The following is a 72,089-nucleotide window of genomic DNA, read 5'->3' as shown; positions in this document are numbered from 1 at the left end:
CTCATTATGTTTGCACAAGCACACAAAGTAAAACTGTTACCTCAAAACCCCTAAAAGATACAAATCCTTCTGCTTTTGTAATTTTTTTAAGTTTTGTTAGGGTTAGGTAAAATGATTATGCTTCAGTATACAAGGTGGAAAACCTCTGCCACTAATGCTGTTGAGAATTGTTGAGCATTGTTTGAAAGCCAACAGAACTAATCCTATTTTTTTTATTTTTACACGTTCATTTCATTGTTTACTTCCACTGTTTCTCTCAGATAAACAGCGACAGACTAGGAATGGACTGAAATTCCTAATCTGTATCAGACACCAGCACCAGTGTGATAATAGAACTGGACAGGTGACCTACAGGGCCTCTAGCACCTCCTCCCTGTAAGCCCCACTGTGAGGGTGTGTCCAGGGATAAAAAAGGCCTCGAGGGCCTGTACTGTACTTCATAGTCACATTTAATCTGGTTACCATGGCAACAACAGGGATTAGGGAGCATGATAAGGGAGGATGCTTCTAACAGACTAGTCATATGCATAATTCATGTAAACGAGAGAGGTTGGGGAAGGGGATGGGGTGTGTAGGAGAAGTTGATGGTTGATGAGAACATTCAGAAGACACACACCTCAACACTGTACGCCAATAAGGCTGATGTTTACTCACAAGTTTAATGCACTCATCTTCTAATTCGTAAATGCTGCTACAGTACATAACCTTGTGCTGATCTGGCTACTTGCAGCGTAGGTTTTATAGCTAAACAGTATAAACACTACTACAATTTCAATTGCTGTGCTGATTAACTGAAACAAAAGTAAAGCGGGGCTTGACGAGATGTAGTGCCGGTGGTGCAGCTCTAACGACACGCTGCAGCTGACGCCTGGAAAACAGTCACATCCAGTAGAATGACACAGGGTCATTTCAAGAATATTAGTCATTTTCACTCATGAACAGATGTCTTAAGGGACAAGATTATCACTGCGATTTCAATATGGCTCAATGTGCATGGCAGCAAAACGTGAACGAGGCCTGTGTGTTTATGTGATAGAGAGATAGAGACAGTGGCTGTCTGCATTAGTGAATTTGAATGCACTTGTTTATGTATATGTTGCTTCTCAGTGGACATGACAAACGTGTCGCCCCTTCAGCTTGTGCTACACAAAGATGCCGCTTCAACACCCCACCACCACCATTGTCCCTTGAAAACACACGCCACCTCTTCGCCCTCGCTCTCCTCCTCCTGCCCTAAAACACCCCCCCCACCCCCAACCAACCCACCTGCATAATAACCGCCCCTTCTGTCTTTCCCTGCCAAAGCGCCCATGTCCAAACCAAACACAACAGATCAACAACTCGACATGCAGATCGTGTCATGGGATAAATTATGCGCAGCGTGTCAGCTTCATACGTGGGCTCTTGGCTGGCTGTCCGTGACATGTGTCAGGGTGCCCCTGCATCTTCGCTGTGCAACGCTAATGACGGGATGCTGGGTTAGCCTACACCCCAGCTTTTTGCATGCCCCTACAACCCTAACCCCTCTTCCAGCCCCCCACCCATCATCCGCAATAAGACAGTGTGTCACCTCCATGAAGGGCAGAAGATTCATATGAAAAAAAACAAAATAGCAGAAAAAAATGCAGGTTTTAAAAGAGTAAATGTGGACAACCGCATTTGGCCCTTTGTGTGAATCTGGGTTGGATGATCATTGAGGGCCTTTCAACCTCATTTTTAAATTTCGAAATAAAAATAATATTTTATTTATCAGCGTTGTCATGCCAAACATTATTTTCGCAGTTGTTTAAAACAAAGTGCGTTCTAATTCGTGATTAGTCATGACTAATTTATTACATTACTGATTAATTATACATTATAATTTCAGAGCTCTATAATTTTTTACCATTTAAATGACGTGCAACAAGAACAAAAATTTATTATAGGGGATTTTAACTGATAGACCAACAAAAGCGGAAGGAAAGTTAGGAATGAAAATCGCTACCATCTCTTTACCTAATTTGCACATCTAGATACTTATTCCATTAATTTTTACCAATTAATGTGAGCTCAATTATATTCGATGGAGCGTGAATACCAGTTTTTAAGCATTACCACAGATTCTTAATTGATTAAGCCATTCTACAACATGATTACTCTTTGATCTAAACCATTCCGTTGTATCCCTATGGAATGTATATTCAAGCTTGTTGTCATATTAGAAGGTTCCTCAAAAAGGTTTTCTTCCAGGATTGTCCTGTATTTAGCTCTATCCATCCTCCAATCAATCATAATGAGCTCTCCTGTCTACAGTGCCTTGTGAAAGTATTCGGCCCCCTTGAACTTTTCAACCTCTTGCCACATTTCAGGCTTCAAACATAAAGATATAAAATTCTAATGTTTTGTGAAGAATCAACAAGTGGAACACAATCGTGAAGTGGAATGAAATTTATTGGATGTGTCAAACTTTTTAACAAATAAAAAACTGAAAAGTGGGGCGTGCAATATTATTCGGCCCCCTTGTGTTAATACTTTGTAGCTTCACCCTTTGCTGCAATTACAGCTGCAAGTCTCTTGGGGTTTGTCTCTATCAGTTTTGCACATCAAGAAACTGAAATTCTCGCCCATTCTTTCTTGCAAAACAGCTGGAGCTCAGTGAGGTTGGATGGAGAGCGTTCGTGAACAGCAGTCTTCAGCTCTTTCCACAGATTCTCGATTGGATTCAGGTTTGGACTTTGACTTGGCCATTTCAACACCTGGATACGTTTATCTGTGAACCATTCCATTGTAGATTTGGCTTTATGTTTTGGATCATTGTCTTGTTGGAAGATAAATCTCCGTCCCAGTCTCAGGTCTCTTGCAGACCCAAACAGGTTTTCTTCCAGAATGGTCCTGTATTTGGCCCCATCCATCTTCCCATCAATTTTGACCATCTTCCCTGTCCCTGCTGACAAAAAGCAGGCCCAAACCATGATGCTGCCACCACCATGTTTGACAGTGGGGATGGTGTGTTCAGGGTGATGAGTTGTGTTGCTTTTACGCCAAACATATCATTTTGCATTGTGGCCAAACAGTTGGATTTTGGTTTCATCTGACCAGAGCACCTTCTTCCACATGTTTGGTGTGTCTCCCAGGTGGCTTGTGAGAAACTTTAAACGAGACTTTTTATGGATATCTTTGAGAAATGGCTTTCTTCTTGCCACTCTTCCATAAAGGCCAGATTTGTGCAGTGTACAACTGATTGTTGTCCTATAGACAGACTGTCCCACCTCAGCTGTAGATCTCTGCAGTTCATCCAGAGTGATCATGGGCCTCTTGGCTGCATCTCTGATCAGTCTTCTCCTTGTTCGAGATGAAAGTTTAGAGGGACGGCCGGGTCTTGGTAGATTTGCAGTGGTCTGATACTCCTTCCATTTCAATATGATTGCTTGCACAGTGCTCCTTGGGATGTTTAAAGCTTGGGAAATCTTTTTGTATCCAAATCCGGCTTTAAACTTCTCCACAACAGTATCTCGGATCTGCCTGGTGTGTTCCTTGGTCTTCATGATGCTCTCTATGCTTTGAACAGAACCCTGAGACTATCACAGAGCAGGTGCATTTATACAGAGACTTGATTACACACAGGTGGATTCTATTTATCATCATCAGTGATTTGGGACAACATTGGATCATTCAGAGATCCTCACTGAACTTCTGGAGTGAGTTTGCTGCACTGAAAGTAAAGGGGCCGAATAATATTGCACGCCCCACTTTTCACTGTTTTATTTGTTAAAACGTTTGACACATCCAATCAATTTCATTCCACTTCACGATTGTGTCCCACTTGTTGTTGATTCTTCACAAAAAATTAGAATTTATTACTTTATGTTTGAAGCCTGAAATGTGGCAAGAGGTTGAAAAGTTCAAGGGGGCCGAGTACTTTCGCAAGGCACTGTATGCTGAAGAAAATCATCCCCACAGCATGGTGATGCCACCACCATAGTGATGTTTCACAGTGGGGTGTTCAGGGTGGGGTGTTCAGGGTGATGTGGGGTGTTACTTTTTCCTCACATCCTTTTGTAAGTAGGCCAAAAATTTCATTTTGCAATCTTTTGACCAGAACACATTCTTTAATATGTTTCTTGTATCAGCTAAATTTCTTGTGGCAAAATGCAAAGGAGGCTAAATACATATGGATGCCACATTTTTTAAGTTTTCAACCACGGATCATTTTCCTTCACAACTATAGTGGTTGGACAATGAAACTGAAACACCTGTCATTTTAGTGTGGGAGGTTTCATGGCTAAATTGGACCAGCCTGGTAGCCAGTCTTCATTGATTGCACATTGCACCAGTAAGAGCAGAGTGTGAAGGTTCAATTAGCAGGGTAAGAGCACAGTTTTGCTCAAAATATTGAAATGCACACAACATTATGGGTGACATACCAGAGTTCAAAAGAGGACAAATTGTTGGTGCACGTCTTGCTGGTGCATCTGTGACCAAGACAGCAAGTCTTTGTGATGTATCAAGAGCCACGGTATCCAGGGTAATGTCAGCATACCACCAAGAAGGACGAACCACATCTAACAGGATTAACTGTGGAGGCAAGAGGAAGATGTCTGAAAGGGATGTTCAGGTGCTAACCCGGATTGTATCCAAAAAACATAAAACCACGGCTGCCCAAATCACGGCAGAATTAAATGTGCACCTCAACTCTCCTGTTTCCACCAGAACTGTCCGTTGGGAGCTCCACAGGGTCAATATACACGGCCGGGCTGCTATAGCCAAACCTTTGTTCACTCATGCCAATGCCAAACGTCGGTTTCAATGGTGCAAGGAGCGCAAATCTTGGGCTGTGGACAATGTGAAACATGTATTGTTCTCTGATGAGTCTACCTTTACTGTTTTCCCCACATCCGGGAGAGTTACGGTGTGGAGAAGCCCCAAAGAAATGTACCACCCAGACTGTTGCATGCCCAGAGTGAAGCATGGTGGATCAGTGATGGTTTGGGCTGCCATATCATGGCATTCCCTTGGCCCAATACTTTTGCTAGATGGACGCGTCACTGCCAAGGACTACCGAACCATTCTTGAGGACCATGTGCATCCAATGGTTCAAACATTGTATCCTGAAGGCGGTGCTGTGTATCAGGATGACAATGCACCAATACACACAGCAAGACTGGTTAAAGATTGGTTTGATGAACATGAAAGTGAAGTTGAACATCTCCCATGGCCTGCACAGTCACCAGATCTAAATATTATTGATCCACTTTGGGGTGTTTTGGAGGAGTGAGTCAGGAAACGTTTTCCTCCACCAGTATCACGTAGTGACCTGGCCACTATCCTGCAAGAAGAATAGCTTAAAATCCCTCTGACCACTGTGCAGGACTTGTATATGTCATTCCCAAGACGAATTGACGCTGTATTGGCCGCAAAAGGAGGCCTTACACCATACTAATAAATTATTTTGGTCTAAAGCCAGGTATTTCAGTTTCATTGTCCAACCCCTGTATGTGCTACTATGTGTAGCCTATCACATTAGATCCAAATGAAATACACTGAAATTCTTTGCTGTAACATGACAAAAAGTGAAGTTCAAGACATACATACAAATACTTTTGCAAGTTACGTTATCTTTGTCTGATCCTTTTTTGTATACCTGATGAGCAAGACCTTTCTTTTTGCCGATATTCCTCACCTTCCTATGTTTTCTTCCTGCCCAAGATAGTGCATTTTTTATTTATGCCTTCTTTTTTTTGTGGTAGTCTTTGTATGCAAATCCTGTCTGACTTGTCTGAATTATGTGTGTCTGTCTGGGAGCTTTGGTGATTTGGAGTGACTGAGGATTGCACACACGGTGATTGCATCCACTGGGCCCAGTCTGAGCCTTGCATAAGTAATTGAGATGTCAGTATGTGTTCTCATATTCTCACAACAAAACTGCACGAAAACATGCACTGTTGAAGGTCATTTGAATAATTCCTTAATGGAAGGCAGGCCTTGTTTTTTTTTCCTTTTTTCAGGATGCATGAAAAAGCAAATGTCAATGATCAAAATCGAGCAGCATCATATCTCAAGGAGGCAGCACTGATTCCTGGAGCACTTCACCCTCCATCTCTCTCTCTCTTTCTCTCATTCTCTCTGAAAAGATAGATAAGGGATACGTGTCTTTGTACATATCAAACGCAGCACAAGCCACTATTTCTCAAGGGTCTTTTTGAAACACAAATTGGTTTTGAGACATTTTCTGCGTTGACCTCTTTGATTTGAAATAGGAAATGACAGGAACATGGTAGTTGTTCTCTTACACAAAAGAAAAAAAAATCCCTGAGAGGTCAATGATTAAATCATGCAGACACACAAACATCTACAGACAGCATTTGGGGGGAAATATATCATTAATCTTTCATGTATTATTGTGGCTATAGGCATGTCCCCAGGTGAGCAGACAAATAGAGATGGATTAGCTGCAATACAGAAAAAGGCTACAAAGAAAATCACATACAGTAAGTAGGCACCAAATTCTAATTTTGTATATATATCTGGATTATATATTCATATATATATATATATATATATATATATATATATATATATATATATATATAATTTAACTTGCTTTTATGCAACAGAGAAATTACATAAAACATTTTATATAGTGTATATCGCGTATATATTTTTACTTTGATATTCGTGTTAAGTGGTGCTTCTTTAATCTCTACACCATACCTGTCCATGTTTTTTCCATCTGGAAATATTTCCAAACACTCAAATTTGTCTTTCTTGAAATGGAGGGTGTTTAATGGTATTGTTTCAGGCAGCTGAAAGACAGCATGCAATGAAAGGTAAAAGTTTTTAAAGGCCTAAAGTGATGATAAACATGGGATTTGGACACATTGCAAGGTTTATTGGTTTAAGTACTGCCATACAATGGCTCTAGAAAGCTCTGATCACTCTGGTGGTATCTCGATTTTATATTTTGTTAAAACTATAACTTTTTAAAAGCTTGGTATACCTTTATATTGTCAACTGGCTCAGAGTAGCTCTTTACTGTGTTCTCCAGAAAAAACTAATCTAGATTTAAATGAAGATGGTTAAAAAACTGTATTTCAAAAATTCAGAAATGTCATTGTATTGGTACCCTGTATGATGTATGATTTATTAATATGATCAAGTTTTTTGCATTTGTGAGTTTATAAGGGTATCAATACAAATGGACTCATCCTAGTCATTCAAACTGTGCCCTTCTTTAACAAAAAAAGACATGAAGACTTTATTATAAGTTGTGAGATCAGTAGATTTCTTTCTGCCAGCTGTCTGGAAGTAGACAACAACAGGTGGGGCAGGGAAAACTACGTTACTCTGTTTTCTGTAGAGCCAGAGAAAACTCTGGTCACTTCAGCACTTTTTCTGGCATCTCATTAAAGTGATTTTGAACACAAATTAAATGAAAATGTATATGCATTATAATTTAAAAATATTTTTTATATTTCTCTTTCAGTCAGACTATCCCTTTCCTCCAACTTGCCCTCCCCCCACCCTCTGAAAAAAAAAGAAAAATGACAGGGCAAGAACCGAATGGATAGGTATCCCATCTTGTTTTGTAAAACCACATCCCTCATCCACCAGGATGGAGGAAGCATTTCATTCCCCCATGCTTTGTCCGGACTTGTGATGGATGAAGGGCCAGTCGACACACACCTGCAGATCGCACCCAACACCACATCATAACTAAAGCCTCGGCAGACTGAGATGATCTCCTACATCCGTTAGCCTGCCGCTGTCAAACACCATCATTCTCTAAAGACAACTCTGTCACATCAGCCGTCTTACAGCAAGATGAACCCACCTTGATGAAAGACTGCTGCATGTCTATCAGAAAAAAAAAGTACAAATACACTGCGACCGACACCAGCTGGGGTGCTGCTGTCTGAGGATCACAGTGTGCTGCCTGGAACAATGTGGCATGGCTCTAATGAATAGGAGGAATATGTTTTAATAAAATAAAAGTGTCCTAGAAGAAATAAAGAGAGTGCTGAGAGCAATGGATCTTGCTATAATTAAAGCAATGCTATGAGCACCAGAAAGCTAACAATGAAGTATCATATCCAAAACATTATTTTATTTTGAAAATGTAATATTTGAGTCCTCCCAGAATTAACTTCAGAACGGTACACTCACCGTTTTATTTGTTGTCATATTGCCACAAAATATAAAGCAGTTCTTTGGAGCTGTAAGGAAAAGTATACAGACCTAAATTTGAGTTCCTTGCTAGAACAGAACATTCCTATGAATAAACAAGAGTATATTTTTTATATTTTTTATTACATACAAATAACTGCTGAGTCATAAATTTCATCCAAATTCTGGGTTTAGGTTGTTGTAACAAAAGCAGGCTAGCTTTAAACGAGCATTGAATCAGAGCCCAGAAGGAGCCTCCTCGTTCTTCACCGATCGCCATTTTGACCTAAACAACAACCTGATCTGGCTTCACTCAATAAGATCAGATTGAAGAATTAAGCTGTGTAATCCTGTTAATGTTGTGTTATTTACTTTCGTCCACACTAGAGAACAAGTTTTTTTTGCTAGGTAGCTAGTGTAAGCTATGTTAACTATAGTTAAGATTTTTTTTTTTTTTTTTTTTTTTTTTTAAGTTTGGTCTGATTGCAGAGATTTTAATATTTTGTTAAAAATTCAGCCACTGCTGAGAAACCTGTACTTTTGTCACACTATTACTTATCAGCCTTTCATTTAAAAAATAACACATCGCTAAGCCTATGCATTTGACACTGTAGCATACACAATCTTATCACCAGATATCCCAGTGTGCTACAGATTTGTTTTAAAAACATCGCAAAAAACCCCTTGCTGGATACTTAAAACTGAAAGTGAAACTGAGTTGCTGTTTGATTTATTTGGCTAATAATCATCTGACCGCTTGGGGGAACTCATTGAGTAATAAAGTTTCATTCAAAGATGGGCAGCCGATCCTTTAATATGAGAGCATAAAATAAATCAAGGAAAAAGTATTGCATCCTACCATGTCACAGCAGAACACTGTGAACTCCAACCTCCTGATTTTCGTGGACAAATTATTCAGAAAGGGAGGACATGAAAAGCAACACACATACGTTAAGGAAATAAATTACTTGGAGATCCACAAAATCCCTTTAATTTCCTCACCTAATGTGTGAAATCAATAAACACAAATACCAGGGCCAATAAACATAAATGGAAAAAAAATATAAAATTTGAATCTAAGTTAAATAAAAATTATGATATTTAAGTGATTATTTAGTCCAAATAAGTCTTAAATTTAAATAATTATTTTAATAAAAAGGTCAGAAACTCTGAGTGTAATTTTGCTTAAAACCAAACTCAAAAATTCTAATTTAAAATCAATTGTTTGCCAGTAAGGGCCTTAATATATATTATGGCTGTTCTCTTAATTTTTTTATCCAGGGAAACATAAAAATTTGTTGATTTTAACCCAAATATTGCTTGGTTTCTGCCAACACTTTGGTAGCTTTCATGTTGGACATTAGTCACTAAATAGCTTTTTTAGGTTTAAAATGTTTACCGGCCCATATCTGACCCTGGATTGGGATAGCAAAATAACCCAAATTGGCATGTTTTAAACCAGCAGCAGAGTGTTGTGATCATGGAAGGTAGAAGTTACAGAAATTGTGTACAGTGTAGCAAATTGAATGCACTTACTTAAAAAGATTTAAAAACAGACTGAAAGAGAGGTCTGCTGCCAAACATGACTGCTGATACCTGCTTCTTCTGATAGGCAATTTCCACAATGAGGCATTTTATCAGGAGTGAAACAGATTTGTATGACTTTAGTTTCTGATCTGGAACAAAGGCTCCATTTTTCTGTACTTCTGTCTGTTGACTCTCTGTCAAACGTTGTTTGTTTAGTCTGAGGTACTTTGGAAAGGGTATTAAACTATATGTTGGAGCTGTGCTGCAAAGTTGCAAGCTTTACAGACAAGAGCACATGCTTTTGTCTTCCAGGTTGACAATGATTTCCAGGCTGTTATCACCTACAAGCCATGCACAATAATCAAAAACATACAAAGACCAACTATAGGAATTGTAGGAAAAAGCACAGCTGTGTTTTCCATAAGCATTCATCCTTTTTGAGGCAATACCACATATTGAAGCTTAAAGGAGGACCTCCAAGAGGAGATCAAACTTCACAAGACCACCACACAGTCTCTAATTTTTCAGCTTCACTCCTCTGTGAGCCCAGTTGTAAGGTGACACCTCTCCATCACTGCCTCCAATAGATAACACCTGTTCTCGGTGTAATGTAGTGAATCAGAGTGTCCGCATTAACATGCACATCCCTACATAACCCTGTTCTACCTCGGCAGAAGCAACTTATGGAGGTTAATGCTCCCACCAGCCCAGGTGATTTTGTTATTCCGTTTGTGCCCTCTGCCTACACCCGCCCCTGTCTGTAGTACATAATGGTCCCAGCCCAGGGAGGAAGCAGGCATTTACTCATACAAAACCTAGAGGAAATCCCTACCAATCCTCAGGGCTCACGTTCAGCAGCGCCCAAAACACAAAGGCTATGCAAATTTGCCCAGCCTGCGTTTATCTACCTTCGGTTTCCGTTTGCACCACAGGAACCAGCATTGTGCCGTGCGTGGCGATTATCGCATGTAATTTACATTGAATACGAGCAGGAAACAGCGAGCTGATCTCTAACAATGCAGGAAAAAAGGAACCTCTATCGGCTCAGGAGCTATCTGACGGCGCAGCAAAATTACAGGTTTTAGCTGTGGGGTATTAAACCTACAAGGTGTTTTTTTTTTATTATTTCTGCTACTCAGGGAACACTATCTCATCCAAATGTTGCTTGTTTATCTACCTTGTTTGTTTTAGAACCCAAGTCGGGCAGCCCCTCCATTCCAGGAAGGCTGCGTCTTCAACTGGGCTAATCTGCCCTCTGCCTGTGTTTCCTTTGTCACCGAAGCCATGTATCAACACAGCAAGGTGCAGCCAGATTGAGGAGGTGTCTGAAGCTGCACAAAGACTATCATGTTAATATAGCTGCGAGTGTGTGTGTGTGTGTCTGTGTGTGTGTGTGTTTGTGTGTGTGTGTGTGTGTGTGTGTGTGTGTGTGTGAGTGTGTGACTGACTCAGCTGACATGAGACATATTGTGCATGTGAGGAATGGCAGTCATAACACTGCAGCATGGCTTCATCCGTACAAAGGCTGGCACTCTAAGTTCTCCATCAGGAACTTGAGACATGAGGGTGAGATGAGAGATCAAATTCTTGATGTGGACGCTTCACCTGTAGGGCTGCCTGAGCAAAAGGGAATACTGTCTGCCCATTTCTGGACAGGGATCACATAGAGGTCACTGTACATAATGAGTCACTTTCAACTCACACATCAGCTGAATGTTGAAGCGCTGGTATGGATTAATCCGTTCAGGTTTGTGAAATAAAAAAAATATATAAAGCTGCTAACCAAATAAATAGACCCTGGCAAAAAACAGACTCTAGAATATGCTAATGTTTATTAAAAACGTGATACAATTATGTATGCAAACATTTCTTTATGGCTGCATGGTTTCCTCCCAATGAGCTGGATAGGGTTGATCTTAATCTGGGAATTCTAGGGAAGTTGTTTTAGAAGCTTTTTTGATAAGTCAGATATTTGTCTTGGATTAATGATAATACCAGCATGAAATCACATACAGGCAAAGCTGTTGGCCCCTCTGGTAAAGATGGGGACAAAGGCTTAAAATTAAAGTTAATTAAAGTTACATAATCTCACACTGAAAATGTTTGAAAAATGTGAACTTTAATTTAAGTACATTTGTTCAGCGAGTGAAAAAAATCTCATTTTACCCCTGACAAGTAGAGATGCACCGATCAGACGTTTCCTGGCCAATACCAATTTTCCTCGGTGGTGTGACCTACCACCTTTCGCATTGACCAACTCAGATTTGTTTTGTTTGTTTTAAGGAGTATTACACATAAAGGAGGGTTCCTTTATAAAGGTAGTAGTTTCAAATTCAACAGAAAACAAAGGAATTATAAGATTATATACATATATCCTTAACCTTTATTTGATTTTTCTTAAGCCTTTGGCACATTTAATAAATAAAACGTTTTGCAGTATTTGTCCATCTGATTATAGACTAGATCCTATCAAGTGAAAATTGGCAGATTGTAATCACTGGCAGATTAAGTATTTAGTTAGCATCTTTTTCAGTTTCACATCACTTTTGATCAGTTTCTTGAAACTTTGTTATCAGTAATCCATGACTTTCTGTTTCTCTGGTGTACAAATATCATGTGAGGCAGAGGCCTATTTTCTTTACCACTTGCCACTAGGCTGGACGAGGACATGTTTCTCTTGCTACGAGATGCAGTCAATGGGGTGGTGACTGAGGTAAAATTATCTCCAAAGCTCATTGCAGACAGATATCCAGCAAACAGTGGAATCATGGGGTCACCAAGTCTCCGTAACAATTATTAGATGCTATGTGTATACCAAGTCGTTTTTTGGAGTGATTTTAGAAAAAAAATTGATCTTATGTCTATTCAACAAAAAGTTTAAAGTCAAAAGCTGCTGGGAATTTACATAGAAGTATGTGCTTTGCTCTGACGAGGCAAAGATGTTTTATTATTTTTGTAACTAAAACAAAACGAACGTGTGGAAAACATTTCCACTGTTAAGTATGGTGGAAGATCAGGAACAGGACTCTGGAGGATCTGAAGAGATTGTTAAAAGATCCCTCTCTTTGCTCCCACTGTGTGACATGTGGCAGGAAAAAAACTAAGTGCTGTCCTGCTTGCAAAATGAACAACTGTTCCAACATTGACTTGATTGAAAACATTTTTTTTTTATAACGAGGGATATTTTTCCACTGAATAAATCTATTCAATGGAGGAATCAGTCTAAAAAAGATGAATGTACTTAAAAGTCTGTATCAGGAGTGCCAACAAATGTGTCTGTGTCTGTATGATTTTGTTTAATAATAACATCTTTATTGCGAATTCTGTCTTAGGCAAACACCCATCTGATTCTATTCTAAGAAGAAAGGCAAAAGTACACAACTTTCATTAATATAACCCTGATTCACTCAGAATGGCCCTCTGAAAGCCAGTCACAAGCCTAGCATGGGTTTCTCACAGTACAATAAGCCCCCTTACAGGCTTATCATCCCCGTCATTTTTATCACCACAATCATTGATGGTATGATGCAGCTCAGTCATCAGTTATAAGTATGACAATAATGACTTCTTTTTTTTTTTGCCAAAAAAAAATCTGGCTTAAAGTTAAAAGCGGGCCCATTGCAGCAAACAAAATTGTCTGCTATGGGGGCCATTTTAAATGGCACCTCTGCAACTCCCGTGTTTAGAAAAACCATGAAAAGAAATCCGTTTACACTGGTTCAGGATTTGATATGGATGTGAATGCTTTAATTTGCCCAAGAGCAGATTTCTGCAAAGCTGAGATTTATACACGATGAGTTTGCTGCACCACCATGACAAAAGAACACACAACCACAAATATATGACTGTTAACAACTGCTTTGGGGTTTATTTTACAATTGAGAAAGAAAAGGAAACAAACTAACTGGTGCTAAAAAGTTTGTTTTGTTTCTTTTTTTTACAATATCGTCAATAAAACATTGAATTGTATAGTCATTGTGCATCGCTTATTTATTTTCCACACCATTTCATGCATCAAATTGGATGCAAGTATAATTAAAATCATTTCTGTAAACGAGCCAAAGTAGCTTAATTTGTATTTTTCTTTAAAAAATGACATTTTGTAGCTCTACAGCATATATTTATGTACACCATCTGTTTTTATGTTATTTTTTTAATCATTTTTCTATATAAAATGACAATATAAAAGTTAGAGAATGCACACACCTTAAGATACAAAGAATGTTGAGCCTTTTTAAATGGTATAAGATATGTCTCATGGAGCACTGACGTTTCACTGGTGGTCATGTACATGTAACGGACTGTTCTCTTTACAGCTGAACAAAGCGACACAATTTAGAAAGAGAAACTTGTAACAAACCATACAACTGGAAAATTGCTATAAAGTGATACTTCACAGCGAGGAAAGCTTCTTTTTTCGAGAGCAAACTTGCATACAGATGGCCGTTCACTTGAAACCAAGAAGCAGCATTTTAGTTTTCCAAATTATCTTTTTTTTAAATACACCAACAGATTTATAAGCAGGCTATTCATTATTTTAAAAAAGTTAGAGAAAAAAATAACAAGGAGGAAAAATTGGAAAGGTGGGAATGATAATTCTTGGATCTTTTCAAATCAGATTTTAAGAAATGCAAGATACTTGAAAAGATGTCATCTTCACAAATTCAACTGTCTAAGGTGCTACTGTACTTCAGTCTTTCAGGGTATCCTCCTTTCATTCTTTTGGTGTACACATTTAATGTTCATTTTCTTGATATCAAGTATTACACAGTCCTGACTTCCAATTTATGCCACTCGCCACTTTCAGCATTGAAGCAGTAGTTGTATTTTTGCCATAAAAAAATTTTAATCTCATGTTTAACCTTGTTTCACTAAAATACATGCACAGGTCAGACAAATAGCATATAAATATTTTACAAAATAAGTGTAAAAAAGCTTGGCAAAACAAAAGAAACGACATTGAAATGGTCCAGTCAGGCAGTCGTCACAACTAAAAATAGTAAGACTGATTTTTTTTTCTTCTGGCGGCTCAGTTCAGCCCAGTGCAGTAACTGTGAACAATGTCATTTTAGTGCAATAAAATTCTAGTCAGTTCCACAGCTGTCAGTCTTTTCCCTCAGCAGCTCACGGATTTGCTTGATTAAACTTTCTCCATTTTGTCGAGCTTCTCCAGTTTCTCCAGAGCAGTGACAAACACCAGGTGGTCCTCTGGAGACTTGCCATGGGTCTTGCTGAGGTGCAATTTGACTGCGTGTTTACTGACGAATGTCCGATTGCAAAGTCTGCACTGGTACACAGAGCCCGTGTCATCCTCCGGTGTGGTCAAGGCTGACAGTTGGCTACCGAATGTCATTTTGTCTGTGATCACCTTTGAGGCAGCCTGCTGCTCCCGTAGGTGCTCCGCTGACAGTTTGGACAGGTCCTTCAGGCTAAAGCCCAGGTGAGACTCCAGGTGGCTGATGTAGGAGGAGGGAGTCCTGAACTGAGAGGCACAGTCACCACAGAGGAACACAGGCTGGCATGAGTCCATGTTCTTGAGAAATTTGGTGCCCCCAGTCCGTCTCAGCTGATATTTCACATTTGCCAACCAGTGAGATATGGTTGTCATTGACAGCCCTGTGAATTTACAGATGTGGACCCTTTCCTGAGGGCCCAGGTCAGTCATTGCGTAACGGCCCTCTGGGGTCTCCCTCAGGCTAGAGGCAAACTGCGCTTGCAGGATGAGAAGATGCTGAGGGTTCCAATTTGACTGCCTCCCTTTCCTCTTCTGTACCGGCGAGAGGTCCTCCAGGGCATCCTCGAATGCACTACCATCAGCATCAGACTTCTCTGAGATGGAGGAGGGAGTTGATGACTTGGGCGTCAGTCTTCCTGTAAGGTTCTTCACCATATCCGAAATGTCCATCAGAGCGTTCTCTCTTAAAGGAGAGGACACAGATTCAGGGAGGGAAATAAGGGGTTTGTTGCCATTTACACTATTGCTGGTCAACAGAACACTGCTGCTGTTGGTGTTGTTACTGCTATTAGTAGTGGACTTATTCTTACTCAGGTCTATGGGCTGGTCGTTGTTTTCATACAGCTGAAAGTGGTTGACGGGCTCAGCTAACTTCCCCTGAGGAGCTGTGGTAAACGCAGGTTTATCCATCATGCTGTTGCTGAATTTGTAAAGCATAGACAGTGGATCTGCTGCTGGACTCAAAGATTTGGAGGCCTTTCCCAGATGCGTGTTCATGATTGACTGGAGTGCACTAAGAGGGTTGATGAAAGGACTTTCAGGTGAGTGATCAGTGATGATGCCAAGACTGTTACCATTTGTTACTGGGGATTGGGATGTCTCTGATCCATTTTTTGAAGGGTTGCTGTGGCCGTCCAATAGACTCTCTTTGGGCTCCTTCTTACAAATGAGCCCTGAGTCTACACTACCTGGGCTGATACTTCTCATTCCGGATGGTTTACCTACAGAAAGGTCATTTGGAGATGGTAATTGCTCTCTCTGCTCTTTCAGTGCAGGAGAAGGTGATTTCACTAATGATGGTGGCCTACATCTCTCCAGGCTGACCAGCTTCTCCTCCTTTTCTTTTTTCACCGTGGCAGTTTTTCCAGTCACTTTCTCAACAAGCTCCTCCATGGCAGTGACATTGCTCCTGAGGGGAGTTGGGGAGGAAGGGCTCCGAGGGGAGTGGATGACAGAGTTTGGGTCACTCACAAGACCTCGTAGCCCACTGTTAAACATTGGCTGCATCTGAACACTCTGGACAGTTGGGGGAAGAACAGTAGCTGAACTTTTCATTGCACCTTGCAGTTGGTAGGCAGCATGAATGCTAGGATAGCCACCCCATGTGGGTGCACCTGTCTGGGCCTTGCTGATGGCACTAGATACAGTATTTTCAAGAGATTTTAGTATATCTAAACCCTCTTTAGGTGTTTCCTCTAGGTCTTCTTCTCTAAGGTATTTATATGATGTAGTATCAGTTTCTGATTTCTCACTTGAGTCATCTTTCTCCTCTTTGATTTTTTTCTCAATAGGCTCACATCCTTCAACCTTTTCATCCTCTATCTCCTCCCTCTTATCCTCAGAGCCAGAGGAGATAGCAGGGGATACTGGTTGGGATTTAACAGTAGTGGCAACAGGGAGTCGAGTGGTGGTTGGGGGTAGCGGGATAGACTGAATCTTTTCTTCCACTATTGGATCAAAGACCAGCTGTTTGCCCTTCTTAGATGCAGTGTTTGTAACCTTCAAAAAGTGACCTGTAACCATCATGTGGGCAGTCAGCTGTTGCAATGTGTCATGCGAGCTCCCACACTCCATACATTTAAGGATCTGCGCTTTACGAGCCTCAAACTGCCATGTGTAGCTGGCACCATTTTGGTAGCCATAGCGGTTGTTCGGTGTCACATAGGGGTTAGCTGCAGCTTTTGAATCTTTACCCATATCCCCAAGAGACACAGAACCACCACCACCACTACCAGCGTGGATGGAGTCTGGGGAGCATGGAGAGACTATAACATCTTGGAGAGCACGTTTTTTAGCTGAGGTTGGCACCAGCTTAGTAGCCAGGGCTGGCACTGGTTCTTTTAGAGGCACTTTCTGGTAATGCTTGGTCTTGATCATATGTACGCTGAGATCTTGTAGGGACTCAAATGAGTGGCCGCAGTACATGCACTTCAGTACTTTCTGAGCATCCTCTTTCCCCTCCATTTCCATCAAAGAACGTTTGCGTGGTTTAGACCAGCGCTTACCGTGGTCCTCCTCTTTATCCTTGTTGTCATCTCGATAGTGGCCCGTCTCGTTCATGTGGACTGTAAGGCCCACCAGTGTGTCATAGGCAGCACTGCAGTCTTTGCAGCGAAATTTGCTTGCCCCAGTAAAAACAGAACCATACAGCTTATTGTTCTGTCGGTAGAGCTGCACTGTACTGAAGAGGCTGGGCTCAGGTAGAAGGTGATATGGGGTCTGCTGAAGAGTTTTAGCAAGTGCTGCCTGATGCCAGTCATAGGCTACACCACTTCCATTGCTGGCTCCTCCAGTGCTGCTTCCACTGCTGCTGGTTGCACTGTGGCTGCTTGCAGAGCTAGTTGTTGTACCATTGGTGTTGGCACTCACGCTTCCTGTGTGGTTGATAGTGTTGGTGGAGTTTCTACCATTGTGGTGACTGTTAGCCATGTTCACCACACTGCTCTTGTTTGCAGTTGTAGTTGGTGAGACTGAGACAGCAGAGACAGGCTCTGGAGTCATGAGAGCAGTGTTGATACTGCTAGCTGGAGCAGGCTTAGATTTCATGATGTCCATTGTGATGCTAGACCAAGAGGCATCTGAGATTAGGTTTGCATAGACAGCTTTCATTTGCGCCAGGCTATCCTGGAAAGACAGGCCGTTGTTGGGACGGAAGGGTGGAGCAGAGCCTTCCCTCTCCTGACCGTCCCTGGAAGAAGTGCTCTTGATATCTGCAAGTCGTTCGCTAGCATCACTGAGTGGAGACCCATATCCAGCATCTGGGTTAGTACCATTGCTGAGTGGAGAGTCTCTGTAACTGGGTAGCTGGCCTCCATCCACATCTTCCTCTTCATCATTGCACAGGAATTCTGTGTCCTGTCCATCTAAAGAGAGGCCGTCATCCTGCAGGTGCTCTTCCTCATCATGAGTGGCTGCCTTAAGCTCATCCTCGGGCATGTACGCTAGAATGCAGAAAAGAGAGGGAAAAAAAAAGAGGTCAGCTTGATGGAATTAAAAATTAACGCCACATTTACAGGACCACGGACAAAATAACAAGGAATGAATACTCAATGATGGAAAATGTGTATGTGTGTGTCTGTATGCATGCATGCATGAGCTTGTGTGTATTTTACACACATGTGGCTCTGAGAGGCAGTGGTGAAAAAAGCCTCCAAGGGAAAAATAATTCGCTGAGTTTCTGACAGTTGTCCTTTTCCTTCTCGGCTATCTATGCTTCCACACATGTCTCATGTTTCCCTGAAAATCAATGACTGTTTGGCCTTGTTAGCCCAGCTGCATGCTTGCAAACTCAACTCCTCTTTTTTCCCTCTTCTCTCTTCTTCAATTTTTACCACATTTTATTCATCAGGTTCCATAAAGTTAATGTTCTCATACATTTAAGTTCTGTTACTGATTGGTAGTTAAAATAAGTACAATTCTACTTTGGAGATATACAAGCTTGTCGTAAATTAAACTTTTGAGTTGAAAGTCATTTTTACAGATGTCCCGAGAAGTAAGGTGGTGAACAGAATCTGAAAATGTACCACTTGATCAGCCCTGACCAGTGCCCAGTCTTTTGTTGATCAGTAAACGCACCACACTTAAGTTCTTCCAAGTTGAGTATGTGGAAACTCAAGTGTTTGCTATTAACATAAAATGATAAAAGCAGTTAAAGATGTATGAAACAATTTGAAAGGAAACTATTTTCCATTAAGACATGTTCTCTATTCATTCAGACTGCTTCTTTCAAAAAGTGGGTTAGACATCAGCATATAACAAGAAGGCTAAATGCATTACACCAAAGTTGTTCTGTTTGTAGCTTCCAACTACTGTCTTTTCCGTATTATGCTGGACTTGAAAATGTTGGCAGTCTTTTGGTTAGGGTTAGGGCAGTTTCTCTGACAAACATGATGAGTGACGTTGCTTCTGATCTTTATTAATAAATAATTACCTCTTACTGCAGAAAGACTAGAAAAGTACTTTGAATGCCTTATGTCTATTCTGCAGCTCTTAAAGAGGAATTGGTAGTGGCTAAAATCAGTAACTGCAGGTCAACGTCTTACAAAAACAGAAGATTGGAAATTTGCCACAAAAAAAATCAATTGGTGCATTTCTAGATATTTTTATTTGCGAAATCAAAGGGAATGGATTAAAAGATGCACAGAGGAATCGTCTAGTGACTGTAATCTGACAAGTCTCTAAAATCCATAATTGTTTGGTCAATAAATGCAGAATACTTGCATGCTAACTGCACATTCGAACTACAACCCTTTTCTGGGTGGAAGTTGTTAATGTGGGAAGGAGACTTAAAGTTATTTTTAAAATCAATGAGGAGGCAAAACATGAAGTCAAAGGAGGCACAAAATGAGTAAAAATGTATTTTTTTTAAATGGAGGAGACATGCCGACATCTAAGAAAATAACTTCAAAGTAAAACAGCAAAATTGCTCTGTTTTGTCCTTTTAAGCATTCAGTATTGAATGTTTAAAAGCATTATTGAATCTCAGAGTTAAGGGAAGGATACACTTTTCTTGAGAGAATACACTCTTAGTAAGAGTTACAAATGCTATTCAGGCTAACTGTAGATGTTAAAGATAGTTTAAAATGTAAACTCCATAATACATAATCCTTCAGTTGGCAGGGCAAAGCTTTACACAACTGGACATCAGCTCCCGACCACAAAACTCTGATCGGTTACCCAGAAAAGATATCTGAATCTGCGTGCTTGTGGTAGACAGGCAGGCATCTGTAAGCTATATAGTAAGAAAAGTGAGAGAGTAAGGCAGGGATAAGTGAATGAAAGATATGGGGAAGAAAGGAAAAGTGAGCGAGAGGTGGTGGTGAAGAGAAGGGCTGTAGGAGGAAAAAAATAGGGAGAGTAAGTGAGTGAAGCAGGGAGACAGGAACGACAGCCCCCTAGCTTCTTCCTTTATCTCCTTCCTGCATGGTGAGATGTGCGTCCTAGATGCCAGTATCAGTCTCTCCTGATGAAACAGATGTGCAGTCAACTTCAAACGGCACGCTAACCTGTCACATCATAATCTAAGTGGACATAATACCTGATATATATACACTGGCACCATTTACTGCTGCCTGAGAGGAGATGGGTGGAGGAGGGTTGGGGGAAGGTGAGCAGCTGCACCATCAACTGTGACTGCATGATGATGATGCGCATGTGTGTGCGTGCCTTTGCAAGTGCGAGTTTGTCCGCACGCTTACCTTCCCATGAATATCTGTGTATGCACTTTTTATAGCTCATACATTTGCTTGTAGAGCACGAACCCGCAGCCACCAGCCATAATGTCGTCTATAAGTCTGAGTTTACCGGGTACCCACTGATACATCCCTCCCCAAATGAGCAACATACTCCCCTAACGCATGACAAGATTTCTGTGAAATGAGAGCACTACAGGAGAACCTGGCTGCGCTTCAATCCAACTGACAGACTGAGACCGAGACAGTTTCTAAAACTCCTGAAAATCCCTAACACAGCAGATTAGCATTATGTGCTGTTCTCCCTACAACACATCTGCAGAGTGTGTTCTGTTACAGCACCTCTCCTCTCCCTAACACGTTGCTAGAGGAGCGGGCTATCAATACGCATCAGCCATTTAAAACAAAAGCATAAACCATCCAAGAGAATGGCTATCAGCTCTTCACAAGAACAGCGGCACAGAACAAGCATACAGCAGGAATTACCTAAGTAAATAACATCTGCTGTAGTCAAAAACAAAAACAAAAAAAATAGAGAAATAGCTAAACCCCAATATTTTATAGTGTTTAACACAAACAGGCTCACATGCAGAGCACAGAGAGCAGGTTCAGAGGCAGTGGATCAGAAATATCCTGGTGAGTGACAAAAAACAGAATACAACAGGGAGGGGCTTCCAGCGATGAGCAGGTCGCCTAGGAACCCTTTGACGATCCCTGTCAATCAATTCCTGTCCTGCCATGTTGTCATGGAAACAACAAAGAGGGGAGATATCAAAAGCACACAGACAAAAGACTGGCAGAAACCGACATCTGTAAGAATCACAGGCAGCGAAGTGAGTGGCTTTGCACACCATCAACATGCAATGTTAGTAATGAAATGTGGTTAGCGTGAGTCTGATCGCTTCCTCTGCATCTGTTTAGACAGGAGGCTAAAACGCGAGGCGTGATGAAAAGAGAATATCAAAAGCTACACATCAGCTCAATCACTGCAACTCGAAGATGTGTGCTTATGACGGGTGAGCAGATTAAGCTTCCCCCCTGTCTGGTCCTAGGTGCACATACGTGGAGCAAAAACCGGCAGTGAAGAGGACAGGCTTGGGAAGGGGCAGGGGCTGGCACGCCGTCCATGCCAGTTTGGTTTGCAGAGCGGATGATGCCTGTGAGCTGGGCCATCTGCAGGGGCGCCAAAGCGCCTGTCACTTTTGCTTGGGGACGTGCCGCCATCAATGAGAGGGTTGGCAGTGTGGCAGGACGGGACGGCAGACTCGCTCTCAGAAGCGGCAGCGATCAAGGCCACCGCCAGCCAGGCCAGAGCACAACCATCACACACTCACAAAAAAACAAAATTGCATTACCAAGACTCTGTCACTGATCTCCTATTATTGCTGTATTAATAAAAAGGAACATGAAAGACAATAAGGAATAAAATACTACTCATAGCCTTGGTGTTATATTTGGTTTTTGTTTTACATTTGACAAGAAGTCTACTTGCAAAACTTTGGTTAATACCCTGAACAGACCAACCCCACGGTGGCAGTATCATGCTGTGGGAATATATTTCTTCATAAATGGATGCAGGTAAATGCAACGCAATTCTGGATGAAATCCTATAAGGATGCAAAATACCTCAGACTGGGATGAAGGTTCATCTTCCAACAGGACAACAACCATATTCACGTGTTAGACTGGCCCAGTCATAGACCTGATATAAAACCAATTGCAAATCTAGTAAAGCTCTACCTTTTGTTGGTCTGTCGCATAAAATCTGGATAAAATACATTAAGGTTTATGAAAAAGGTCAAGGTCTATGTATACATTTGCAATTACCCATATATATAGATATCTTAAAATAACCTAATGAACAATAATGTTGACTTGCATTGCAGTACCATGTACAATTAAAGGTTTCTTTGTCTCAAGATACATCGAATTATACAGCTACAGCCACCAACACATAGGAACGTTAATAGAATGTATGTGTTTGGTTCCCATCTGACTTCTCATTATTCTTGTTTAAATTAGAGTGCTCCTGAAAGACTACTTAAATAATGTAAGAGCTCTTGATTCTGGCTTGTGCCAAACATATTAAACATTATTGAATGTTACAAGACTCTGTACTCTTCGATATTAAGATACCCCGATACAATGAACCCAGCACTGCCTTGTGTTCAGAAGAACAAAGTTCTGTGCCTTGCAAAAGAATTCAAACCTCTTGAACTTCTTCAAATTTTGTAACATAACAACCTTAAATTTCAATGTATTTTCTGAGATTTTTTGTGAGCACATTCCAAAGAGGTATATAATTGTGTAATGGACGGACAAGGACATTATTTCAGAATCTTTCCAAATAAAAATGTGGTTCTTATTGGTATTTACCATTTTTCAAGTCTTGCCACCAATTCTCTGTTGGATTTAGGTCTAACACATGAACATGCTCCATTCCATGTTAGCTCTGGCTGTATGTTTAGGCTCACTGTCTTGCTGGAAGGCAAACCTACATCCCAGTCTCAAGCTTTTCCTCCAGAACTTCCTTATAGTTAGCTACATTTATCTTCCCATCAACTCTGACCTGGTTCCCTGTCCCTACTGAAGAAGAGCATCCCATGCCATGATGCTGCCACCACCATGATTCACCATGGGTAGGATGTTAGTTTTCTGCTACCCATAGCAATTTGTCTATAGGTTAACAAGTTCTTCCATACTGGAATTTAATTAGCGGTGTTAGAGTAGAGGGGCTTGAAACCAAGCACACCAATCTTGTCAGATTTTTCATGTGTATTTTTCCTTCTACTCAGCAATTATAGGCCAGTCTATTAGCATGAATATTTGTGGTTGCAGCAAGGCAAAATGTGGAAAAGTTCGACGTGCATCAATAGTTTCGGAAGGCACCGTTGACATGATGTTTTTCTGATATGTATGTAAAAATAATTATCCTCATATGCAACATAACTCTTTACATGTCTTGATTTCTGTAAACTTTCCAAATAAAAAACAACCTGTAACCCCGCTGGCCAGAATTTTAACAATGAGGGGGGATAGAAACATATCAATCCTTTTTAAAACTTTGCTATCCTCCCGCCCTACTGGGGTGTTTTTTTTTTTTTTTTTTGCCTTCTCTCTTTTCTTCGCTGAGAGTCTGCTGGTTGTTAAATCAATATAACTCTCTGTCAGGCCCGAGGAGCTTCACCATTTGGCCGCTGTCAAAGCCAAACAAACCAGATAAGAAAGGCAGAAAGGAGATGAGACGGGAGAGGGAGAGAGAGAGAGCGCAAAGATGGGAATAAAACAATTCAGCTTCCCCTCACCACCGGCTCCATTTCTCCAACACCCCTGCTTCTATTTATTTACACACATTTCTTTATTTATTTGATGTGGGTTTGGGAAGAAGGGGCAATCACTGCAGTCATTTGCGGCACTAATGTCCAATCACGCACCCCTTCACTCATGTGATTTAGGCAGTACAGGAGTGGGTCCATGGCAGGGAATAGTGGGGGGGTGTAGGTGGTGGGTAAGGGTTTTGCTGGGGGCGGGGGGCCAGGCCATTTAGGCCGGGCACTAATAGGAAACTGGCAGTCTTATTCCTTCCCCAGATTCTGTTTGTCACCCCGCTCTCCATTACGTGCCTCTCAGCCCTGATGGCTTTGGACAGGAGTTGATCAAAAAGCCATCGCTTGACCTACACGCCGTGGAAAGAACGTGGCTCGCGCCCGGCGCAGGCACAGGGCAAAATGAGACGGAGGTGGGAGTAGGGGGTGGGGTGGGGTGTATGTCAGAGCATGGTGCAGAGCAGAGGGGGTGGGGCAGTTGATAGCTCTCGGGTTGGGACAAGAGGGCTGTAAATAAAATGACATTATTATTTCCTCTGTCCCGTCATGTAGAAAAGCCAATTATGGTAATGCTGCTGCCAGCGTGTCAGAGGGAATACTGGGATGTGCTGGGATGTGCTTCCCGTGAAGCGGCTAACATGAGAGCAATGCCCTGATCAGGAACGCAGGCCTTATCCTGACAAGAGGCAGAGTAGATAGGAAGAAGAAAAGAAAATAAAGAGAGAAAGAGATATGAATCAAACTGCAAAAAGCTGCATGTGGGCCCTGTTTTCCGATTGGATAAATATTGAGCTATCTGCAGCAGTCTAGTCTGAGAAGCCAAAGTTGAAGGAGAGCAGGAGTTTATTGTGCATTCACAATGTTCCAGTCATAATTCAGGTGGGTTCACACTTGTTTTAAAAAGCAAATTTTGACGAGATGAATTATGCAAAGGCAAAGGTGAAATAGCCGGATATTGAGAGAGAAGGTGATCATTTTACTTTCCGAGCTAATTTGTTCTCAATCTCATCTGAAGACTTCTTCTGCAACTCCCTTCTTAAAATTCCTTCTGCGCTTGATAGGCAAGCATTCTTTAAAATAATTCCTCAGCTACCTTCCTCCTTTTCACTCCTCCCTATTACCTCCTCTCCCCCCTCCCCCACTTCAGCCTCGCTCACACGCCCACATGGGCCCCTCCCAAGCGGAATAATGGGAGCATATGGCCTAGGCAGCACCTACAGGGCCTTAAATAACTGCTGCTGCATTCCAGCTCGCTGTACCAATTTATCTCCACACCCCTCCCCACCTCTGCACCCCATTTCAAAACACTCCTAGCCCATGTTTGAGCCGGGCAGGCAGCAGCGGATGGGACACGTTGCTCTTCAGACACATAGCTGCTATTATGGACTGACGCAAAGAGTGGTGTGAAAGTGAATAAGTGCTGTGCAAACAGGATTAGCGTGGAAATGCTTTTTTATTGGCAGATATTCCGTGAGCTAACCGCCGACTTTCCTGGTAATCGTTTGTGCGGGTGGCTCTATGCAAACGCTTCAAGTCATGTTGAGTTACATTGGGCCTGTGGCATTATGTAAAGTCATACCACGGATGCTTCTGACAGCAGACTCTGTGTTTTGCCTTTTAAGCGGCAGGGTATCAAGGCGGCAACCTCTGAAACTTTGCTCCATATCTCGACCAGCACTGGCCGCCCAATGCAAAGAAATTTAAAGTATTAGTGGGCTTTGATTGAACTTCACAAATATTACTGAAAGGTTTCAGGCCAATATATTGAACAATATTCTGGACAGGTTAAACTATTTATACATCTTGAACATTTGTCACATTACAATTTACACAACCATTACACAAATTTCAATGTACATTACACAAATATTGATAGACCCACAAGAAGTGGTCCGTAATTGTGAAGTGGATGGAATAGGATGCATTCAATCTGAAAAGTGTGGCATGCATTTGTATTCAGCCCCCTTTGCAGTTCTCCCTGACCTGATCTGGTGTGTTGCTTGATCTTTATTGAACTGTTTGTTTACTAATGTTCTCTAACAAACCTCTGAGACCTTTAGGGAATGGCTGGATTTGATAAAGGTTTCAGAGTAAAAGGGGCTGAATACAAATGCAAACTGCACTTTTGAGACTTTTTATTTGTAAAAATTTGAAAACCATGTATTTTCCTTCAGATTCATAATTGCGTACTATTATCACATAAAATGTCAGTAAAACACACAGGTTTGTGACTACACAGAGGTTTGTGACTACAATGTGACATGATTTGTTAAAGCATACATTTTATTTTCAAATACCTTGTCAGACATCTGTTAGGTAACCAGAACAAGGCTGGTCTGGGTCATTCACCTGTAAATATGTCAATATGTGTCAAGACTTTCTTCCTTGTGACCTTTAGAGAATGATGCAGGGATGAATGACAGAGTACAGACAGGAGTATTTGTCTATATGACCGCTTCCGGACAGGTGTGAGATGCATGAAGTAAACGGCCTAACATCTGTTTGAGAGTGTGTGTGCATGTGCGTGTGTGTTAGAAAGAGAGAGAGAAAGTGTGTGTGTAAAAGGTGCTGCTGTTTTATTTATAGAGTGAGCGCTATTTATACCCAACTCAAAGATCAGTTCAGAGAAGCTACTTGTGGGCTATAACCAAGATCACTCTCCATTACAGAGCAAGCACAACAACCCACACACACACACACACATACACACACACTAATGCTCTCACACAGTCTTTTAGCCTTTATGCAAGTTGCAGCCTCTGCATATAATGCATGCACAATGACAGCTAGGAGAAACAGGCAGTATATACAGCTGAACTATGTGTTTATAGGTGGAGCGTTTTCTGACTAAGAGTGCTTCATAGAGTACAGCAGGCTTTAACATGTTCAGGAATCAATAGAGTGAAACAGTGCCAATCGATTGCAATTCATCTGTCTCTCTTTATTTATTTATTTTTCATATTTCATTCTCACACGCTGCACACCAAGCTGCAGCTGTCCTGTAGGGCAATACATAAATAAAAGGACATGCATTTGCATACATAAGGGTGCATGAGCACAACAACGCAATACACACACACACACACTTGAAGAGGGTCCCATACAACTGCGCCCTCTGCACAAAAGAAAGCAGCGTTCAATAAACCCATATGGAATTTATTTATTTTTATTGAGCATATCACCTTATCCTGGTCCTCTCTGCATAACAAGGCCCGTATAATTAAACCATAAATTTCAGCGCGCTCCTTTAATTACCACAGACAATGTCAGGAGGCTGCAGAGTAAACAAATGGCTTTGAAGTGAGCAAGGAAAAAAAAAAAAACGCTTCAACACAGCAACAGAGAAGCTGTTCATTTTTGGTGGGAATGATGTTGCACTTGAAAAGGATGAAATGTTCAAAAGGGTGTGCATGGGCGGGTGGGGGCAGTCCAGAGTTTTTCTCTTTTGGCTTTATCTAGGAATGCTTTAGAGGGATGCAGTTTTACCTCGGAGTGAAGGGAGGAATAATCAGTGTATGAGGGCAGGCATGACAATGTGAAAATATTTATATGTGAATGGGAATATGTGTCTGTGTGTGTTCACTGCTTTTTTCCTCCTGAACACGCAGAACCCATGTTTGTGTTTGCATGTAATTTACATCGACTCTTGTCCCACTTGAACGCGACTGCAGACGCTGTGTGAAGTGTTTGTCTTATTTAATATATGTGAACCCGTGTGTGTGTATGTGTGTGTGAACATTGTTTGCGCATGTGTACGTTTTAGGTCAAAGTCAACACACGGGCCCGCTTCTCAGCAGCTTAGCTAATTACACAAGAGCCCCGAAGGCCACTTAGAACAGGTTAGCTAATTAACAAACAGGCTGATTGCAGATTAATTGAGAGGTGTTCTTAATCTTCACCCCTAAATTCAATGACAAATGCTAACTGGCGCTAATTAGGCTGGTATGGGGAGCAGGGAGTGAGGTTGTATTTACAGTGGCTGTGGCTCGTATGGATGTGCTCAATATATATTTTTTTATATTTGTTGCAGATACCAGTGTAGTAAATTTGGCTCATGAGACATTGGGTTCACGATGACGAAATGAGACGGGAATTTTGCAGTATTTGGGGAAAATGTAAAATTTCTGTTTGTTTATTTTCAAAAATCACAAACTTTGTAGTACAAAAAAAATCTGTAATCCATTGAGAATAATGCAGTCTAAGTTTCATTAGTCCAGATATTAGTTTTTAAGCTTTTATAACTCTGGGGGGGTTCTAATGCCACAGTGTTGAAGATCCTCACTTTTTGTGTTTTTACAAATAAAATAAAAGGTTTTCTAAATCACAAACTTTGTTTTCATCAATCTATTTTCAGAGTAGAATTATCCAGTTCAGGTTTTAGACTTTGAATACGAGCGTATCAAATATAATCCAGACTCGTTCTTTAAAACAAGAGTCTCTAATAAAAATACAACAGAATAATAGCTTTAACATCCTTCATCCGATGATATCAAATGATCGCAGTAACTAGATAGAGTAGACTTAACTTGATGGGAAATACTGAGAAATACCTTTCTGTCTTTCTTATCTTAATACGGCAAGATCCTGTTACGGCCCTATTAAATACAAGTGAATTGTTCTATTTATTGTTTGCCATTTGAGCTGAAAATAATACCACCTTTCTTTCAGACCTGGAATTTTTCATTCAGGTCACCTGTGACAGATTCCTACTTTTTCAAACTTACTCACTGATTCCCAGTGAAAGCACACTGTTAAGGACATGTTTGCAGCTGACCTTTCACTGTGTGTTTACATGTGTGTGTGTGTGTGTGTGTGTGTGTGTGTGTGTGTGTGCGGGCACTCATGTCTGCACCATTATAAATGGTTTTTGTAGGACATGAAACCTGAGACGGGGTCGATACAACGGGTTACTGTGGATTACGGTGGCAAAATGAAGAGGAATGGTCCCCTCGGCAGGGATGTGAACCACCACCCATCTGTGGATGACCAGCTGCCAGTAGGAAATACGGGTTGCTTTCTCACAAGCGCACACACACGCACACAAACATACAATGAGAGAAACCAAATCTTTCACTTTTCACTGCCAGGGAAACTACTCCCCCTAGCATCGACAACTTCCAACTTCCATCTGCCTGGATATATTTATCATCCAGCTTCCCTGTCTATCACCACACCTGTGCCTTTTAAGCTTCCCATCTACCCAACCCAAAAAGCACGTACACTCAGACTCCACCTGGCACCTTTCAACCTCTGACCCCACCCTCACCAAATTCTTCTTCCTTCTGATAATCCTTACCCCTATTGACTAACGGTTCTGTGGGGCTCGTACCACCTGTGCTTTTAAATCCCTGCATCAAGGCAAACACACACTCACACGCTGCCAATAAATACACTCCAAGTAATAACCCCATGCACACATCCCTGCTCAGGTCCCAGGAAAGACACATAAACACAGGTATGTACAAATACACACATGCACCGTCCCCGACGAGACAACAGCCAGTAGCAGCTGCTTCCATCTCCTAGCAACAGCAAGCCTGATAGATGACCCTACGATGGATAATTACCGTAAATCACCACAGCTCACACACTAAAGGCAAGAGAAGGCCGAGAGAGCTTTAAAAAAAGGTAAGCGGCACAGGGAGAGAGAGTAAAAGCAGAAAAAGATTAGAACTGGAGGGCTGGGACTTGTCATGTGTGCACTAATGCACTTTGATGAGCTCAAATTCAGCTGTCTTTTAAAGCTCACAGATCCTCAGTGTTGCCTGCACAAATGCACAAACACACATATTACCACATGCTTACATATGTGTAATACATTTCACACTGAAACTATAGGCCACGCTTAGAAATGCATTTTTCTACAAATAATTCAAATCTAAGACTAAAAGCAAGGTTTGTAGAACACATCTAAACACCACAATACAGAACACCAGTAAGATACAGCACTCTCCACAGGTATTGTTATCTCAGGAAAACATTTATTAAAAAAAAGAAAATATTTAGTATTTTATAATCTCTCTCTCTCTCACACACACACACACACACATACACAAAAATAGAAAAATCGCACTTTTACTTTCATTGCAATTATTTAGTGGTCTATTGTCTACCATAAACATATACTATACATAAAGGTACCTGAAAAACAAAAATATTAAAACTAGTAATCTGTCCTTAGTCTTTGAGATATAAATATGACATGAGGTATTTCTCAAGAGAACACAACATTCAAGTAAGGTAGATGTGTGATGATCTTCACAAATCAGGATAATCAGATATTATGCTACTGCGAAGAAGACTAATTTATTTTGAGACCCGATATACATGTTAACTATGGGTTTTCATAGTTGTGGTTGGTGCTCCATAAATAGATTTAGCCGACATAAGGTCATTAACCCGTTCAGTATTTGGCTGATATATATGAACATATTTGAATGGGATGGTGGAGCTGGAGAGTGTTGCTTAAAACTTGTTAAAAGGTTTCTCTGTTTGATGATAATAAATATGAAAAAAAAAGTTTATGTACAGGGGTTGGACAATGAAACTGAAACACCTGTCATTTTAGTGTGGGAGGTTTCATGGCTAAATTGGACCAGCCTGGTAGCCAGTCTTCATTGATTGCACATTGCACCAGTAAGAGCAGAGTGTGAAGGTTCAATTAGCAGGGTAAGAGCACAGTTTTGCTCAAAATATTGAAATGCACACAACATTATGGGTGACATACCAGAGTTCAAAAGAGGACAAATTGTTGGTGCACGTCTTGCTGGTGCATCTGTGACCAAGACAGCAAGTCTTTGTGATGTATCAAGAGCCACGGTATCCAGGGTAATGTCAGCATACCACCAAGAAGGACGAACCACATCCAACAGGATTAACTGTGGATGCAAGAGGAAGCTGTCTGAAAGGGATGTTCGGGTGCTAACCCGGATTGTATCCGAAAAACATAAAACCACGGCTGCCCAAATCACAGCAGAATTAAATGTGGACCTCAACTCTCCTGTTTCCACCAGAACTATAGCCAAACCTTTGGTCACTCATGCCAATGCCAAACGTTGGTTTCAATGGTGCAAGGAGCGCAAATCTTGGGCTGTGGACAATGTGAAACATATATTGTTCTCTGATGAGTCCACCTTTACTGTTTTCCCCACATCCGGGAAAGTTACGGTATGCAGAAGCCCCAAAGAAGCGTACCACCCATACTGTTGCATGCCCAGAGTGAAGCATGGGGGTGGATCAGTGATGGTTTGGGCTGCCATATCATGCCATTCCCTTGGCCCAATACTTGTGCTAGATGGGCGCGTCACTGCCAAGGACTACCGAACCATTCTTGAGGACCATGTGCATCCAATGGTTCAAACATTGTATCCTGAAGGCGGTGCCGTGTATCAGGATGACAATGCACCAATACACACAGCAAGACTGATGAAAGATTGGTTTGATGAACATGAAAGTGAAGTTGAACATCCCCCATGGCCTGCACAGTCACCAGATCTAAATATTATTGAGCCACTTTGGGGTGTTTTGGAGGAGCGAGTCAGGAAACGTTTTCCTCCACCAGTATCACGTAGTGACCTGGCCACTATCCTGCAAGAAGAATGGCTTAAAATCTCTCTGACCACTGTGCGGGACTTGTATATGTCATTCCCAAGACGAATTGATGCTGTATTGGCCGCAAAAGGAGGCCCTACACCATACTAATAAATTATTGTGGTCTAAAACCAGGTGTTTCAGTTTCTTTGTCCAACCCCTGTATAACCACCATAATGATCAGCAGGGAATGTACGCATTGTTATCATAATAATATGGTGAAAAGGTTAATGTTTTATTGTTTCATGAGCAATATTGATGGTTTTCTGAAAGTTCAAAACACTGTGTGATCCTTTGTTTAAGAACCAAATGGAAGCTATGAAGCAGAAACCAATTTCTATATTTTACCCATCACTCTTTCATAATTTAATTTCTCAAAATACTGCCACAAATAATACATTTGGGTGAAAATGTTTTTTAAATAGGGGTTGCAAAGTGGTGCAGTTAGTATCATTGTTGCCTTGCAGCAAGAAGGTCTTGGGTTCGATTCCCAGCCGGGGGTCTTTCTGCATGCAGTTTGCATGTTCTCCCCGTGCATGCGTGGGTTCTCACCGGGTACTCCAGCTTCCTCCCACAGTCCAAAGACATGCCTGTTAGGTTAATTGGTCTCTCTAAATTACCCTTAGGTATATGAATGAGTGTGTGCATGGTTGTTTGTGTGTTGCCCTGTGATGGACTGATGACCAGCTCCTGTGCAAACCACTATGGAATAAGAGGTAGAAAATGACTGATGACTATTTTTTAAATAATTTTTCCTTAATTATTAGCCAGTGGTGATAGTGTTAAGAGTGCTTGCAAATCCTTTGTATCTTACATCTTACTCTGTCAATGTTTTTCTTTGCTATCGATGCTAGCAAATGTCAAAAGCTTGGGCAGATAGGAAGCTACATGAAGCAGATGCCAAATTTAGCAAAGGTAGTGGCTAACAGTAAGCAGTTATTACTTATTGTTTGTATGTTGCCTGTCACTCTTTCTTCATTTCATTTCTCTACATAGTACCTTACATTTTGCCACACATCATCACAAACCATTGTTTTATCCTTTAGCTACTACTGCTTTAGCTTAGAGCCTATAAAAAACTACATAGTGTTAGCAGCCAACACTTAGCTAGCCACAGTATTCTTACAATTAATTTATATCTAATCTGTAACTCTGTCACCGTTTTTTTTCTACAAAGTACCCAAAGTGCCTCACATCACAATTAATTAGTGAAAATGTAAGCATTTTATAGTTTATAAGGAAATTTGATGTTTTTTGAAGTACAAAAACGGGACTGGAAACTGGAAAAACAAATTTAACAAATTTTAGGTCTCTGTATGAAACATTTAATGTTAAGAATTTAAATATTTGTGAACATAACATGCCCCTTTCCTATTTAAAAATACATGTTTGGCCATTTGATTTGAGGAAAGCATTCAAAATATTCAACAGGCAAAGAAGCAACATGTCAAGCTCCCTTCAGAGGTCTCAAATAATCATGCCTCAAAGAAGATTTAGCACAAAAAACTTAATATAAGCACATGCAGCTGCTCTAATAACTTTATCTTCATTTTGAGCTCTCCCAGACATCCATTCTCTCCCAGTCCTTCCCTTCTTTTTCTTCCAAGGCCACCTTCTTCCTCTCCCTTCCTGTTATCCTACCCTGTGCAAGTTCTGGCTGCTCCAGACATTTGATCTGGCTGCCTTGTGATAGATTGACAGGTAATGAGGAGATTGAAGGGGCGCTGAAGACAGGAGCAGGTGTTCAGCACAGTGTTTTTGGCCAGTGCTAAGCTGCCATGTCCTTCACTGCTGTACCGCACCACTCCGCTTCCTCTAACTCTCTTGCTCATTCTTTCCCTTCTTCTTCTTCTCCATCCTTCTTTCCGACCCCCCCCCCCCCCCCCCCCTTTCTTTTCCTGAGAGAGGAGGACTATGCAATCCATCATGCGGTGACACGGTCAGACATAGACAGTCTTTATATGGGAAAAACGCAACGGCCATGGAAATAAATAGAGAAACATCAAGTCCCATGCTGGCAGCAGCAAACTGGCCCTCAGACGGATCAGTCAAACCGCGTCGAGGACAGGAAGACACTGATTTGGAATATCCTGCATAGAAAGACAAATATGGGCTTAAGTGACACCTAACATCACTTCTATAATGCTGAAATATTTACTTTTCTAAGATTAGTTCCATCCACTATATTATTTCGAAAGTCCATTGAAAGGGAAAACAATGACATTTTCAGATTCAGACAGTCAGGGAACTCCTACTAACCATGCACATTTAGTAGCTGTCAAAATGACATTGTTAGAATTGGGCCGACTTACAACCTTAACAGTCTGGTATGTCTTTGCACCTTTATGTGAGTCACTCTGTATTTTGACCCGCTCAGTCCTGCTGACACAGCAAAGCACGTCTTTATGCCATACATCAGAACAAGCTAAGGAAAGAGGTGAAGACGAGAGAGGACTGTGATGAGTGGGTGGAAGGGGCAGAAATCTCAGGGGGGGAGCTGAAGTTAGAACAGGAAGGAGACACAGTGAAGATCAATATTTTGAAAGTAACCTCAAGGTGTTAATATTGTTTTTCAGGCATTTAAGGTGATTTGATTGGATTTCACTAGTTTAACCTCAAAGTAATTCATGGAGGAAAATAAAAATACACAGCAAGAAAGAATGGGTGTGTAACTTAGAAGTTCAGAATTCAGAAACATTTGTGGTCTTGAGCAGAATAACCTAATTCATAGCAAATTTCACCTAAAATATCCTCATTTGGCTTTAGTTGGGTTAGAGCTTGTGTTTTTAATCCAAAGTACTGTCCTCTGTTGTGTGAAACTTCGACTTTTAACCTTCGGTGTGGCACATTCCCACTGAATTTCTACATTAGACATGGGTTGTATACTAAGATTTTTAAAACATTACGCCTACAAAAGCATTAAAACTTTTCCGTCATATCTCTCCCAAGGTTTGAACTGTTTTTCATGAAATGCCAAAGAAGACACAGGTGTGGCCATAATTTCCTCCAACTAAATGGAGAATAAAGTAGCACCGCAATGACCCTCTCCCACGAGTTGTTGCGCTCTGCTGGCCAGCTGGCTAAAATAAATTGTGAGTTAATTTCCTTTGTTTACAAGCATAACAAATTAAGATATTTGAAATTTCTGATCATGAAAAACATGGATAGCCATGTGGAAACCTCCTCATTACCTGTCATGTAGAAACTAAAGAAGTGCATTCCAGCGTCCAGCCTTCTTGTTATCTCTTTAAAGTCCCATCTCTCTCAGCTTGAATGAGATGCAGAAATATTTTGACATTTGACAATTCTCTTTTCTTCCCCTGTACTACTACTAAATTAGTTATATTAAAAATTGTTATCTTTGAGTCTTCTGTCAGTAACAGTATCCACACCAAGGAGTGTTCTTCCCCTCTTGACCTGGTAGTTCTTATGTATTGTGCATGGAGTGATTGTTACTTTTATTAGTGGTCTGCCGATTTCCGTGATAAAATATGGGATCGGTATAAGCCGATCAATGTCTTTTGTTGCCAATCACAAAAACCCTGTACCACATACTTTGCAGGCTGCAGAGGTTCTGTGTGCACTGTAGTGTATCTCCCTCTTCCCTTCACACTGCGCAAGCGCACAGCAGCAAGTCCTAAACAAACATGTCTGCCGTGTGCAACTTTTACACTGTCTTTGAGAGTGATGTAAAGCTTGCGTCCTGCAGCATGCAATGGAAAAATACCTTGCGGGGGAAGCACATCAAAATGCTTTAACACAAGGAATTTAATATGACATTTAAAGAACAAGCACATGAATGAAAAGGAGACACCCAGAGCAGTCCAACAGCAGTTAATGCAGCCCACAATCACCAACACTCGCCCATATGAGTGTCACAGTCAGAAGCTAAGCAAATAACCCGAAAAATAATTGAATTCATTGGGCTGGATTAGCAGCCTTTCTCAGACCCACGACGTGCTACCAGGACGTAAATATTTCACAGACGTAGCCCTGCATTATTAAGCCTGTTAAGAGACTTAACGTTTTCAATCGGTTAAAGATTGTTTCACTGACAGCAGGTTTTTCAGTTGTCCTTTTGACTCAGTAGTTGCTGCATTGTGCCTGTAAGTTTTTTGCAGTTTTTCTTTTAAAAAAGAAAGTTAAACATATTTTTGTCCAAATTAAGGTGATTTTATGGTTCCTTTTTTCCAGATCATGTAGCCAATAGCACAATCCATGTGATCGAGAGTAATCTTTACTCATGGGTGATCGGTATTAGTGATCGGCAGCGTAAAATCTGATCGGAACATCACTAATTTAATTTGTTTATATTATATCTACATGTTTGTTGCTTGTCTGTTTTGAAAAAGTTGTTTAATCATGTTAAAGTTTTATTTATTTATTTTTTTTAAATACTGTGACCATAAAATTACGATATTGCCCAAAGTTAAGAGCACCATGTCACCAATCTCAATCAAACACCAGTCTCACTCTAGTCAAAGGGTAGTCTAAGGTGGAACCTTCATATCTTCCTGAGGGTGAGGGGACAGAGTCACTGAGGGAAGAAGCAGGGCTTCAGACTATAAATCCTCCGCTTCAGTTTACTACTTGGCATTACAGGACATACCCCCCTCCTAAATCCCTGCACTGTGAGGAGACAGCCAGGCTAAAACAGGAAGCATTTGCATGCGCCCTGAAACATTCCTGAGAGTTGAACAAACAATGCTATACTTCAAGCAATCAAATGAAAGGTTTTTCATTAAGTTATTCAAACCACCCATCTTGTTTTACCTGGACAGTCTTACAGACAACTGAATAACTTACACAGGAAAAGAAAGTGTAGAAATAAAGAGAACGCCACCAAGCTTAAATTTAGCCTTTCCCAATTGTCACCCAACTCAAAGAGAACCTGTTTCCTAACATCAAAAAAGAAGAAAAAAGAAAAAGTCATTGACGTGCAATCACATTCATAAGCGTTTGCCTGTCAGTTTATAACTCTCCTACTCACGCACACACCCATAGACAAACTTGCAGAATGTGCAGACCAAACGCCGTCCAACACACACAAAAAAATCGACATCCACAGATACACACTTTTTAAGCCCTTGGCTGGCATCAGCTGTCACATAACCTGTCTCGGAGAACTAAGCGGAGACAGACGCTGTCAACTTAGAGTGCCTCAAATGCCCACATCCAGCCAGGCAGAGGAGAAATCAAGCCCGTCTCCCAGTATAATTTGCGCTAATCCTTCGCGGAAGATAGTGAAGTCTATGGCATATCTGCCTAATAGCATCAGTCACTGGCAGGTTCTAATCTCATATTTAGACCTATTTCCATCACAGAATGACGACAAAAGCACCAGCACAAAGTGTGATTACCTTCTTCTTTTTTTTTTACATTTCTGCATGACTTCACTCCTGATAATAGTGTTGGTGATGGGGAGTGGGGAACTTTGAAAAGCCCAAACTTTAAGGTTCTTTTCTTAGTCATTTCAGGCGACTACAGGAGACAGGTGGACACAAACTGTATCAAGAAAGTAAAAAGTGGATGTAAAGAGGGTGAAATCCTTTCAGTTTCAAACACACTCACACAGACACACACACACACACACACTCACATGCAGACACTCCTTTTCAAAGCATTTACAACCAGTGGTGTTTGTCCTGCTCTGCTGGCTGCTTCACCATGTGCATTTGAATGCCGACTGGAGTGCATCCCTCTCTTTCAGACAGCGCCATAAAAAGCCGACACACACAATAAGGGGCTCTTTTCAGCTGAGTGGGGCTGCCTGGGGGCAGGGAAGCACCTCCAAAAACCGCCACGCCGCTTTAACTCTCGAGGCACAATGAGGTGCTAAGCCTTGACGAACAATGACAGATTATTTATAAGGATGACAAACAAGAACTGAAACAAACTATACAAAGTGCCAGAATGTAAAGTACTTCAGCTGCAGCTTTCCTTCAAGAGAGTGTGGTGTGTTGACCATAAGGCTGGCTGTGCATTTTGTCTACAAATGTGGCCGCACAGAAGGAGTGAGATAAAAAAAGAACGGGAGCTAGCGCAAGGATCCTAATGAAGCTGTAAATCAGAGTCCACCGAGAAAAGACTATGAAGGACGATCACATCAGCAGAGATCAATGCAGACAGAAGCACTCTCACACACAGCTGAAAATATAGATAAGTAACAGGGAAAAAAACATAAACTGAGTTTCTTAACAATAAAGGCAAAACTAAGCAACTTAAACAATGGTGCTGGTCATTTTGTCCCTTTGTAGTTTTGGTTGTTTGGTGCCACAAAAAAAAACTAGTACCGCATGGAACTGCCACGCATTAAATTTTGCATATTGTCTGCAGGTCAATTTGTACCAACCAGCAAGATATTGTTTAGACCCAATCTGACAACTACTTAAATTAGTTTTTTTTTTTTCTTTCATATTTCTTCATTTGCCATCGGACTGAAAACTTTTTATCAAAGAACCTGAAGGCCACTTTTTTCTATTTTATGCTATGGTTCTGTTAAAAAAAATGGAACTGGTCAAAATTAGAACTGACCTTAAGGAAAATTGTATGGACCAGAACAATAAACAGAGTAGAATCAAAAGGCTTTGAAAAATATTATACATTTAAATTAGATTATATGTGGGATTTGAACATTTTTATGAAGATTTATCACCATAATTCCCTAAAATACTTTACTAATGGTTAAGTACAAGTGTTGGAAGTGATTTGTTTATGGGTACAAAATAAAAGTAGGAAGCCTGAAATGGCAACAGTGGGTATAAAAAGGGATTGCTAATTGTGGAAGAGACCCTAGAAAACCATGCACGCTCATCTAGAATCTATCAATCCCCACTTCCACCTGTCTCACTCCCCACCTCATCATTGGGCTGAGGGTCCCACTTCCTTGCTCATTTCTGCTCATCTGAATTATATCTACTGTGATGAATGATACCATAACTCTGATACCCATAATCAATCTCTGCTTTAAAGAAGCATCCATCTTCTAAAATGCTGAACTGGTTGAAGGTGGTGGTGGGGGTAGACGTGGCGGCAGGCGGAGATGTTGGGTGCTTGCCTGACTCGAGTGAAAGGTAGGGCCTTGAGGACCCAAAGATGCTGATAGAGGGAAAGGCAGGATATGGTGGCTGTTGGGCAACTGAAAGATGGCTGTCACCTCACATTTGACTGCAAACATTAATACGGCTTATGAAGACAGATGAAAAAGGTTTGCCTGGTTTGCTCCCTACCTTTCTGATGCATACAAATGCAGACAAAAGTGCCCAAAGATGGTCAAAAATGAAGGTGAAAAAACACAAAGGAGAGGGGAAAAGGACAAGTAAGTTGAGTCGAAACAAAGGTTCTATCAACATTTATGCATATGACTTTAGGTGCTTGTTCATTCAATCAGAATTGAGTCATCAAAAGCAAAGTAAAACTCAAGTAAACCTGGTTGCACATTGCAGTCAGCTACATCCTGCAGCTGAATGGTGGTTACCGAGAAAGTAAAATGACAGCAAAGACCTAAAGTTGGCCACCATTTGAGTGAAAACTTCAGCGCCTGCTCACACCGTTCACAGCGTGCACAGTTGAATAGGGGGGAGGGGATTTCCTGTTTAAAGAGTGAACTATCCATGACCTGTTTGAAGGGTCACTCTTCGGTGACATGGCAGCTGAATATTCCCCTTAATGATAAACCACGTCGTTTAACCCCCTGCAGACAAAGCAAAAAAGCATCATACTGTCAGGAGGGCTCCCCCCACCGCTTCTTTTTCTTCATCTTGCTCTGCTTTCCCACCTCTCATTCACTCTCTTCGTCTCCCCTCCTCTACCTCGATCTGCATCGTGTTAGATTTTGAATAATTAAAAGGAGAATTCCACCCAGAGAGCTCTTCTGCTATTCTCAAGGCTGTTTGGTCTGCCAGGACGAGGCAGTCTGAACAGCAAAGCGAAATGTTTTCTGTTTAGAGATGAATAAATGTTGTAATTACCATCATGAGTCAGTTTAAAAGAAAACAATTATGAATTCCTCCAAGTTGCATCTGAACAGTTTGTGTCTGAGGCCCCTGACTGTTCATCCTGCATTGATATTTCTTCTTCTCGACCCTTAGAAAATGCATTCAATACTAAAAGTCGCTGCAAGATGTTTGTGGTAATAATCTTGTAAAAAGTTGTAAACTTTTGATTTATTTAGAACATATGCATGACAGCTAGGATTAGCCACTGATACACTAGTAAGGTATACTAAGGTTTCCAATAGTAACAACAGTATTGCTTTATTTAACAGTGCTGCTTCAGATTTGTCGTTGGCCTTGCAAAGATAAGTTTACATGTGTTATGTTTGTTTTTATTTGTAGAGTGAGTACTTCCTGCTTACTCTTCTTCTGTTCATATTCATTGTGTAGCTGAAAGATATTTCTCAACAATGACCCCTTGTGTTAGGAGACTGACTGCAATGAGAGTAATGTACAGGTGTAAACAGTGACTCCACTTTGTCTTTGCATTAATTTTTTTTTTATTAGTCAGGTAAAAAGACTTTATTGTGTGTTTAAAGACAGAACTTCTGTAAATTCTGCAACCCAAGTTTATTAAAACAGCTCAGCAGCTATCAAAGACTAAAAAACAAATTGAAGCAGCACAAGCTAAAACCCTAACAAATTGTCAACGTGAGGCAGCCTCTTAATTCTAGAAACACTAATGCAATGGAGGCTGAAGGTCACACAAGAAGAAGTAGCAAAAGCAAACGTTACAGTTTCAACATTTTTGACATTAAAGAGACATGTTTTTGGCAGTGGAAATAAAAGATGTAAAAACAAAGCAGGCTAGATGCTATGGAGTTTCTTTCTTTACAGGGATGATGGAAATATAACACAGCTTTCACTGTGCTACATCCACATCTTCAGCTTGCAGCTTCCCCTCCTCAACCCGATGAGATGAGAAAAATATACTGCTAGTCTGATTTTCTGGGGTAAAACATCCAGCTCATGAGACAATTCACTATATCAGCTTCATAAGAATAGGATCATATTTTAACAATATTTTTGTGTGCTAACAAACAGTAATGGTGTCACAAATCACAGTCTGTTTTAATCAATTGAATCAGTATAGAAGATTTGCAGACCAGATTTTACTCGTCTAAAGTGCCAGTGTCAAAAAAGCTTTAAAATTCATGTGTTTTATGTTTTAACAAATGGAATTTAGATTACATAAAACTCAAAACTGGGTTTTGAAGAATCTCCTTTCAGTGAGAATCCTCCAATTCAGGTTTTGTAAGTCTAAGTATTTGAGTTTTTAAACCAGACATGACGATAATCAATTGCAGTTCAGACTATTTGAAAACAAAACAGTCCTTCAGCTGAATGCTAGCAGGAAGCTCCGCGGTAATTGTAAACTTTTGTATTCATGGCAGCATCTTTGCAAGGAAGACTTTACTTTGACAAGAAATATCGGGACATTTTTAAATTGTTCCTCTGAAATCTTATTACATCTCTACAGCTTGTTAACTAAAACAATGTGAAGCGGTGATATGGAGATTCTGTAATCTTACTACAACTTTATCAAAATTCTCTTTAAGTGCTCACTTATTTCAGTTAAAAAAGTTGTATGCTATGCCATTATTTTCAAGAGGGTAAGGTAAAAATTTAATTAGAATGCATTACAAGCCTGTCCAGGCTGAAAATACTTTATAGCACTTTATGTTTTGAGCAAGGTTTAAAATTATTTTAGAAATGGATAACATTCAAAAATAAACTTTCCATACCGTAAGAAACAACCTTAAAGAGAACAAACATGGCATCAGGGCCTATTCACAAATAAATGGGGAGCTCATGGTGGTGAAGGGCATACAGGTAGGGTAAATCAGTGATTCAGGAAGCGGCCACAATGGAGTCTACCCCAGGCTGAGGCTGACTGTGGGGGTGGATGAAGGCCCAGGATAAAAGGTGAGCCGATGATGGATGAGAGGAAGTCTGGATTGGAGTCTGTGCACTGAGGTAAGACGTCGGCAAAAAAGGAAAAAGAAAAGCTGGTAGATAGACATGCCACGACTGGACTGACACTGCTTGCTATCGTAGGTGGCATATTGTGTACAACACACATTCCTGTGCACACACTGCTCATTGACAAACTAGGTTCTTAGGGCTGCAATATCTAAGACACCAGGAAAGCTGTGAGCTCTAAGTAAAACACGAATGTGTAACTTTTTGGGTGATGGATGCAAATGCCGATTCTTTTAAACAGTCTGACTGCAGCCACAACTGAAACACATAGACTGGGGTTGCCTTGCAAAAGTATGAATTTTTTACATTTTGTCACGTTACAAATGCAAAATTCGTGTTTTCAACAAACACAAATAGGCACATAATTGCGAAGTAGAAAACAATTTTAAAAAGAAAAGAATTTAAACATAGTAGCATAGTTTGTTTTTTGTTTTTTTTACAAATAAAAACCCAAAAGCTGTGACTTGTATTCAGCACTGTTTACTCTAATATCCCTAATTCTGTTTAGAAGTCACCTAACTAGCAAAATTGGGGTTAGGATTAAACCTTTGTAAAATTTACTCCTGGTATGAATCCAGCTGTTCTGTGAAACCCTTGGGCTTTTAGGGACCATTGTTATTAGGGACCAAAAAAAGGGACCAAAGAGCACCATAAAGACCAAGGGACACACCCAGCATGTCCCAAAACAAAGACATTCACCTAAACAGACAGGCCTGGCAAGGATAGAATTAATGAGATAAAATGGTCAAGGGGCCCATGGAGGAGCTGCAGAAATGCCCTGTTCAGGTGGGAGAATCTGTTGATAAAACATCTATTAATGGAAACAATAAACTACCTGTTTAAAAAAAACACTAATTTATACTTTTCCATAAACCACTTTGTGAATGCAGCAAGCACGACAAAGAAGACACTCTGGTCAGACGAGACCAAATTCAAACTTTTTGGCATGACTTATGCAGATCACCCTGGCCACACCATCCACATGGTGACCCATAGCGGTGGCAGCATCATGCTGTGGGGAAGATGTCTTTAAGCACGGACAGGAATCTTGGACAGAAGTGATTGAAAGAAAGATGAAGCTAACAACAGGGCAATCTAGATTCACAAAATACTTTGGGAGGAAGCTTCACCTTATAGCAGGACAACAAGCCCGAGCATGCACCCAAAGCAATGATGGTTAAGATCAAAGCCAAATCCAAGTAAAAATCTATAGCAGGACTTGGAACACTGAACTTCACAAACGCTTCCCAATGCATCTGAGTTTGAGATATTTTGCAAAGGAAAAAAAGGACAAAACCTCTAGTTTCTAATGTGGAGAGTTGGTGGAGACACACTCCAAACTTGTTGTAGCTTTAATAGCATTGAAAGGTGGTTCAGATTTTTTTCATTTTGGCTTGGACAGCTAAATACAAATCTATACCAGATTTTAGATCTTCAGTGTACAAAAAAATGTGACAGCCATGTATCACCTGCAGAATAACGCACCACTATGCTTTGGTGGTGGTCTCACATTAAAAACTAGTGAAATACACTAGTTTTATTATTTTAATCCCCTAAAAAATTTTCAGAATTGTAAGCAGTATGAATACTTTTGCAACCCACTGTAATAATTTCTGAACAACTTTATAAAGAGATTTAGCGTATAAGGTTGAGCTGTTTATGAACGCTCTCACAACTGACTGAAGATCTTCTTTCTGTTGTTTTTTCCCCTCAAAGTTAAGCAGACTTTGGCTCTAAGGTGCAGCCAGGCTCTGAACTCAGTGGGGGTAACCCTGCATACTGCTGTGAAGACAGCAAACATTACAGGGCTCTTTTTTCACCACGGGGGGGAGGGGAGGGGGGGGGGGTGTTGTAGAGAGGAGAGAAAACGAGGAGGAGAGTGAACAGTGGGGGCGGGTTAAAGGAGGTGGAGATGAGGGAGGGAGGAAGGGAGGGTTGAGTGTTGGAATGAACTCTCTCAGGCTTTGTGGTGCACGTTTCCCAAGGCCCCCGCCTGGCCCCTTTGATAAATGACACATGTCATTCTGTCAGCTTGTGACACTGCAGCTGGGAGGCCCGGTGATATATGGCTCTGCTGAAAAAGGAAATCAACTTTTTTCCCCTTCTCCCTCTCCCTCTCTCCTTCTGATTCTGTCCCCCTTCTTTCTTTCTTTCCCTCCCTCCATTCCCTCGGCCCGGGCTGAGTGCACGGCCTTTTTATATATAAGGATTTAGGTTTCCTCTGGTCCACTGAGCGCCCCTCCACACAAACACACACACACAAAACGACAGACAAGCTTGCACGTAAAAAGGTTGTGGCTGGTTTGTTCTCTTGCACACACAGTCGCCGTGACGCAGCCATTATGATCACGTTCAAAGCCATAACCTGAGGAAAAGAGGGCAGCGCCACATAAGAGGTGGATCCAGGATTTATGGCAAAAAGCCGAGGAAGTAAACAAAGAGCACACTTTTTAATGGGCAAAAGGGAGGGGGTGGAGGGAGTGTGGAGATATTCCGGTTGGGCAGGATGGCTGGTGTCTCCCACTGGGTCATCTGTCATCCATGTGTCTGACTGGAATAGGGGAAGCACACCCACACACACACACACACACAGCTCTGGAAATGTTGAGCGTACGCGCCACGGACACACACTCGTGCTCCCACAGGAACTGGGATGGACTGAGAAATGTATGCCACACACACAGTTAAACGAGCAGATACAGGATATGTACGTGAGCGGATAAATATTCACACACTCAAGAGGAACTTTTCAGAGCAAAATGCCTCCACTATCAATCTTGGAGCGATGAAAGAGAGAGAGAAAGGGAGAGAGAGCGAGAGGGAAAAAACCAACACAAAGACACAGTGAGATTTTATTTCACAGGGCCAAATGAATCTAGCCAATGAGCTGCTCCCGTGAGGCCTGCCCTAACCCTCCCTTTCCTGGCAGATTAGCCTATCACGGCATCCTATTGACCTCTTCCACTCCGTGTACCGCCCACGCTACGGGTGAGCCAACATAAAGAAAATCTTTCCTTTTTTTCTGCCTTCTTGCTTACACACTTTCTTACTCTCTATAATCACATCCTGATTCTTCCTCTTCTTCGCCTCCCCTCCTGTCTTCTATGCTCCGTCTATCTCTTCATTTTACACTCCTCCTTCCACCCTCTTGTTTCACTCTCAACGGCTGACCTGTTATCAGCACACAGGAGATTTAACGGCCAAAAAAAAAGAAGGGAAAAAACTGAAACACGAAGGACTGACGGTATCACCTAAACCGACTGACCTTAAAGTTTTAGAAATTAAACCTTTGTCATTTTTTTGCTCTAAGTGGTCAGCTGAAAGAGAGAGAGAGAGAAAGTAAAATCATGCCAGTCCTGTTGGCATAAAATTACAGCGATGAGGAGCAGGATTCAGCCCTTTCAGCGGCTTGCATACACAGGGTAATGAGTAAGAGTTCACCATGTGTTGCTATGGGGACCAGGGCTACTTTAACTGAAGGCCTGCAAAAGAGATAGAGACACAGAAAGACAGGGAGGAGAACACTAGGAAGGGCATGGAGAGGCAGGAGAAGTTAGAGGAGGAGTTACTTGTAGCTAAAAATGTAGCTGAATGTAGCCATCCTGCTCATGAGACAAGGCGATACATGATATTGAGAACAAAGTGTCTTTAAAATAATCCATAAACAGAGTAGAATATTAGCCTCTGTTTGAATAGTCCATCTATCTGTTATGTCTTAATTGTAAGTAGGTTCCAATGCCAAAAAGACATAAATGCCAAAATGCTCTGTTTTGTGTTTTCCCAAACAAAATAAAGGTTCCATAATTTCAAAACTGCGTTTAAAGAATCTTATTTTAGTGTGGAATAAACCAGTTCGAGGAAGATTGTGTTTCAGATCTAATGCAATCCAGACTCGCCAAAGAACTGGGAAATAGCTCTTTAGTTTGGCACCAATAGGTAGCTATGAAGTAGATGCCAACTTTAGCGCTGCTAGCGGCTATCCAGTCTCATCTCACAGTCCTTACAACTCATTTGCATCTTCTGTTACTTTGTAGGCATTTCTTTTTTCTTGAGAACACTTAAAGTTGTTCTGTTTTGTTGCTGTTGACGACAAGCAACACAACAGGGCAAGACAATAACTTCTTCCTTTCTTAAAGCCTGCACATACTCCGCTAGAACCAAGAACCTCTCAGTGTTCTTGCAGCCTTGGTTAGGGAGCTGTGCTTGTTATCGACATCTAGGCAGAGCTATTTTGTGATTGGCCAGAAATTTAATGGAGGTTTGGTTAGAGCAGAAAAAGTGGAAATATTTAAATTTCTGCCTTTCCGGGAGAGGGCTCTATGAGGCCATCCAAGGAGCACTTGTTGTGGGGTATAAAATGTCCTTGTTCTTGCATCTCTAAAAAACAAATATTCTCACCAGTTTTTCCAGAGTATATACAGTCCTTTACTTCAAAATATGAGTCCCAGGTTTAAAGCACCTTTCATTTCCAGGACCCGTAACAATAGCTTACTTTTACGTCACCACTGAATGTCATGCTGACAGCAGCTTGGAATGCGGTTTGGATTTGATCCGGTTTTGAACTGCAGATCTTCAAATGTAGTTCAGACTCATTAAAAACTATAAAATATCCCTTTAGTTAAGCACAACTGGAAACTCAGAAGCACATGCTAACTTTATTGTAAATTTTGTCAGTAAATATATCATACTTTTTTGTATTTCTTTTTGTCAAAAATGATGCCACATAAATAATAAAAAGGGATATCTATTATTTACTGCCTTTATTAACGTAGCAGGACTACTTCCTTTCTCACTTCGAATTAAGAGTTTCGACTATAGAACATAAAAGATGTTAAACGTACAAATACAGAGCTCATAATAATAGTTTGAACGTACATGCAGGTAACTTCCTTAGATGGATTTTGCTTTGGCGGATAAAATTGTGGTGTTTTAGTACCACATTACACCTCTATTAAAATGTATTTAAGAATGTATTTCTGCAAAAAAGGGGTAAAAAATTAGCTAGTTCACTCAGTGGCCTTATAAATCTGGTTTATACCATCTTATGGTTGTCTTTGTTATGTGGCATGAAAATTGTTGAATTACCAGCATGCAGGATCAGAAATCTCAGCTACCTCTCAGCTGTAAAACACTGACGTTATTTTTTTTTTTTTAAAGGAGTTGTGTGTGTTTGAACTGGAATTTCACCGGAATTCTGCGGTAGTGAAGAGAAACAACAAAAGAGAGCAAACAAGGACCTGCATAGTCCAGACTATGGCCACCTGGGGGTCACGACCTGCCTATGACCCCGTCAGAGCAGTCCGCTGGCTGGAGGGTGCGTGCAGGAGAAGTAGGGAGGGACAGGGACTGCTGGCGGTCTCTCTCTGCTGCAGGGTGGACACATTTATAAATGCCAGAGGGCCTTCACCATGCTGTCACCTGCACTGGTGTAACAACTTTGTGTATGAGCATAGCCTGAGAAGATTGGGGATGGAGGGGGGTGGGATGAACTGGCGCTGGTCGTAGCCCCCACCCCTTCTTCCTCCCTCGTTAACAAGTTGCCTCTGTAACCCACAGGATATTGCTGTACACATGTAAACAACAAACACAGTGAGAACCCAGAGCGCCGCTGGAGGAGCATTCCTACCTCTGATGTCCTTCAGCGCAAATAGTGAAGCCAGTGTGGCCATTTTGTTTTTTGTTTAGTCTCCCCTTTTTTTGGTGCAAAAGGTTTGGCTTGAGTGGTTTGATTTTGCTCCGTTTAATCACTGCCGGAGCAGAGAAGGAAAGGAAGTGATACGACAGAAGGGCCAGTGTGTGGAGGCTGGATCTAGTAGGGAGCGTGCTGCTGTTTGTATGCTGCAATTTTTTGGGACGCCAAGGTTAGCTGATAAACACTACGTTCACAAGTCAGGAACAGAGGATGGCGGTGCAAAAGGTTTGGCTTGAGTGGTTTGATTTTGCTCCGTTTAATCACTGCCGGAGCAGAGAAGGAAAGGAAGTGATACGACAGAAGGGCCAGTGTGTGGAGGCTGGATCTAGTAGGGAGCGTGCTGCTGTTTGTATGCTGCAATTTTTTGGGACGCCAAGGTTAGCTGATAAACACTACGTTCACAAGTCAGGAACAGAGGATGGCGGACATTCCCCCCCACACACACACACTCTCACAATACCCCAACCCCATTCATCCAGTCAGAACCCAGCATTCACCTCAATTAATCACTGAAATTGTTACACCATGGTAATACAGAAAACAATCTCCATGATCACACGCACAAACAAAATTTCAAATTGCTATCATCCATCTCACCTGCCCCTGTTAAAAGCATAGTGTGTGGTGGTGGTGGAGGGGTTGAGGTGGATGGCTGAACCATTCGGTGGTCTCCCTCTTCCTCTCCTACTCGCCCACTCTGCTCCTGTTTTCCAGGCCCGTCCGGTGAGTTGATCGTGAAAAATTAACGGCAGGCAGCCAAATAAGTAAAGGCATCGGGGCGAAGGGGATCAATGTGCAGGATCCGTGGCGGGAGCAGCTATGTAAAATACTCGCCTTAAGTCGGCCGCATCCGGTTAATATTTAATCCCTCCATCCATCTCCACAAACAGTGTTTCCCTTTTCGCTTTAGCTGCCGTTTACTTTGATTACACAAAACGGTTTGGGGTGGCTGAAGTAGGGTGGGGGGAGATAAGAGAGCATGGTGAGGTGATTTGCATAGGGATGGAAAATATTCTCAGGTTTGATAATCGCTCGGAGCAGCATAATGCTGAAGTGAGGCCGAATGAAGGCAGGCCTGAGGAAAGAATGAAAAAGAAAAGGGAAAATGGGGGGGAGAAAGGGCCAGGAGATATGATAGGTTTGTCATGATGAAAACGACCGAAAAAAAATCTCTCCGAGTGTTTGCCTTATTTAAAACAAGAGATATGCAAATAAAGCAGGAGTAGCAGAAAAAAAAAACAGTGATATTATCTTCCCTGGTTATTTTTTGTGGAAAATGATTTCGAGGGAGAAAAAAATCCAAAAGTCTAACTCCCAAGTGAACATGCAAATCCATCTGTGTGTTCCTGAGGAGCTTTTTTTTTTTACACACTCGCTCTCATGTTGCTTTTAAGCGTTGCTGTTTTTGCTTCCTCCTTCAGCCGTTTGAAGCCTTTCCATGTTTACTCTGCACCAGCACTGAAAACTGCATTCATTACAGAATCTGTGCAATAACTACAGAGTCAACGGCATGACACATCACCATAGAATCAGTGAACATAGTTGTGAATTTCATACTGTATGTAGAAATTATAGGCTTTCCCTCTTTATTCCTCATGTCTGCATGAATCAATTTCCTGCTAACTTAACCCTTTTCATTAAAGCTTTCCAATCAAAGAAAAGTTGAACTGCTCACTAGTGTAATGCCCTAAACCCTTATAAACTGAGAAAATCAGGTAAGCACATTCCAATTAAATTAATGTTTATTTATTTTGCAGTAAACTCATGAGTCTGTTACCAATCAAAAAGCCGAACTTCGGAATAAGCTTATTTTGCCTTGTTTAGGTTTTAGGGGGAAACCATAAGGTCAAAATTGATAGTAGTAACATTTTAAAATCTAATCACCTTTCCTCTTTCAATAAATGCATCAAAAATTAATAACTCTACAATTTCTGTCTTGAAACAGAACAATAATATGATATACTTTGATGCACTTTTCTGTAGTTAAACTAAAGAAGATCAGATAGAGGTTAGAAAACATGCTTTGATGACTAATTTCAGAGGATCTTGGACTTCTCAAATTTTCTATTGGATTAAAAATGACCACCTTTATCAAAGAAGTTGTGATATTTTTTTTTTTTTCCTTTTTAAACATAATAATTAGAAATGGTCAAAACTGGGCCCGACAAGATGGATCACAAGGCAGAAATAGGTATCGCCCAGCAAAGGCTTGATTGGAGCATCCCTGCCGCTGACACCCAAACACGTTTGTCAGTTGGTAAAGTGGCACGTCAAGATGTGCAAACGGTTTGCAAAAGCTGCCAATCACCTCACTCAATGAATGCCAGTGTACACAGTAGGAAACAAAAAACCGACAGCAACAATTTGTACGTTTGCAGATGACATGCAAGGCGAGGTAAATACAACACACACTACGCACAAAATGGATCTAATCACACATACAAACACAGCCAGAGATTAAATGAGAAGGCTTTTTAAGTTGCACAAACAGACATTTTAAAGCAACCAGTTCTGAAAGAATTTATTTTTATTTTATACGAGCTATTATTTCAAAATAGCTCGTATAACGCAAGGTATTGGTTCTTGACACTCTTCAGTCATTACATCCGTCTGAAACTATTTGGATTGATTGGTACCAATGCAGAAGGCATGTAGAAATGGTAATAATATTGGACCCTCCAGTCCCCTGGTTGTCTACAGTTGTACAATAATCATGATCCTGAACACAACTATTGCTCAAGAGAAGCGAAACTGTGGATCTGTGTTATTTCTCTCACAAGTTGACAGCTGGACCTAGAAGGGTTGGGGTGTACTAGAGGGATGGAGGTACATGTGCGTGAGTCCGGAGGGGCACTTGGCCAGCCAGCCTGTAATTCTTAATTGACACCTGTCGGGATAATGGCGGCAGTCACAGCTGTTGTGGGAGAATTTGTCCATCGTCCAGTTCATCTGTCAGCTTAAATATCCTTCCTAAAAGCCTTACCCCACCACCCTTCCTTCCCACACATACAAATGCACCATAATAAACACCACCTTCCTTGATATTGCCAGCTCCCAACACAATCATTTAACATCCATACTCCCCAGCACTTAAACATGAAGAAAACGGACCCAAATTTACTCATCGTTGAGTGTTACCAAAACACGCTTAGATAATCTATTATTTGCAGAAAATCAGCTTAAATCTCAAAGACCGCCCAGTGGAAACTCCCTCTCTATCTTTCCTTAAGTTCTGTCTGATGAAGCGCAAGACAGAACAGGAAGTTTTTGTAACAAAAAAGTAAAGTTTTTTGCCATCTATCAGATAGAGAGGAGAAGTCCGTGGAAGAGATGGAAATGAGAGAAAGACACACGTGAAAGAGATGGAGACACAGAGAGATGAGGAAGATTTGAAGGAGAAGCAGGAGAGAGGGAGGAGTACACAGGGGTGCGAGTGTCCCTGGATAGGGCTTTCGTTCTTCTGTAGAGGGCCCATCTCGTTTGTCTTGTTTGTTTGTTGGTATCAAAGGGTTGCCTCTCACTCCCCATGCTAACTGATGTAATGAGTGGGTAAGCTACATGTTTTTTTTTTTTTTTTCAAGCGCCGAGGAACTGAAATACTTATTAGACAAAATATTCTGTAATTGCTCATCTTTTATTGATAGTAGTAACATGTTAAATTTGGCTCTGGCAGACTTTCCCGTAGCCTCTTGAGGAGGCACGGCGCTGATCAAGAAAGCAAATTTACCCACAGCTAATGTAATACTTTACTTAAGAAAATTTAAGATATCAATTTTTGGGCTTTAAATGTTGCATGACTAGTTCTCTTGAACACTTCCCCTCTTATATTCCTCATGTCTGAAACTATGTGCCAAAGGGAAAAAAAAGGAAAAAAAAAAAACATAACAGTTTTCCATTAATGAGCTCTTAAGTCTTACATCCCCGCTGTGGACCCTTAACAAAATGTAATTACTCAGCACAACACCACTATTACATCGTAATTAAGCACACTTCGCAGAGAGCTGATAACAGTGACAGGAAGGAATTTATCAAAGCTTTTCGCTCCCTATCAGAATTTCTCAAAAAAGTTGAGAAAAGAGTTTGTTTCTGCTGTGGCAATATTTAAAAAGAAAAAAAATTAGACAAAAAAATATCTTTATTTGGGTGCAAATTGTTTTTCTATAGCAGTCAACAATAGGACTGCTTGTCAGCCCAGTCCCAGAGGGCTGCTTTCTATCTGTTTCAGACTTGATTTTCTCAGACTTGGATTTCTTTTTTTTTTTCTTTTTTGGATCCCATGACTTGCTGCTGTTTTTATGTGCTGCAAGGCAGGCAACAAAGCACATCTGGCTGCTTTAATGATATGATTTCCCATCATACTAAGCCACCTCCATTATGACCTCCCACAGAGACATGCTGGCTGCACTTAAGCATTAGGTATAGGTGTGTGCCTGTGAATGTGTGTGTGTCTGACAGTGTTTATGGTTCAATGTGCGTATGTGTGTTTTAAGTGCAGCGAGGCCAACAGACCGCGAGCGATGGCAGCAGTGTGCCCCCAGGGGCAGGATTTTATTGAAGAACACCCCGAACAGAATCAGATAAAGAGAAAGACAAAATCAGGTATTAGGATGCAGTGTGAAAACTAACCTTATCGACTGTTTGTAAAATGAAAAACCCCGAGACCAGGTGGTTTTCTTTTGATTATTTGTGTATGGTGACTACAAGTCAAAGCCTATAACCACTGGGAGAGTTTACTAAACCAGGGCTAAGGGCAAAGCATGGGCCAGTTACCGGCATCAAGGTAAATAGAGGTTTAAAGAAGTTCTGCCTTTAAAATCACAGATTTTCTGTCATACCGTTCCTTTGAGGAGAAAGAGGCGGAGTGACAGAAGTTTTCACTGTTGGAACTGTTTGCCATTTTAGGTGGATGGCAATGTCTTTGAATGTTTGCTCTGAGGTTCAAACTTTGGGATGGGTAAAGATAATACAACAAAACAGCATTATTTGACTCCCTTTTTTATCTGCAGCTGCCTCACAAAAACATAACGTGAATTTATTAAAGATCTAAAACTATAAGGCTTGGCAGAACTAAAGCACAGTGCATCATTTAAGTGTAAATTGATATAAATCTTTGTGGCAATAAAGGCCACATTTTTTTCAAACAGCCACCTTTAAGATAGTTCTAAAGCTAAACAGCATTCGCCAGGCAATGTTCTCGCAAACCCTACTTCATTTAACAGCCTTGATGTAGTGGTTTGGTAACAAGAAAAGCTCAGAAAAATGTTAAATGTTTGGCCATAGGCCTGTTTTCAGTATAAAGGGCTACCGTGGTTTTAGAAAGTTAGCTTAAATTTTCCGTTACGCCATTCCTACAGTTTAAAAATCCTGTTAATGAGGTCTTGCAGTGAGCGCCAGAGGGGCCCGAGTTTTTTTCAAACTGCACAGAGGAAAGAGCAGCAAAGTGCCGCCCCTCCTCAACATGCTGCTGCACACTGATGGTCAGCTGGTTGAAAGGAGGATACAACAATACAATATTTGGTCGTAAAAAACATGGACGATCATGATATGAAATCTGAAGGAGTGCCGTCCATTGCTCTTAATATGCCAAAGGTGTTTTAAAATTACAGCTACCAAGCTACAAGCAGCATGTCTGTAAAGCAGCGGACTGCATGCTCGCAATGTTATATAAAGAGAGCGACATAAGAAAAAAGTGCTCAATGAGCTGTTGAAAGTTCCAAATAATAAACAAGTGTAATATATGATATTATTATAGCGGCAATAAGCACTATGTTATATCATTTAAGCAGCTATAGAAATAACTGTTGCTATTCTAATCATGTTTTATATAAAACAATTAGATTATGGTCTAAATTTGTATTGCAAAACTTTGCATCAATACTAACAATGCAATATTCTTACTCAAGGTTGTCATAACAGTCCATGGTTTGTAAGGACACATGTGGTTAGTTGAGGCATTGAAAGAAGCAAGTCGTGCATGTTTGACCTCTGACCTCCCACAATCCCAGATGTAAATTTAAACTATTGCTTTCAGAGGCCGGTGCAAGAGCAAAAAGTGGCAATTGACCAGGTCAGCTGAACCCCACCTGCTATCTACAATTATGTAACCTCTCGCTGAGAGTAACTGCCAAACACACACACAAACGTACACACACAGGCTATGTCACGCACACCAGAAACATACAACTAAACAGGCAGCAGGGGATTGATGGGTGGTCCATATTTCAAGGCTTTTGATTGGAAATTGCTAAAAATATGTCAGACAAGAGAAAAGTCTGACTGTTCCAGCTCATTTTTCTGCTCTTGCAAGTGGGGGAACGGATGTGAAGCGAAGGCTGGCTGTGCTAAAGAGGATGACTAACTTGGCGTGGTCGCCGCTGCACTCGTTGGAGTTATTCATTCCAGGAAAACTGACACCGGTCAGTACTGAGACATACACACACACATGTTGTCTCGTCTGTTCCTGCCTCTTTCACACACACACACCCATCCACACACTTTTACCTTTTTTTGGCAAAGCTCAGACACCAGCAGTTGACTCAGAAACTGTGAAGCCTTTGAAATCGTAAGTTGCCCCAGCTTCTCAAGTTCAAGACCCTCCAGATTCCTTTTCAGACGGTTTTAGGAAGTTGAGAAGTTGTATCTCATTCAAATTAAAATAAAAAAAAATAAAAAAACAAAAGCAGGTCATTAGAGGGATTAATTCAGAAAGGTGGTGTTAGGGCGGGGGATGAGGGGCAAAAATCTCTACCTGCTGATTATTTTGAGGGAGGACTATCGCATAACAGCATCGTCGACTGGGAGCACAAAGGTCGCTGTGTAATCCGATCCGCCCTGAACATGCAAAATCATTAATCCCTGGGCACTGCGATTCTCCGGCTCGGAATAAACTGGAGTCCTTCAGCGAGCAGGCTGGTGGGAGGGAGAGAGTGGGAGTGGGAGCGTGTGTGTGTGCGTGTGTGTGGTGGTGGGGGGGGGGGGGGGGGGGGGGGGGGTAGAACATGGAAACTGTTCTGATTTACAAGCAACACATGCGGAAAATCTAAAAACTCCCACCAGGACGACTAGAACTTAAAAACGATTCCTAGGATTGATTCAGAGCGCTGATATATCAAGCGGCTACAACAGGCCTGAGCTGTGTCATTAATAAATATTACAAAACAATATTAATAAATCTCCGGCAACAGCTGAAAAATATACACCTGGACAATTTAGGGGACCTGTCAAGTGGGAATTTTTCTGAAATCACCGTGCGTTTAAAATCGTACCTAAACGAGTTGCAATGAAAATAAAAGAGGAAAAGGTCGGGACGTGTCGGAGCAGGTCCGGGCTCTCTTATTACGACCTTATGAGAGTGGTGGGAGCAGGGAGGGGGTGGGGAGGGGCACACAGAGGTCATTAACTGGCATTGTCTCCTGGTGTGATTAGTCAGGTAGCAAAGTCCATTTGTCACCTACGTGGGTAAATTGAGTTGGTGCTGCACTAGGGGCTATGGGGACTGTATAATATCTACTTGATTACATCAAGGCAGCTGCGGACTTGACACCTTACTGAATTTGTCAGCATTAATCATTAGGGCCTGTCACAAATCCATCAGCTCCACAGATAATTAGGACTCTCTCTAATAAAGCCAACAGGAAGCAACCTTACCACCCCCCTGTCTCAGCGGGCACCACAAGCACCCCTTATCCACTCTTTGCAAGCTAAGCACACATACACACACACACTGTCTGTCATATAATTAACCAGCGTGTTTCACAGAAGAAGGAGCGACTATCTGATCTGCCCTCCTTTCTGAGCCGATCCGAGCCCGCCTTGGATGAAAGGCAGAGCCACTCCTTTTTCTGTCCTCAACTCGCTGTCGTCTTCATCACCTCGAAAACTAAGTCATTCACCAAAGAGGAACAGCTGCAGGTGTCACACAGGAGGACACTTCTGGGCTCTGATGGATACAAAAGCACTGGATATGTTCGGAAACCTGCAACTTAATCCAACTCTTTCTTGGTTTTCCCATTCAGATGTGGGTTTCCATCCAGATTTTTGTTTCATTTGGAGGAGGTTTTGATTCGATCATTTTGCCTTGCTTTAACTCAACATATTAGCACAAAAACCCCAAAGGCTTCCAAAGGTTTTCTAAAAATATATAATATAATCCACAGTGCATAATTTTTGTTTTTTAATATTTATTAATAACGTGTATTTTAAATCATAAAGAAACACAAAACAAGAAAATGTATCCTGTAATAAATATTTACTCATAAAAGTTTGAGCAACTTAATTTTTTCTGTATTTACATACCAACATAATTTTATTCAAGTGGGTGAGAAATGAAAACAAATCTGCCCAGAAACTCTACAGTAGTCCCCTTTTTTTATCCGTGTGATGTCTGATTTTCACCACCGAGAGCAGTTTGAGCAGTGGCACACAGAGAAGAAGCTACAGGTCAGTGCCAGTTCCCAGTGGAGCATCAGGCTAGTCTGGTGTGTGAGTGTGTGTGAGTTATGTACAAGAAGGAGCCTGAAATTAAGGGCCTTATCTGGACCAATCCCGTTTGCCAAGTTCTGATTGACCAAGATGAACCGAGTTGTTTGCAGCTCTCAGTGGACGGTGGGATGGATCAATGGCGTTTATATGTGTGTGTGTTTTGGTAAGAGGACGAGAAGGGGCAAGGGGTCACAGCGATGTAATGTTTTTCATGCGTTCATCTACATAAAGAGAGCCGCTCTCAGAAATTTTTCGTCCCTAAAACAACGGCAGCAGTTCCCTCAAACATGCATGGAAAAATACAGCGAGCCTCGGTGTGGAAATCCAAATCCCTGCTTCTCAGTGTGGGCAAACAATCCAAGGAAGATTGTTCTATAAGAGAGGCAAATGGAGACACCAGTGAGCACCGGTGGAATCGTCTCCATCTCACAGTCCCTCTCATCCTCCTCCTCCTCCTCACTATCATCACAATGATAAAGCCCGCTGAGTTCAAAGTCATCGACGGCCGGGCCTCCCATTCGACCCATCTCTGCACCTCGTATTTAAAAAAAAATCTCTTTAAAATTCTGTAACTGTCTTTTGTTAGCTGCAGTTGTTAATGCCTAACTTCAAAGGCTTGGCCTCATTAGCACAGAGGTAGAAAAGCCCCTGTCACTCATTTACATTTGTTTAAAGACTGCAGGGGGAGAAAAAAGGAGGTTGTGATGTTGGTGGGGAAGGTTCAGATCCAAATCCAAACCACTACAATTCAACCTAGTGGGTCCTCTGCCAATATCTGGTTCTATCAGCTGGTCACTTGGCAAAGATCACAGCATATGGATATAGATTTGGACACTGGATCTGCTCTAGCAGGGAGCGTGGGATAAATCCGGAAGAGAAAACTGGAAATTCCTAATTGAGCCTTAGAGAAAAAAGTTGTTTTGGCATGATCCATTATACACCCCACTGTACAATATGCTGGCCAATCACAGGATCTCATTCAGAGAAAGAATGATTCCACTAAGAAGCACCAACAGAACGCCACAGGAGGTCTCTCCTACCTGTGGCTATTAAACTGTAGATCCACCAGCACAACAGACAGTCCCTTGCTCTAATGTCATTTTTTTTTTCTACAGATGTGCAAACTTCAAATTCATTTATCTAACATAGTTCTAATTGCACTGCAATCTGATTGGTCCATCCATTATTTTCCACTAATTTATACTCATTCTTTCTAAATTTGGGGTTTCTATTCTTTTTCTTTCTATTTAATATTTTCCCAAAATACAAATATTCATTTAAAGTGACTGCAGCAAAATTATTTCGCTCTGAGAAATAATTATGATTCTGGTACAGATTTTTACACACATTTCATGCATATGAAAAAAACGTGGTGATTCTTTTGCCCTATTTTAGTTTTTTATTTCCCAACTTTGTTTGATTCTTTGGGCATTTCTGATCCTGCTTTAAAAAAAAAAAATACAATCAATAATAGTAAGGGTAATAAACAGGAGAGGCTGCGTATGTCTGATTGGCTAAAAATGCTGCCTTCATGGAGGGGATTTATTGATGTTCATCGGGAATGAACAGATCAAAGAGTGCCACATGACAGGCGATCAATCACGCATCAAATCAAGGATGGCAATCCTCTAATAAAACAGAAAGAAAAAGGGAAAAAAACAACTGTGTGTCAATTATTCATCATTACTCACTCTGAAACCTCCAAAGTCCCCCGCTTTAATCCCCCCACAACATACCATTTAGTTTATCTCTATTCCTAACAGAAGTTTCTAGAGGGAAAAGTGCTGGATCCGTCCGTCTTTTGCGTAATTTGGGCACTTTATCCAAACTAATGTGCGTCACGGGTGAGTTATAACAAGACGGAGTGCTTGCAAATATAAAAATAAACTAATCAAGGGTGGCAACAAGAAATGAAATGCTACACACTGGTAAAGAGGAAAGGTTTATAAGGGAAGGAGCGGGCTGTACCTGCTGAACGCCGCGGCTCTTGCTGCTTTCTCCTCGGCATAGTGACCGTCACCTTCCACGGAGCTTCTCATGCAGGAATAATTTTAAAAAACGAGTCAAAGTCTGATCAGATTTGAGGAATCATCCCGTTCTGAGCCTAATAAAGCGTCAGGCTTCTTTTTCGCTTTTCTTTGCGCGATTTGATGATGGCTGGGTCTGCTTTAGAGAAATTGAAGGTTCGGCCAGCTCCCGAAACCTCCGTGTCCATCAAATATCATCTTCCTTGATTTCTCTCACTGGCAGGCAAAAATTAGATATTTACAGTATTAGTAATAAAAAATAAAGCACCAAAAGCAAGTTTTCAGTTCACTCCTTTTTTGTAAAAAAAAAAAATTCCCTATATTAACCTCTAGTCCTGGTTGCAGGGGGGGGGGGGATAGTTTGCTGCGCCTTTTACGCACGCCAAAACTATATAAAAAATGTGATTTCACCAAACAAATACGGTCCGATGTGAGTGAGCGGTCTCCACACCTCCTCCTGTTTCCTTCTTTTTTTATCCAGACACCTAAAAGGAAGGAAGAAAATAGAACAGGGCGTTACATGGGTTAATGTTAACCCCGTCTCCAGCACACCACCTCAGCCCGGATCCAGCCTCAGCAGTCCGACGGAGACTTTCCCCTTCCTTCCCTTCTTCTCCCATTTGGGAAAAAACAAACAAACAAACATGTGAACAATACAACTGAGACAAGCACTCTTTCTGAGGTACTCACGTTTTAAGTGTCGTGCGAATAATTTTAACGACTCATCTCGGACACAGTCGGTGTGTTTTTTCTTTATTTTAAGGCTCTCAGCTTCATGCGGTGGAGATGTGCATCCGAGCTTCGCCCAAAAATCTAACACCCGGTTCAGATCTGATCAGATCACATCGACATGAGCGAAAAAACGCGTTTGCGTCTTTAAAATGAAGAAGAAGAAACTCCAGGGGACTGATCCGAGGTCGCTCAGCCGAAAGGAGAGGAGGTGGGAAAAATGGGGGAAACGCGGTGGATCTGGAAGCTGTTTCATACAGTCTCAACTGATAGACAGACGCATCGAGTGGCTTTTCCTGCTACAGATTTTACTCCTCCCCTCTCCGCAAGCGTCACCCCTGACAGAGGAGCCTACCTGTCAATCTTTTTAATTGTCCTGCTTTCTCTTTCTCTCTCTCTCTCTCTCCGACCCCCCCCCCCCCCCCCCCCCCCCACCACCCTCACCCCCACACACACACTTGCTTTAAAAATATCAAACCTCCTTTATGGGAAAAAAAAAAATTGATATTCTTTCAAACCCACTCTTACACGGTGCAGGGGCACATCCACAAAGTTTTCAAAAGGGGCAGCCGGACTGGGGAGGCACCCGAAAACCATCTCAGGAGTTTTATTATGCTGCTGCAGTATGGTAGGGGAGGATCAACGGTAATGCACCTGTGCCATTTTCTGCAACTCATTGACACTTTTCTCTTCCATAAATTACTGTCATTTTGTTCTGCAGTTATCATCTGACTTTTATTGTTTTTAAGAGTTTTTTTGTTTTGGATTTTTGTTTTTTTCAAACCCAGCAAGTTCCTTCCCAGGACATTTTGGACTAATGAATCCTTATCTGTCTGCAGGGGCATCGCTGGGACATTTTGATAGGGGGCAGTGAGATGGGGGTGCCCACTGATAATCTTGATGTGGCACCCCTTAAATTTAAAAGCAGTAATACAGTCTAGATTAAGTTGTAGTGTGCCGTCATGATATGTATGCAGCAGAATTGAGCGAACAAAGGGGAACCCTCCAGAGTAGTGAGTGCTATAAAGGACAAAAATTAAGCATAAATAAATAAATATTGCAACTAGTTCAAACTTGTCCTAATTTAAATTCATATTTATGAAAATTATTATGCATATAGGATGATCGATATCTATCTATCTATCTATCTATCTATCTATCTATCTATCTATCTATCTATCTATCTATCTATCTATCTATCTATCTATCTATCTATCTATCTATCTATCTATCTATCTATCTATCTATCTATCTATCTATGTTGTTGTTTGTTTTGTCCAATCAGAATGGACTTTTGAGTAGGTGCGTGTTAGGTTGTGTGTAGGGTGGCCGAAGGAGGGGCTCTCACCCATGTCCACATTCTTGCAAAAACTGTCACTGGTGACAGCTTGATATTTAGAATAGTTTTGTGTCAAAAATCAATTATATCTTCCGAAAACGCTTGAAAGGATCAGGGATGTAGGTAAAATATAATGAGAGGGGCACTGTTTCAAAATCCTTGCCACACAATTTTGCAGGGGCTAAAACAAGCATGTGCTAACATATCAATTCAGATTATTTTTTGTATAAAGACACTTGAAAACACAAAAAGTAAATTTTTTTGTTTTATATTTGCCACAGCAACATACCTGATACAAGTCCTAAAATTCCATTATTGTCACACCTCCCACTTCTATCTTTCCACCGCTTACAAAACTTTCTGGGAACGCACTTCCATGGCTGTAAAGGAAAATCCGACGCGTCCAGAAAAATGAAGATCAAATGACAACAGATGATAACGAAATGAAATCACACAAATTCCACGAATCGCCAGTGAGAGAGTTCTGGTTACAGGTGTACACACACATACACACAAACAAACACACACATACACAAATACACACAGATACTGATGAGCAGGCAAGGAAACCAGGAGCGCGCCTGTAAATGATAAATATATATATTTTTATTTTAGATTTTTGAAGAAATCTCTGATGTTTGCAGAGAAGAAAACGGGGATGTGAGGAAGGGATACGTTGGGAGATGTGCGGATTGACTTGTTTCACGTTTGCCTGTACTAGGAAGTGAATGCTGTGTCCGGGAAAGGGGAGGGACTCCCGACAAGTCAGGGGCGCTGCTGTGCTTCTTCCCCACTGAGCTGCGGCGGTGCTGCTTTTAAATCCTAAAAAAAACACACACACACATCTAGTGCGCTGTTTTAGCAGAAGATACTGCGTTACAAAGCGGAGTGGTTTATTTATTTATTTTACACGTTGATACCCGTTTATTGCGGCTCAACCCGGCCTGATCTTATGCGTGCCGTGCAATACGCAGAGGGGAAAAAAGCCTGTAGCGCAGGCTAACGGCGGCAGGGCTCATTGCTACAAGTTTGCCCCGTGAACTTTGCCACAATTCAGAGCGATGACCAGCCCGCCGATGCTGCTGCGGCTGGGAAGGAGAGCCGCCCCGTCGCTTATCGGCCGGTGTCGCGCTGCAGGCACCACCACGCTTTTCGGAGTTCGCCCGGCGGTTCCGAGGCGCTTCATCATCGACACGTCCTACTCGGCGCACTTCATGGATTTCAAAGGCTCCTCCATACCGAGCAGCATGAAGAAACTGGTCGTCACCAAGCTCAGCCAGGATTTCAGAGAGGCCGTCTCTGTGCGGACCGTCGCCGTTCCGACGCCCGGAGACGCAGAGCTCCTCGTCAGGAATCGGTGAGTTGTTGTTGCCGGTGGCCGGGGTGGGGTGGGGTGGGGTGGGGGTGACCGATCCGGTGTCAATCTATCCCCGTTATTGTTAGGGAAGTTACAGAAAGCTCTCCGCTTACCTCAAATCCGGCCACTGCGATCATCATCACCACTATCATCACGAGATGGCACAAAAAAAAAACCCCACAGTTATTCCAAGTTCCGCCCTCCCTGCATTTGTCTATCAATCCATCTCTCTCTCCCCTTCTCTCTGTCCTCCTGTCTCCCTACGTCACCAACCTGCACACACAGAAAGTCGGTGGGGGGGCTTAGACTGGCATCAGGAGATGATGGAGAAGGAGATGCGGCGTTACGTGGCGCTGCAGCTGCACCATCATGTCTCTCATTCAAAGAGAGACATGATGTTTGGTTTGGAATCGTGCACATGTTTTCTTATTGCCAAACAATGAATGCATCTAAAACTAAGTATTTATCAACTCTGATGTAGGACTAAAAACATCCTTTAATGGCTGATTTTTCATATTTCCATCTGCTTTTGATTTACTACCCCACTACCGAGTGTCCGGACAGCCTGATGAGGTGTTTAATATTTATTGTTCCATTTACTCCCCATAAAATTCAGTTTTTCCATTAGGTTAAACGTAAATGAGTGTAAAATGTTCTGCATAGGAACCTTATGGGCTTGCAAGCAGAAATGCACGGACCAGGCTACCTGCCCCACACTGTTTCTTTAGGTTCCTGCCAATTTTATTAATTAATATATTTTTTATTTTGACCTGTTCCCATATCTTATTTTCAACATTATTGAGAAAAACGTGCTGCTGCTTAATTGATGGTGATATTAGTTTTAATTTGAACAGACCATGAAGGAATTGCAAGATTATGTAGATTTGTGAATCATATTAAATGCTCAGATTTGCTGTCAGATAATGTGTTTGCTAACTGAATAGGGAGACACTTACATGTTTTGGTGTATTCAATAAATAGGAGTTTTTGCTGATCAGGGGGCAAAATAGGCTGATTCCAGCCGATTGATTGATGCATCTCTGCTTGTAAGGAACAAGATTTCTGGCTTTCTAACTGAGAGCTTTGTTCATTCGTCTGAATGGGAGCTGTAATATATCATGTAAAATGCTTGTTTGTGTTTTCCATGGGTAAACTGAACATTATTCTATCTTTTAGGAGGTGGGGAGGTGTTGTATGAAATTTAAAGCAGGCGATGAGTTTTAGGAGATATTTCTTCATTTTAATAGAGTGCATCCGATCGCAGTTAAAGAATCAGTTAAATCTGCAAGAGCTGTAAGTATTTTAATTTAAATATCAAAATCATTGTAGCGGGATCTTTTTCATCTACAGTGAGTCTTTGCAGCAAACACCACCGAGTGTGTGTTAGAATCATATCAGATCTGTGCATGCAATTAGGTGGAATACAATTCTAGAACAAGTTATGTGCACAAAAGAGAAAGGTGATATCAGATTATGTAGTGGGAGTTTTTCCATCTTGATCATTTTCCTTATTTCCTGCAATTTAAACTTCTTTTTCATTTTTCTTTTTTTTGTAAAAGTTCTGTGAATGAAAAAATGAACTTTTTCTTTAAGACACCTAAGTATAAATGTAATAACTGTTGATTAAACTGAAATACATTTCTTAATCAAAGGCGACTCTCGTTGTCTGAATAAGAATCAGAATGTTTTTTTTTTTTTTTTTTATTAATTCATTTAAAGTATATAAACAAAGCACTTAGATCATGTTTGGCCATCAAACAAATAGGCCATCGGCAGTTTTTTTAAATAAAGCGGAAATCCATATTGTCTGGTCGAAAGCCTGATCGATGCATCTCCAGGCCTTAGGTTGTGATTTTGCCCACAAATATATTCTAAATGTTGCATTCATCTATATTTAAATATCCCCTGAAATACCCCATTACAAATAAATATATGTTAGCAGTTTGTGAAGGATTCAAAGCCATATGAGTCTTCCATGACATTTTGTTGGTTCAGTGAAGAAATAGTTTGACTGAATGGCTCAGGTTGCAGTGGGTCTGAATTACAGTCTTTCACACATTTAGGCAGGCGATTCTGTCGATACCATGACCTTGAATACAAATTGCACAGTTTAAATGTATTAGAAGTGTATATTAAATTAGTGATACCTTAGTAAGAGTGATTTGCGGAGCTCCTTTAGTTTCCACGCCATGACTGTCCATGTTTTTTGCAACTAGAAATATTTCCCAGCAATTGTTTCTGCATGTATGAGAAAAAAATTTAGTAGCCTTTCACAGCCATCTGGTTATCATTGTGTAGCAGTAGGTGTGGGAGGGGCAGCACTGTATTCCTACATGCTTACTCCATCACTGCCTCGGGCATCTTATTCAAAAGTCTTTAAAGTGGTGTGAATTTTTGTGAAATGTTTGTGGTTATAAAAACCATAATTTTATCATTTTAATGTAGTTTTATTAGAACCTTGATGTACATTGATGCATAATTTAACACTTGTTTTCTTTCTGATATTTTTGTCGACAAACCTCTATATCAGTGCTATTACATTATCTGCTATTTTGTTGAAAAACTATAAATTTTATTTTGGCAAATGCCGACAATTTTCAAGACAATTTCAAAGGCTGAATGATTGAATAGATTTGGGCTTTATTGCCACAATAATCTCTGTATTCATATCAATGTGAACTTAAAAGCTTCAATATGTTTCAGCTGCATAAATCCAAATAATTGTACCTTTTTAATAAAACCACATCAAGTCTCTGTGAGGCAGCTGATTCTACTGATGTAAAAAGAGAGTCAAATCAAGGCTTTTTGTTATATCATCTTTACCCATCTATAAACCACAGGAGCATTATCTACAAGCTCAAAGTACACGTGTGACATGCACAGTAATGAGGCCCAGCATGCGCCGCCGCTCTAAAAGACAGTAAATGATTTATTTATACATTCCTTTTCTCCCAGATTTGTTCCCAGCGTCGGTACAAAAAGTAAGATGAAAACGGCCGCCTTTTCGTGTTGAGGCAAGAAGCGACTGTCTACAGATTTAAACAAAACAAAAAAAACAAAACATTGCAGTATCAGTTTTGTTGTAGGTGTCTCAGAAGACAATGAATTATGACATCATTTAATTTGTTTTGTGATACAAGCCCTGTCCTGTCGGTGTAGGACTGCTCTTTTCTGGGAAAAAATGGCGAGGCATTGCTAAAGCAAACCTGAGCGTTTGTGCCTGACAGAAGGAGACTCGAGTCTTGACCTTCACGCTGTCTTTTTGTCTAACCTTTAAAACAATAAACATTTGTTTCTCTGTGTTTCAGCTTTGTGGGAATTAACGCCTCTGATATCAACTACTCTGCAGGTCGCTATGACCCCTCGGTAAAGCCCCCCTTTGATGCCGGCTTTGAGGGAATCGGCAAGGTTGTCGGCCTTGGCCTCAGCGCCAGCTCTTGTTACACCGTTGGGGACATGGTGGCCTACTTTGGCAGCGGTGGCGCATTCGCGGAGTACACTGTGGTTCCCGCCAAAGAGAGCGTACCTGTTCCTTCGATGAAGCCGGAGTTCCTCACGCTGCTGGTGAGCGGCGCCACGGCCTACATTGCCATGAATCGCCTGGGCAACCTGGCTAAGGGCGAGACCGTTCTGGTTACAGCGGCTGCCGGAGGAACGGGACAGTTCGCCGTGCAGTTCGCCAAGCAAGCCGGCTGCCATGTCATTGGGACGTGTTCGTCCGACGAGAAAGCCGGCTTCCTTAAATCCATCGGCTGCGACAGACCAATCAACTACTCCACAGAAGATCTCGCTAAGACGCTGAGGAAGGAGTACCCGCAGGGCATAGATGTGGTGTATGAGTCAGTGGGAGGCAGCGTCCTGGAGCTCGCCGTGAACAGCCTGGCCAATAAGGGCAGACTGATAGTGATCGGCTTCATTTCAGGCTATAAGACTGCTGCAGGCATCAGTCCTTTCAATGGAGGGATGCTGCCAGTCAAGTTGCTCCAGAAGTCGGCCAGCATGCGGGGTTTCTTCTTGCCCCACTTCATCGAGGACTACAAAGAGGCCCTGAGGAGCATGATGCAGATGTTTGCCAAGGGGGAGCTGGTGTGTGAGGTCGATTGTGGGGATATGGCTCAGGAGGGCAGATTTGTGGGGCTGGAGTCAGTTTTCAGGGCAGTGGACTACATGTATGCTGGGAGAAATCTGGGCAAGGTTGTGGTCGATGTTGCACCTCCGACTGTTGGTGATAGCAAGCTGTGATTGACCTTAATAATGATGCACTTAAATCAAATCAAACTGTGAACAACTTTATGTGGCCTTAGAGTTTAGGTCCTATTTTCATAAGATCTTTGCACAAAAAAGAATGATTAATAAACCTACATTAAAGATTTGAACATTGTGTTCAGTCTAAATCCGTGTATCTTCTTGTCTCTCATAATTTACTTTAGCTTACAGTTGAAACCAGATATTTGCATACATCATGTAAAAAGACACACAACCTTTTTTTTTTGTGACATTAAGTCAGACAAAACGTATCCTTTTTAGGTCAGTTGGATTTACCAAAATGCTAGAAAACTTTACATTCAGAAGTTTACATACACTAAAGAAACTATGCCTTTAAACAATTAAGAAAAGCCTAGATGATCTCATGGCTTTGCAAGTTTCTGACACAAACCTTTTCGTTAAATGGAGGCACACCTGTGGATTTATTTTAAGGCAACACCTTCTTCCCTGTGTGACATTATGTGACAAATCTACAAAAATCTGTCAATATATTAGTAAGAGAATTGTGGACCTCCACATGTCCGGTTCATCCTCAAAATCTAGATGATGCAAGTAAAAACCATGGGAATGTTCAGTCATCATCCTGACAAAAAATTAGATGACATCATGAGGAAAGAATGTTATGCATCATTATTGAAGCAGCATCTGGACACATCAGCCAGGAAGTTAAAGCCTGGGCACAAATGGGTTTTCTAAATGGAAAAGGAACCTAATCGTGCAACCAAAACATCTAAAAAGTGGCTTAAAAACTACAAGGTCAATATTTTGCATTTTCTATCATTAACCCTGATCCCGGTCCCATGAAAAATTTGTGTACAGAGCTGAAAAGTTGTGTGAGGGCAGGGCGACCAACAAACCTCACTCAGTTACACTGGTTCTGTCAGGAGGGATGGCTCTAAATACCAGCAACCTGTTGTGAGAAGTATATCCGAAAAGGTTTGACCCAAGTCATACAGTTTAAAGGCAAATCTGCCAAATATTAAAATGTAATATAATGTAGGAATATAGTGTCCAATTCTAACTGAGCTGAAACAGGAAAAGTTCATGGAGTTAATGTCAGGTGAGAAACGCGTCTTTTTAAACAATGTAAATGTCTGGTTTCACCTGTAGCTTTTATAATTGAGGTCCTGAACAGAAACCCTCAGAAGACCTTTCAAAACATTTTCATGTTTTCTCTTATCCTGCTGCACCCACCTACTGCTTCACATCACCGACCCTCCACTCTCTGCCTCTCAAATTATTTCATACCTGCCCCCATAATGCACTTGCTTTTAGAACTCCCAACTACATTATCTGCCATAAATATTTTATGATGGACTTCATTGTTTTTGTAATGGGGGGCCTCACATCGGTGAGAGCTTGTCAGAAGCGAGTGCTGTTCCAGGTGCGCTCAACATTTCATTGCCATGTTTGTGGCTGACAGAAACGCCATTCGCACAATCAATCTTTTCATTCACATGCCCCCGCAGCTGCTCGTAATAACAACAAAAAAAAAAGAAAAATTAGTCTATCTAAGCAGTAGTTGGACTTGAAAATGTCATTATTTTCTGTCTCAAACTGAGTGAAAAAAATCTCTTAAGGTAAATGTTTTGTAAAATGCCCCCTGACACATTTTGTTTTCTGTTTTTGTCATTATTACTTGTGTGTTTTTGGGAAAAGGAAACAAAGCCATACAAAATGAGTTATCGAGGTTATTCACATAGCGATAATCAAGAAACAAAACAGTTGTCAATTTCAGTGAAATAAAAGCTTTGAGGAATCTCATTTGATTAGACTTTTTAAAGCTAAGTCGTATATATTGACATTAGTCCTCGAATGTTAGAGCAGTCTGTGTTGTGTTAATGTGTTCCACTGAAAACAAACACCTGTTCCTTCTTGGCAGTAAGGTCCTGTAGTCTTCATGCTCTGTGATCACATTACTTCCTCATCCAGGTGGCTCCTCAAAAATACAACTCAGTGTGAAGCAGGTTACTGGTATGACTCCAGCATGCAAAAGCTGCCACGTTCACAGAGACGGTGCAGGAAAAGAACAGCTGTAACACACCAGGCCGGAGCCATTTTGGTTCTCTGGTGGAGAAATTCAAAACATTAAATGGACCACTCAGAATTTCTGAAGCGCTTCTCTGTTAAAAGCTTTCCAGAAGTCAATATTGTAGCTGTAAAGTAGTGGTATAAGTCCAGATGAGTTGGTCCTGGATTCTGAATGTAACGGCTAGTCTGTGAGGGGCCCAAGTCCAAAGTGGACCTCTGGTATCTTAAAACTACTTCAATCTAGGAGCAGCCTGTAAACCTTGATCATGTTTGTATTGGGATATAAAGGTCAGAGGTGATGAAATACCAATGATCTGCCTGCATGACACCCATACTGAGAGGACTATGATGTTTTTTAAATTAGAGGTGTTTTAGGATAGTAGACATCTGCTTTGGTCTTGAACCCCTGTAGGATCAGCCATTAGACTGATGATGCTTATTTAACAGGACATGGAGGTAGAAGGAATTATGCTTCCAATGATATCTCTGTGAAAAACACAGTTTTAAGAACAGACCATGTAAAGTGTTTCCATCCGGAAAACCGTCTAATAAAAAAAAAAAAAAAGGCTTTGTGGGAATCATTATTTGCACTCACTTAAACCAGAATAATATCTGAGCCTGTAAAACCACTTTACTTTTATTTCAGACAATTACTGTGACTGGAAATGCTTCACGTGTTCAGGTTTTTGTGTGTTTCATAGAGGAAGATCACTGATGGTGCATCGCCTCCAACTTCAATTTATTGTGTAAACAACCATTGGCTTCCATGTAAATAACTGACCAACTTTAAAGTTCTTTATGCAGATGTTTTTTGTCTTGAATTGGCACAATATAAATTAACTAAATTGAAACTGAACTGAAATGTTATTGTATTGGCTAATATAGTTGCTATAGTTTATATATATACATATATATATATATATACACACACACACTTATATACACTTTCTCACTGGTTTTCTTTATGTTTATGACCATTTACATTGTACATAGATTCTTACTGAAGGCATCAAAACTGAATGAACATATGAAATTATGTAGCAAGTGAAAATTTGTAAAAGAACCTAAAATATGTTTTTTATTTTAGACTCCCTAAAGTAGCTTTGCTGTGATGAGTTAAATATTAACCTGTGGCCATCTCATTGCACCTCTGGGAAGTTCGAGACTCTTTAGAAAACCATTTCAGGTGACCACCTCATGGAGAGAATGCTAGAAGAGCAAAGCAGTAATCAAAGCAAAGGGCAGCTATTATGAAGAATCAAAAATATATAAATGTTTAGAGTTATTTCACACCTTTTGTTTACTACATATTTCCATGTGTGTTTATTCACAGTTTTGTTGCCTTTGGTGAGAATCTACAATGTAAATAGTCATGAAAATAATGAGGGTCATTAAGTGAGAGAGTGTATCTAAAAGTTTTGGCCGGTAGTGTATTGGTTTTTCTTTCTGTTCGGTATTTAACTTGACTGGGAACACTTTACATGTTCCTTTCTCAGCCCATGTTTCACATAGGAAGATCACTGGTGAAATACAACCTCCTACCTCTATTTTCCATGTAAATAAGTATTGGAGTCTGTTTAAATAGTTTTCAAATGCAGCAGTGACAAAAGTTTATAGGTTCACACAGCAGCATTAAATGGCTGGGATGTTTTAAAACTGGAGTTATTTTAGGATGCAAAATTTGAGAACCGTTTTGATTATTTTGTCTATTTCCAGAACATCCTGCAAACATCCATCTTCAGAAGCACCTAAAATTAGGACATTTTTGCCATGAGATATATAGAACAAAGCAGGTTAAAAGCAACTTTAGAGACTAAAATTCTAATTAAACTACAGACTTAACACTATAATTAAAGCTAAAATGGAAGCTTTGGGAATCACTTTGACTGCAGACAACAGGTTCCCCTGCAACACCCGTTTGTTCAGGTGTTAGAATACAAAAGCAAGCTCCTACACGCCATCCGCTTGGAGAGGTGACAGAGGTGATGATGCACACAGATGTTTGGACAAGATCAGCCCGCATCCAGAAGCTGGACTGTAAAGGCGGGGGAGGAGACCAAGTTCTGCGTCTTCCTCAATTAACAGGAGAGGCCTCGTCTGGGCGTCCTCCGGGGGCCTACCTGTACCTCTGCTGATTAGTGAGCAGTCACAGCCCCAATTAGAGAACACACAGCAACCTGAAGAGACAACACTCTTTATTTAATTGGATTGTGTTGCAGTGTTCGGCTGCTAACTGGCATCGCACTGAATCAGCATGGAGCCGCCAAGCATAAACAAGACATTAAAGATAGCGAGGGCCCTCCCGAAGATGTTATTGCAGACTGTTGTGTGATGGTGAAACAGGTGGAGAGGTTTATTCCCAATATATGCAAAAAGAAATCATTTTAAGATCAGGAACAGTCTGTAAGATTTTGGTAAATTTATGGCACTTAAATGTGTGTGATGCAAAAAACCAAAACGAGAATTTGCTTAAGTCATGTTTAGAATGTCTTTTAGAAGGAAACCAAAAGTTGTGAATTCGACGTCTTAAAAAGGAAAAGTAGAATTTTAAGATCTACACTCTTGTTACACTTATACAAAGGGTTAAATGACCAGAGTGTCTTGCAAAAGCATTTATACCCCTTTTCACATTTTGTCCTGTTGCAACGACCAACCTTGCAGTATTTTCTTGTTTTATAATATGATCTAAAATATTCGCAAAGTGAAAAGAAATAGATACATAATTTGCACATTTTTTACAATAGAAAATCTGTAAAGTGTGCTGTGTATTTGTAATCAGCCCTCCTTACTCTGATACATCAAAATAAATCCAATGCATGAGGTTTACTAAACAAACAGCGCCAAGAAGACCAAAAAACACAGCACACAAGTAAGGGCAATAGTTGTGGAGAGATTTAAATCCAAGCGTAGGTTATAACACAATTCCCAAGCTTTGAACTTGTTATATAGTCAGTCAGTCATTTTCTACCGCTGGTGCCTATCTCCAGCAGTGTATTAGTATGGTGTAGGGCCTCCTTTTGCGGCCAATACAGCGTCAATTCATCCTGGGGATGACATATACAAGTCCTGCACAGTGGTCAGAGGGATTTTAAGCCATTCTTCTTGCAGGATAGTTGCCAGGTCACTACGTGATACTGGTGGAGGAAAACGTTTCCTGACTCGCTCCTCCAAAACACCCCAAAGTGGCTCAATAATATTTAGATCTGGTGATTGTGCAGGCCATGGGAGATGTTCAACTTCACTTTCATGTTTATCAAACCAATCTTTCACCAGTCTTGCTGTGTGTATCTTGCTGTATTGCTCCTTGCACCATTGAAACCAACGTTGGGCATTGGCATGAGTGACCAAAGGTTTGGCTATAGCAGCCCGGCCGTGTATATTGACCCTGTGGAGCTCCAGACGGACAGTTCTGGTGGAAACAAGAGAGTTGAGGTGCACATTTAATTCTGCCGTGATTTGGGCAGCTGCGGTTTTATGTTTTTTGGATACAATTCGGGTTAGCACCCGAACATCCCTTTCAGACAGCTTCCTTTTGCGTCCACAGTTAATCCTGTTGGATGTGGTTCGTCCTTCTTGGTGGCATGCTGACATTACCCTGGATACCGTGGCTCTTGATACATCACAAAGACTTGCTGTCTTGTTCACAGATGCGCCAGCAAGACGTGCACAAACAAGTTGTCCTCTTTTGAACTCTGGTATGTCACCCATAATGTTGTGTGCATTTCAATATTTCGAGCAAAACTGTGCTCTTACCCTGCTAATTGAACCTTCACACTCTGCTTTTACTGGTGCAATGTGCAATCAATGAAGACTGGCTACCAGGCTGGTCCAATTTAGCCATGAAACCTCCCACACTAAAATGACAGATGTTTCAGTTTCATTGTCCAACCCCTATATATATACACAGTACAGACCAAAGATTTGGACACACCTTCTCATTCAAAGAGTTTTCTTTATTTTCATGACTATGAATATTGTAGCTTCACACTAAAGGCATCAAAACTATGAATTAACACATGTGGAATTATATACTGAACAAAAAAGTGTGAAACAACTGAAAATATATCTTATATTATAGGTTCTTCAAAGTAGCCACCTTTTGCTTTGATTACTGCTCTGCACACTCTTGGCATTCTGTTGATGAGCTTCAAGAGGTAGTCAACTGAAATGGTTTTCACTTCACAGGTGTGCCCTGTCAGGTTTAATAAGTGGGATTTCAAGCCTTATAAATGGGGTTGGGATCATCAGTTGTGTTTTGCAGGAGGTGGATACAGTACACAGCTGATAGTCCTACTGAATAGACTGTTACAATTTGTATTATGGCAAGAAAAAAGCAGCTAAGTAAAGACAAACGAGTGGCCATCATTACTTTAAGAAATGAAGGTCAGTCAGTCCGAACAATTGGGAAAACTTTGAAAGCGTCCCCGAGTGCAGTTGCAAAAACCATCAAGCGCTACAAAGAAACTGGCTTACATGAGGACCGCCCCAGGAAAGGAAGACCAAGAGTCACCTCTGCTGCGGACGATAAGTTCATCCGAGTCACCAGCCTCAGAAATCGCAGGTTGACCGCAGCTCAGATTAGAGAACAGGTCAATGCCACACAGAGTTCTAGCAGCAGATACATCTCTAGAACAACTGTTAAGAGGAGACTGTGTGAATCAGGCCTTCATGGTAAAATA

General features: G+C 41.1%; 2 protein-coding genes and 1 long non-coding RNA gene across 7 annotated transcripts; 2 read left to right on the top strand and 1 right to left on the bottom strand.

Annotated features, from left to right (window-relative positions):
* Positions 1-13,511: 13,511 nt before the first annotated feature.
* Positions 13,512-61,680, bottom strand: LOC124865223 (teashirt homolog 1-like). Of its 4 annotated transcripts, none has more exons than XM_047360188.1 (3): positions 61,227-61,680; positions 57,630-58,173; positions 13,512-18,345 (listed from the first exon to the last, which is right to left on the bottom strand). In XM_047360188.1, exons 2-3 carry the CDS (start codon positions 57,667-57,669, stop codon positions 14,810-14,812), a joined length of 3,576 nt encoding a protein of 1,191 aa, XP_047216144.1. In that variant the 5' UTR covers positions 57,670-58,173; positions 61,227-61,680; the 3' UTR covers positions 13,512-14,809. The 4 variants fall into 4 exon arrangements, 3 of the variants coding, with proteins under 3 accessions (XP_047216144.1, XP_047216138.1, XP_047216150.1); XM_047360182.1 differs by lacking the exon at positions 61,227-61,680 and adding an exon at positions 58,379-58,517; XR_007037517.1 differs by lacking the exons at positions 13,512-18,345; positions 61,227-61,680 and adding exons at positions 56,642-57,289; positions 58,379-58,517.
* Positions 58,186-59,483, top strand: LOC124865260. The gene is made up of 2 exons (XR_007037527.1): positions 58,186-58,370; positions 58,452-59,483. It is a non-coding gene; the product is annotated as an uncharacterized LOC124865260 (long non-coding RNA).
* Positions 60,496-65,489, top strand: LOC124865243 (prostaglandin reductase-3-like). 2 transcript variants are annotated; one of them, XM_047360206.1, is made up of 2 exons: positions 60,496-61,113; positions 64,422-65,489. In XM_047360206.1, exons 1-2 carry the CDS (start codon positions 60,818-60,820, stop codon positions 65,353-65,355), a joined length of 1,230 nt encoding a protein of 409 aa, XP_047216162.1. In that variant the 5' UTR covers positions 60,496-60,817; the 3' UTR covers positions 65,356-65,489. The 2 variants fall into 2 exon arrangements, with proteins under 2 accessions (XP_047216162.1, XP_047216168.1); XM_047360212.1 differs by having other exon boundaries at positions 60,980-61,113; positions 64,463-65,489.
* Positions 65,490-72,089: the final 6,600 nt, after the last annotated feature.

Source organism: Girardinichthys multiradiatus, chromosome 3 (genome assembly GCF_021462225.1).
Source record: "Girardinichthys multiradiatus isolate DD_20200921_A chromosome 3, DD_fGirMul_XY1, whole genome shotgun sequence".
Taxonomy (NCBI): Eukaryota; Metazoa; Chordata; class Actinopteri; order Cyprinodontiformes; family Goodeidae; genus Girardinichthys; species Girardinichthys multiradiatus.
This window is presented reverse-complemented; position numbering and strand designations above follow the sequence as displayed.

What these genes read in the sequence shown, in the direction of transcription:
- LOC124865223 (XM_047360188.1), bottom strand. Translation starts at nt 57,669, where the DNA reads ATGCCGAGGAGAAAGCAGCAAGAGCCGCGGCGTTCAGCAG. An exon ending in AGAGCCGCGGCGTTCAGCAG is followed by an intron (nt 18,346 to 57,629) that starts GTACAGCCCGCT and finishes TCTGCATTCTAG; the next exon opens with CGTACATGCCCGAGGATGAG.
- LOC124865243 (XM_047360206.1), top strand. Translation starts at nt 60,818, where the DNA reads ATGACCAGCCCGCCGATGCTGCTGCGGCTGGGAAGGAGAGCCGCCCCG. An exon ending in GAGCTCCTCGTCAGGAATCG is followed by an intron (nt 61,114 to 64,421) that starts GTGAGTTGTTGT and finishes TCTGTGTTTCAG; the next exon opens with CTTTGTGGGAATTAACGCCT.